Source organism: Rutidosis leptorrhynchoides, chromosome 4 (assembly GCF_046630445.1).
Source record: "Rutidosis leptorrhynchoides isolate AG116_Rl617_1_P2 chromosome 4, CSIRO_AGI_Rlap_v1, whole genome shotgun sequence".
Taxonomy (NCBI): Eukaryota; Viridiplantae; Streptophyta; class Magnoliopsida; order Asterales; family Asteraceae; genus Rutidosis; species Rutidosis leptorrhynchoides.
This window is the reverse complement of record NC_092336.1, coordinates 372747885-372819973: the sequence shown is the minus strand read 5'-3', so window position 1 is coordinate 372819973 and position 72089 is coordinate 372747885. Positions and strand designations below refer to the sequence as shown.

The window sequence follows — 72089 nt, the reverse complement described above, 5'->3', positions numbered from 1 at the left end:
AACTCTTGATGTTTTAGAATCACTTTAACCAAGGTTTAACCATAAACACACAAAGTCAAGACTAAGAAATAAAATACAACTCATGTGAGAGTTTGAGCAAGATGATGAACCAAAGTTACATCAATTTCTTAGTTTCAACACAAGTACAAGTTGTAAAGCTATAAACTTTGAATCCAACTAAATAAGAAAGACCTTAAGTTATAGAACTTAGATCTTAGCTAAGTATTATAGACCTTAGACTAAAAAGTCTAGATCTTATGTTCTTTATGAAACCCTAAGTTATAGACTTAGACTTTCAACTTTTACAACACCATAAGTTATGAAACTTAGATTTTGTAAAGTAAAGTGAACATAAGCTAATGAGCTTTTGTTTAAACAAAGTAGAAGACCATAAGTTACACAACTTAGATCAAACACAAAAATGAAACCCTAAGCTAGAGATCTTGGATTCCTAACAACACCTATGAGATCTCAAGCTAGTAAGCTTGTATCTTTTGTTTAATGAAAACACAAGTCACATATCTAAAGTACAACATATTAAAGAAGTTCAAAAGTTAATAAACTTTAATCTTAACTAAGTTTTTGTAGAAATCTCAAGCTAGTAAGCTTGTATTTCTAATTTTCTTGAAGATCCATGATAGTGGTCCAAATGAACATATATTTAGTAGCAATATCCTTCCAATATGTAAAGTTTTCAGTTGCAATTGTTCCATTTTCAAGTAATATTCGTTTAAATAAATAAGTGCGAAGACAAAAGGTGAAAACGAAGATTTGAAGATGCAAACGTCCAAAAAGCTCAAATGTACAAGATACAATTCAAGTGGTTCAATTTATTGATAAGAAACGTCTAAAAATGACAAGAGTACAAGTTACAAAACACAAAGTACAAGATATCTACGCGTACGAAAAGACGTTCAAAAATCCGAAACCAAGACATGAACCAACTATCAACGCGCGACGCAACGGAGCTAAAATTACAAATCAACTATGCACATAAATATAATATAATATATAATTAATTATATAAATTATATATATATATATATTATATTTATATATTAAACGTCGACAAGCTAGGATCCAAAATTAGATGAGCTGGAAAACTGACCTCCGCACTCGCGGAGCTTTGAAGACCAATACCTCCGCACTCGCAGAGCACACTATTTCAGAAATGGCCTATAAAAGGCCGATCCCTCTGCCGAATCCATGGCACCATATCTATCTATCTCTCTCAATTTATATATTTATATTATAATTTTAATTTTAATTTAAGATTAATAATAAATTATGGTTTAGTTGGGTTATTGTAAGAATGTTTTACGGGTTTTAAGTCAGAACTCTGTCCGTGTAACGCTACGCGATAAATAATCACTGTAAGCTATATTTTTCCTTTTTAAATTAATGTCTCGTAACTAAGTTATTATTATGCTTATTTGAGCCAAAGTAATCATGATGTTGGACTAAAAAATTAAGATTGGGTTATTAAACTTTGTACCATAATTAGGGTATGGACAAAAGACCGACACTTGTGGACATTGGACCATGGACCATTAATAGATGGGGGTATTGTCTAATCGAATGACAATTCTTTGGAGCCTGTCGAACCTATCTTCAAATTAGTTAATCTAATAATTGTTAAATGATCATGCATGTCCTATTTAGTGATGTTTATACGACATCTTTTACAAATCATTTAATTTAATCAATTGGATTGGGTAATTTATTATTCATTATGGCCAAGTGAATAAATTAACGTATCATGGACTAATTAAAACAGGGGTGGATTAAATTCAAGGGTAATTGGTGTAACTGTTAACAAAGTATTAAAACCTTGGATTACACACAGTCGATAACCTGGTGTATTCATTAAACAAAGTATTAAGACCTTGTTACAGTTCGAATCCCTAATTAGTTGGACTATTTGACTTCGGGTATAAGGTTAAATTTACCGAGCATTTTATAATTATGACCGATGGACTATTATGGACAAAAACCAGATAGGTATCAAATAAACCAGGACAAAGGACAATTAACCCAGGACAATTAATTAAAATCAACATGTCAAACATCATGATTACGGAAGTTTAAATAAGCATAATTTTTTTATTGTATTCCTCATCGTACTTTCATTTACTCGCAATTTTATTTACTGTCATTTTATTTATCGCAATTTATTTTACGCACTTTAATTATTGTCATTTATCTTTACGCTTTATTTAAAATCGACAAACCAGTCATTAAACGATAAAACCCCCCTTTTTATAATAATAATAATAATACTACTTATATATATATATATATATATATATATATATATATATATATATATATATATATATATATATATATATATATATAGTTCTATAAAAATATAGTACGTTTTCAAGTAGCTCCCTGTGGAACGAACCAGACTTACTAAAAACTACACTACTTTACGATTAGGTACACTGCCTATAGTATTGTAGCAAGGTTTAGGTATAATCCATTCTTTAAATAAATAAATAACTTGTATAAAATTGTATCGTATTTAATATTATTTCGTAGTAAAATAATAACTATTTCGTACCCCACCTCGCACACATCAAGTTTTTGGCGCCGCTGCCGGGGAGCGGTAAAACGCTATATTTTAAGAAAAAAAAATATATTTTTAAGAGTTTGTTTAATATATATAAAATTAAAAAGTATTTTTAGTTTTATTTCTAATTTTTAAAATATAAGTTTATTTTATTTAAAATTTAAAAAAAAAACACTGAACCTGTCGAATTTGAGGCTGGTACTCGTTTAAATTTGCAACCTCCGCACTCGCGGAGTATTTGAGAAGCAGAAATCCGCACTCGCGGAGATAACCTGACAGGTCAAACCTGATTCTGCTTTAATTACGGAGTATTAATTATTAATTATTATTATTATTATTAAACCCTAATTAGGGTTAATTTATATAATAATTAGTTTTAGATTTTAAAATTTGTATTTTAAGTTTTAATTAGTAATATTAAATATATAAAATAATACTTTTATAAATAATAATATAAAAAAAATATTTTTATAAAAATTGTATTTTTATAACTTTAAGTTTTATTTTTTTTATATTTCGTAACTTTTTAATCGTTTATTCGTAATATTTGTATATTTATCGTTCGTAATTAGTTTTAAGACTAGTTTGCCGTAGCTTATTTTTATTTCTAGATTTTTAAGATTTGCCGTAAAATCCCTTAAGTACTTTTTCTTTAGACTAAGATTTAGGTGCTTTAGAATTTTGCGACGCTGTTTATAAATTTTAGTTCCTTTTAAGTTACGACGCGCTACTTTCTTATTTTTGTTTTTCAACTTTTTATTTTTCGACCTTTTTCGACGTTCTTCGACGCGCTTTTTCTTTTTCATTTCTACGCTCTAGTTTTTAGGATATAGAATTTTCTATTTCTTCTCTAAAATTTCAAATGAAAAATTATTTTAAGCGGTTAAATTGATAGACATCCAAATTTTCTGGTTCGTAGTAATAGTTGGATTTGTTAGTGGCGAGTTGTGGGCTTCTGATTTAAAGGGTCCTGGCTACCTGCTGCATCTTTTGGCTATTCGAAACGTGGGCAAAATCAGAAAAGTCTATTAATTTGATAACTTATATAATTTTTATCTTTATAACTAATAGGATATTCAGTTAATGCACCGAGCAAAACGTTCGCCACCTTTTATACGTTCACCACCTGTAACCCGATCAAGACATCTAGCCAATATTGTCGCCGTTGATTTTTCTTTAGAATCATCATCTAGTCGAACAAGTACTCCAACTCAAAATTCTGATAATCCATCTTTTGATCCCGATTTAACAATTGAGAACCCGGAGGATATTCAAGGACAATTCCAAGATCCAGAACCACTAATCATTCCTCCTGAACCACAAACCGTTAAATCAGAATCTTCTAGTGATTCGGATTCAACAAATTCAAAAATGGAAATAACAGAACCTCAAAGTATGGAAGACCGAATGAGAGCCATACGCACGGGCCAAGGTCACGCCATTAATCAGCCAGATGCTAGAGCATCAGATTTTGAAATCAAAGGACAAATCCTACACATGATCACTAATCAGTGCCAATTTGGTGGTACAACAAAAGAAGATCCAAACGAACATCTTCGAACTTTTAATAGGATTTGTAATCTATTTAAAATCTGAGAAGTTGAGGATGAAACTATTTATCTTATGTTGTTTGTAGTGACCCGAACTTTTCCATGTTTATATATATTAATTGAGATTGATGTTTACATGATTAAATGTTTCCAACATGTTAAGCAATCAAACTTGTTAAGACTTGATTAATTGAAATAGGTTTCATATAGACAATTGACCACCCAAGTTGACCGGTGATTCACGAACGTTAAAACTTGTAAAAAAAAAAACTATATGATGACATATATATGGTTATATATATAGTTAACATGATATTATGATAAGTAAACATATCATTAATTATATTAACAATGAACTACATATGTAAAAACAAGACTACTAACTTAATGATTTTGAAACGAGACATATATGTAACGTTTATCGTTGTAACGACATTTAATGTATATATATCATATTAAGAGATATTCGTACATCATAATATCATGATAATATAATAATTTAAAATCTCTTTTGTTATTATAAACATTGGGTTAACAACATTTAACAAGATCGTTAACCTAAAGGTTTCAAAACAACACTTACATGTAACGACTAACGATGACTTAACGACTCAGTTAAAATGTATATACATGTAGTGTTTTAATATGTATTTATACACTTTTGAAAGACTTCAATACACTTATCAAAATACTTCTACTTAACAAAAATGCTTACAATTACATTCTCGTTCAGTTTCATCAACAATTCTACTCGTATGCACCCGTATTCGTACTCGTACAATACACAGCTTTTAGATGTATGTACTATTGGTATATACACTCCAATGATCAGCTCTTAGCAGCCCATGTGAGTCACCTAACACATGTGGGAACCATCATTTGGCAACTAGCATGAAATATCTCATAAGATTACAAAAATATGAGTAATCATTCATGACTTATTTACATGAAAACAAAATTACATATCCTTTATATCTAATCCATACACCAACGACCAAAAACACCTACAAACACTTTCATTCTTCAATTTTCTTCATCTAATTGAACTCTCTCAAGTTCTATCTTCAAGTTCTAAGTGTTCTTCATAAATTCCAAAAGTTCTAGTTTCGTAAAATCAAGAATACTTTCAAGTTTGCTAGCTCACTTCCAATCTTGTAAGGTGATCATCCAACCTCAAGAAATCTTTGTTTCTTACAGTAGGTTATCATTCTAATACAAGGTAATAATCATATTCAAACTTTGGTTCAATTTCTATAACTATAACAATCTTATTTCAAGTGATGATCTTACTTGAACTTGTTTTCGTGTCATGATTTTGCTTCAAGAACTTTGAACCATCCAAGGATCCATTGAAGCTAGATCCATTTTTCTCTTTTCCAGTAGGTTCATCCAAGGAACTTAAGGTAGTAATGATGTTCATAACATCATTCGATTCATACATATAAAGCTATCTTATTCGAAGGTTTAAACTTGTAATCACTAGAACATAGTTTAGTTAATTCTAAACTTGTTCGCAAACAAAAGTTAATCCTTCTAACTTGACTTTTAAAATCAACTAAACACATTTTCTATATCTATATGATATGCTAACTTAATGATTTAAAACCTGGAAACAAGAAAAACACCGTAAAACCGGATTTACGCCGTCGTAGTAACACCGCGGGCTGTTTTGGGTTAGTTAATTAAAAACTATGATAAACTTTGATTTAAAAGTTGTTATTCTGAGAAAATGATTTTTATTATGAACATGAAACTATATCCAAAAATTATGGTTAAACTCAAAGTGGAAGTATGTTTTCTAAAATGGTCATCTAGACGTCGTTCTTTCGACTGAAATGACTACCTTTACAAAAACGACTTGTAACTTATTTTTCCGACTAGAAACCTATACTTTTTTTGTTTAGATTCATAAAATAGAGTTCAATATGAAACCATAGCAATTTGATTCACTCAAAACGGATTTAAAATGAAGAAGTTATGGGTAAAACAAGATTGGATAATTTTTCTCATTTTAGCTACGTGAAAATTGGTAACAAATCTATTCCAACCATAACTTAATCAACTTGTATTATATATTATATAATCTTGAGATACCATAGACACGTATACAATGTTTCGACCTATCATGTCGACACATCTATATATATTTCGGAACAACCATAGACACTCTATATGTGAATGTTGGAGTTAGCTATACAGGGTTGAGGTTGATTCCAAAATATATATAGTTTGAGTTGTGATCAATACTGAGATACGTATACACTGGGTCGTGGATTGATTCAAGATAATATTTATCGATTTATTTCTGTACATCTAACTGTGGACAACTAGTTGTAGGTTACTAACGAGGACAGCTGACTTAATAAACTTAAAACATCAAAATATATTAAAAGTGTTGTAAATATATTTTGAACATACTTTGATATATATGTATATATTGTTATAGGTTCGTGAATCAACCAGTGGCCAAGTCTTACTTCCCGACGAAGTAAAAATCTGTGAAAGTGAGTTATAGTCCCACTTTTAAAATCTAATATTTTTGGGATGAGAATACATGCAGGTTTTATAAATGATTTACAAAATAGACACAAGTACGTGAAACTACATTCTATGGTTGAATTATCGAAATCGAATATGCCCCTTTTTATTAAGTCTGGTAATCTAAGAATTAGGGAACAGACACCCTAATTGACGCGAATCCTAAAGATAGATCTATTGGGCCTAACAAACCCCATCCAAAGTACCGGATGCTTTAGTACTTCGAAATTTATATCATATCCGAAGGGTGTCCCGGAATGATGGGGATATTCTTATATATGCATCTTGTTATTGTCGGTTACCAGGTGTTCACCATATGAATGATTTTTATCTCTATGTATGGGATGTGTATTGAAATATGAAATCTTGTGGTCTATTGTTACGATTTGATATATATAGGTTAAACCTATAACTCACCAACATTTTTGTTGACGTTTAAAGCATGTTTATTCTCAGGTGAATATTAAGAGCTTCCGCTGTTGCATACTAAAATAAGGACAAGATTTGGAGTCCATGCTTGTATGATATTGTGTAAAAACTGCATTCAAGAAACTTATTTTGTTGTAACATATTTGTATTGTAAACCATTATGTAATGGTCGTGTGTAAACAGGATATTTTAGATTATCATTATTTGATAATCTACGTAAAGTTTTTTTAAACCTTTATTGATGAAATAAAGGTTATGGTTTGTTTAAAAATGAATGCAGTCTTTGAAAAACGTCTCATATAGAGGTCAAAACCTCGCAACGAAATCAATTAATATGGAACGTTTTTAATCAATAAGAACGGGACATTTCAGTTGGTATCCGAGCGTTGGTCTTAGAGAACCAGAAAATTTGCATTAGTGTGTCTTATCGAGTTTGTTAGGATGCATTAGTGAGTCTGGACTTCGACCGTGTTTTCTTTAAAAATGATTGCTTAACATTTTTGTTGGAAACTATATATTTTTAACATATGAATATTATGTGATATATTAATCTCTTAACGTGTTTGATATTATGTGATAGATGTCTACCTCTAGAACAAGTCCCATTGACTCACCTAATAATAATGAAGAGTCAAATGTAAATTGGAATGATTTGTGGACTGATTCACAAGTTCCCGAAGAGGAACCGGAAGAAGAATCGGAACCGGATGAAGAAATAGAACCGGTGGGGGAAATAATAAAACGGTTAAGTAAAAGAAAATCCTCAACCAACCGACCAAAGTTAATTATGGTCAATGGTGTTTCCGCCAAGGAAGCAAAATATTGGGAGGATTACCAATTCTCCGATGAATCGGATTCCGACGAGAATTCCGATGATGTTATAGAAATTACCCCAACTGAATTTAAAAAGGCAAAAGAAAATAATAAGGGAAAGGGCATAAAAATAGAGAAATCTAATTCCAACCCCGATGAACTTTATATGTATCGTCAACCCCCGAAGTCCTTAAGTTGTAACAATGACCCGGGAACCTCTAAACCACCAGGTTTTTCTAAACCAATGTGGACAACGACGGTTCGTATTAGGGGAACATCATATATCCCTAGAAACTTGGCAAAACGAACCAAAACCAAAGAAGAAGAAACGAGCGAGTCGGAATAAGATAGTTGTATTCGTGTGGTGTAATATATGGAATATAGTGTTCTTATGCTTTATGATATATGTAAAAATTGCTTGTATTAATAAGTATTTTTTTTTATGAATCTAACTCTTGTCTATTTTACAGTTTAAAAATACAAAATGGATAGACAACCCAATATTTTAAGAGACCTACCCGGAGACATGATTGATGAAATCTTGTCTAGAGTCGGCCAGAATTCTTCGGCACAACTATTTAAGGCGAGATCAGTTTGTAAGACATTCGAAGAACGTTCCAAGAATGTCTTGGTTTATAAGAGACTTTCGTTTGAAAGATGGGGGATATCACATTGGGAAACCCATAAGTTACGATGTGTTTACTTTGACGCATATATTGCGGGGAACCCAAATGCTATTTTACGCAACGGGTTAAGAAATTATTTTGACTCAATATATCCGAATATTGGACTTCGTGATTTAGAAAAAGCGGCTAACATGCAACATAAAGAAGCATGTTATGCTTACGGATTAGTAATGTTCGCTTCTCACCAAAGTGAGAACAAGAACATCGGGCTACAACTATTAAACAAAACGTTTCCACAAGTGACGGAGTCGGTAATTGGGGTAAGAAATGAGGTTTTTAGATTATTACGGGACTGTTGGACATTACGTAACCCTCGTCCCTTTGATGACGTTACAACACGCTGTCTTATCAACGGCCATAACGGTTATGTTGCACAAGACCAAGGATGGGAAGTAGTCCTAGTAAAACCAGAATGCATGACTTGTTTCTGGACGTATGAATTACGTGTATTTATTGCCTTTGCTGAACGACTTGTGTACTAGCTAGAATTGTCTTCACAACTATCTTGTATCAAAGTTATTGTGTGCTATATTTCATGCTTTATGTAAAATAAGCGGTATTGTAAGTTTGTAAAATATTGTATAAAAGTTTGAACGCGAAATATTATTATAATCAGTTTTTCATATAGAATTGTAGTAGTTGAATTGTATATTAGCTACTAAGTATGAACTTAACGGGTAGGTACTACCCGAATTTAAACTTATAAAACGCTAATATGAAGAAAAAGCTTTTATAAATGAGTTCATATTATGCTACGAAATACTATTAACTACTCTTAATATTCTGTATGATTAACTTGTTCCATTTAACTATTTTGAAGGAAATGGCACCGACTACTCGACACACCGTGAATATGAATGAAGAGGAATTCCGTACTTTTCTAGCTTCAAACATAGCCGCAGTACAGGCTGCGCTACATACCAACAATAACCTTGGATCTAGCAGTACAGGAAATCGTGTAGGATGCACCTACAAAGAATTCACTGCCTGCAAACCTTTGGAATTTGATGGAACCGAAGGACCGATCGGATTGAAACGGTGGACCGAGAAGGTTGAATCGGTGTTTGCCATAAGTAAGTGTACTGAAGAGGACAAAGTGAAGTACGCTACGCATACCTTCACAGGTTCTGCGTTAACATGGTGGAATACCTATCTAGAGCAAGTGGGACAAGATGATGCGTACGCACTACCGTGGTCAGCATTCAAGCACTTGATGAACGAGAAGTACCGTCCCAGAACCGAGGTCAATAAGCTCAAGACAGAACTTAGAGGGTTACGAACCCAAGGATTTGATATTACCACGTACGAAAGACGATTCACAGAATTGTGCCTATTGTGTCCGGGAGCATTCGAAGATGAGGAAGAGAAGATCGACGCGTTGTGAAAGGATTACCGGAAAGAATCCAAGAAGATATAAGTTCACACGAGCCCGCCTCCATACAACAGGCATGTAGAATGGCTCACAAACTAGTGAACCAGATTGAAGAAAGAATTAAAGAACAGACTGCTGAAGAAGCCAATGTGAAGCAAGTCAAAAGAAAGTGGGAGGAAAACGGTGATAAGAATCACCAATACAACAACAACAGCAATTACAACAATAATCGCAACAATTATCCCAACAATCGCAACATCAATCGCAACTACAACAAACGGCCCAACAACAACAACAACAACAACAGCAACTACAACAATCATCCCAACAACAATAATAACCGCAACAACAACAACAATCAGAAGCAGCTATGCCAAAGGTGTGAAAAGAATCACTCGGGGTTCTGCACCAAATTTTGCAACAAGTGTAAAAGAAATGGTCATAGTGCGGCGAAGTGTGAGGTCTACGGACCAGGGGTTAATAGAACGAAAGGAACAAATGGTGTCGGAACGAGTAATGGCGGAGCAAGTAGTGTCGGAGCAAGTTATGCCAATGTAGTTTGTTATAAATGTGGAAAACCAGGCCACATTATTAGAAATTGCCCGAACCAGGAGAACACGAATGGACAAGGCCGTGGAAGAGTTTTCAATATTAATGCGGTAGAGGCACAGGAAGACCCGGAGCTTGTTACGGGTACGTTTCTTATTGACAATAAATCTGCTTACGTTTTATTTGATTCGGGTGCCGATAGAAGCTATATGAGTAGAGATTTTTGTGCTAAATTAAGTTGTCCATTGACGCCTTTGGATAGTAAATTTTTACTCGAATTAGCAAATGGTAAATTAATTTCAGCAGATAATATATGTCGGAATCGAGAAATTAAACTGGTTAGCGAAACATTTAAGATTGATTTGATACCAGTAGAGTTAGGGAGTTTTGATGTGATAATCGGTATGGACTGGTTGAAAGAAGTGAAAGCGGAGATCGTTTGTTACAAAAATGCAATTCGCATTATACGAGAAAAAGGAAAACGCTTAATGGTGTACGGAGAAAAGGGCAACACGAAGCTACATCTTATTAGTAATTTGAAGGCACAAAAACTAATAAGAAAAGGTTGCTATGCTGTTCTAGCACACGTCGAGAAAGTACAAACTGAAGAAAAGAGCATCAATGATGTTCCCATTGCAAAAGAATTTCCCGATGTATTTCCGAAAGAATTACCGGGATTACCCCCACATCGATCCGTTGAATTTCAAATAGATCTTGTACCAGGAGCTGCACCAATAGCTCGTGCTCCTTACAGACTCGCACCCAGCGAGATGAAAGAACTGCAAAGCCAATTACAAGAACTTTTAGAGCGTGGTTTCATTCGACCAAGCACATCACCGTGGGGAGCTCCTGTTTTGTTTGTCAAGAAGAAAGATGGTACATTCAGGTTGTGTATCGACTACCGAGAGTTGAACAAACTTACCATCAAGAACCGCTACCCACTACCGAGAATCGACGACTTATTTGATCAACTACAAGGCTCGTCTGTTTATTCAAAGATTGACTTACGTTCCGGGTATCATCAAATGCGGGTGAAAGAAGATGATATTCCAAAGACTGCTTTTAGAACACGTTACGGTCATTACGAGTTTATGGTCATGCCGTTTGGTTTAACTAATGCACCAGCTGTGTTCATGGACCTTATGAACCGAGTGTGTGGACCATACCTTGACAAGTTTGTCATTGTTTTCATTGATGACATACTTATTTACTCAAAGAATGACCAAGAACACGGTGAACATTTGAGAAAGGTGTTAGAAGTATTGAGGAAGGAAGAATTGTACGCTAAGTTTTCAAAGTGTGCATTTTGGTTGGAAGAAGTTCAATTCCTCGGTCACATAGTGAACAAAGAAGGTATTAAGGTGGATCCGGCAAAGATAGAAACTGTTGAAAAGTGGGAAACCCCGAAAACTCCGAAACACATACGCCAGTTTTTAGGACTAGCTGGTTACTACAGAAGGTTCATCCAAGACTTTTCCAGAATAGCAAAACCCTTGACTGCATTAACGCATAAAGGGAAGAAATTTGAATGGAATGATGAACAAGAGAAAGCGTTTCAGTTATTGAAGAAAAAGCTAACTACGGCACCTATATTGTCATTGCCTGAAGGGAATGATGATTTTGTGATTTATTGTGACGCATCAAAGCAAGGTCTCGGTTGTGTATTAATGCAACGAACGAAGGTGATTGCTTATGCGTCTAGACAATTGAAGATTCACGAACAAAATTATACGACGCATGATTTGGAATTAGGCGCGGTTGTTTTTGCATTAAAGACTTGGAGGCACTACTTATATGGGGTCAAAAGTATTATATATACCGACCACAAAAGTCTTCAACACATATTTAATCAGAAACAACTGAATATGAGGCAGCGTAGGTGGATTGAATTATTGAATGATTACGATTTTGAGATTCGTTACCACCCGGGGAAGGCAAATGTGGTAGCCGATGCCTTGAGCAGGAAGGATAGAGAACCCATTCGAGTAAAATCTATGAATATAATGATTCATAATAACATTACTACTCAAATAAAGGAGGCGCAACAAGGAGTTTTAAAAGAGGGAAATTTAAAGGATGAAATACCCAAAGGATCGGAGAAGCATCTTAATATTCGGGAAGACGGAACCCGTTATAGGGCTGAAAGGATTTGGGTACCAAAATTTGGAGATATGAGAGAAATGGTACTTAGAGAAGCTCATAAAACCAGATACTCAATACATCCTGGAACGGGGAAGATGTACAAGGATCTCAAGAAACATTTTTGGTAGCCGGGTATGAAAGCCGATGTTGCTAAATACGTAGGAGAATGTTTGACGTGTTCTAAGGTCAAAGCTGAGCATCAGAAACCATCAGGTCTACTTCAACAACCCGAAATCCCGGAATGGAAATGGGAAAACATTACCATGGATTTCATCACTAAATTGCCAAGGACTGCAAGTGGTTTTGATACTATTTGGGTAATAGTTGATCGTCTCACCAAATCAGCACACTTCCTACCAATAAGAGAAGATGACAAGATGGAGAAGTTAGCACGACTGTATTTGAAGGAAGTCGTCTCCAGACATGGAATACCAATCTCTATTATCTCTGATAGGGATGGCAGATTTATTTCAAGATTCTGGCAGACATTACAGCAAGCATTAGGAACTCGTCTAGACATGAGTACTGCCTATCATCCACAAACTGATGGGCAGAGCGAAAGGACGATACAAACGCTTGAAGACATGCTACGAGCATGTGTTATTGATTTCGGAAACAGTTGGGATCGACATCTACCGTTAGCAGAATTTTCCTACAACAACAGCTACCATTCAAGCATTGAGATGGCGCCGTTTGAAGCACTTTATGGTAGAAAGTGCAGGTCTCCGATTTGTTGGAGTGAGGTGGGGGATAGACAGATTACGGGTCCGGAGATTATACAAGAAACTACCGAGAAGATCATCCAAATTCAACAACGGTTGAAAACCGCCCAAAGTCGACAAAAGAGCTACGCTGACATTAAAAGAAAAGATATAGAATTTGAAATTGGAGAGATGGTCATGCTTAAAGTTTCACCTTGGAAAGGCGTTGTTCGATTTGGTAAACGAGGGAAATTAAATCCAAGGTATATTGGACCATTCAAGATTATTGATCGTGTCGGACCAGTAGCTTACCGACTTGAGTTACCTCAACAACTCGCGGCTGTACATAACACTTTCCACGTCTCGAATTTGAAGAAATGTTTTGCTAAAGAAGATCTCACTATTCCGTTAGATGAAATCCAAATCAACGAAAAACTCCAATTCATCGAAGAACCCGTCGAAATAATGGATCGTGAGGTTAAAAGACTTAAGCAAAACAAGATACCAATTGTTAAGGTTCGATGGAATGCTCGTAGAGGACCCGAGTTCACCTGGGAGCGTGAAGATCAGATGAAGAAGAAATACCCGCATCTATTTCCAGAAGATTCGTCAACACCTTCAACAGCTTAAAATTTCGGGACGAAATTTATTTAACGGGTAGGTACTGTAGTGACCCGAACTTTTCCATGTTTATATATATTAATTGAGATTGATGTTTACATGATTAAATGTTTCCAACATGTTAAGCAATCAAACTTGTTAAGACTTGATTAATTGAAATAGGTTTCATATAGACAATTGACCACCCAAGTTGACCGGTGATTCACGAACGTTAAAACTTGTAAAAAAAAAAACTATATGATGACATATATATGGTTATATATATAGTTAACATGATATTATGATAAGTAAACATATCATTAATTATATTAACAATGAACTACATATGTAAAAACAAGACTACTAACTTAATGATTTTGAAACGAGACATATATGTAACGTTTATCGTTGTAACGACATTTAATGTATATATATCATATTAAGAGATATTCGTACATCATAATATCATGATAATATAATAATTTAAAATCTCTTTTGTTATTATAAACATTGGGTTAACAACATTTAACAAGATCGTTAACCTAAAGGTTTCAAAACAACACTTACATGTAACGACTAACGATGACTTAACGACTCAGTTAAAATGTATATACATGTAGTGTTTTAATATGTATTTATACACTTTTGAAAGACTTCAATACACTTATCAAAATACTTCTACTTAACAAAAATGCTTACAATTACATTCTCGTTCAGTTTCATCAACAATTCTACTCGTATGCACCCGTATTCGTACTCGTACAATACACAGCTTTTAGATGTATGTACTATTGGTATATACACTCCAATGATCAGCTCTTAGCAGCCCATGTGAGTCACCTAACACATGTGGGAACCATCATTTGGCAACTAGCATGAAATATCTCATAAGATTACAAAAATATGAGTAATCATTCATGACTTATTTACATGAAAACAAAATTACATATCCTTTATATCTAATCCATACACCAACGACCAAAAACACCTACAAACACTTTCATTCTTCAATTTTCTTCATCTAATTGAACTCTCTCAAGTTCTATCTTCAAGTTCTAAGTGTTCTTCATAAATTCCAAAAGTTCTAGTTTCGTAAAATCAAGAATACTTTCAAGTTTGCTAGCTCACTTCCAATCTTGTAAGGTGATCATCCAACCTCAAGAAATCTTTGTTTCTTACAGTAGGTTATCATTCTAATACAAGGTAATAATCATATTCAAACTTTGGTTCAATTTCTATAACTATAACAATCTTATTTCAAGTGATGATCTTACTTGAACTTGTTTTCGTGTCATGATTTTGCTTCAAGAACTTTGAGCCATCCAAGGATCCATTGAAGCTAGATCCATTTTTCTCTTTTCCAGTAGGTTCATCCAAGGAACTTAAGGTAGTAATGATGTTCATAACATCATTCGATTCATACATATAAAGCTATCTTATTCGAAGGTTTAAACTTGTAATCACTAGAACATAGTTTAGTTAATTCTAAACTTGTTCGCAAACAAAAGTTAATCCTTCTAACTTGAATTTTAAAATCAACTAAACACATTTTCTATATCTATATGATATGCTAACTTAATGATTTAAAACCTGGAAACAAGAAAAACACCGTAAAACCGGATTTACGCCGTCGTAGTAACACCGCGGGCTGTTTTGGGTTAGTTAATTAAAAACTATGATAAACTTTGATTTAAAAGTTGTTATTCTGAGAAAATGATTTTTATTATGAACATGAAACTATATCCAAAAATTATGGTTAAACTCAAAGTGGAAGTATGTTTTCTAAAATGGTCATCTAGACGTCGTTCTTTCGACTGAAATGACTACCTTTACAAAAACGACTTGTAACTTATTTTTCCGACTAGAAACCTATACTTTTTTTGTTTAGATTCATAAAATAGAGTTCAATATGAAACCATAGCAATTTGATTCACTCAAAACGGATTTAAAATGAAGAAGTTATGGGTAAAACAAGATTGGATAATTTTTCTCATTTTAGCTACGTGAAAATTGGTAACAAATCTATTCCAACCATAACTTAATCAACTTGTATTATATATTATATAATCTTGAGATACCATAGACACGTATACAATGTTTCGACCTATCATGTCGACACATCTATATATATTTCGGAACAACCATAGACACTCTATATGTGAATGTTGGAGTTAGCTATACAGGGTTGAGGTTGATTCCAAAATATATATAGTTTGAGTTGTGATCAATACTGAGATACGTATACACTGGGTCGTGGATTGATTCAAGATAATATTTATCGATTTATTTCTGTACATCTAACTGTGGACAACTAGTTGTAGGTTACTAACGAGGACAGCTGACTTAATAAACTTAAAACATCAAAATATATTAAAAGTGTTGTAAATATATTTTGAACATACTTTGATATATATGTATATATTGTTATAGGTTCGTGAATCAACCAGTGGCCAAGTCTTACTTCCCGACGAAGTAAAAATCTGTGAAAGTGAGTTATAGTCCCACTTTTAAAATCTAATATTTTTGGGATGAGAATACATGCAGGTTTTATAAATGATTTACAAAATAGACACAAGTACGTGAAACTACATTCTATGGTTGAATTATCGAAATCGAATATGCCCCTTTTTATTAAGTCTGGTAATCTAAGAATTAGGGAACAGACACCCTAATTGACGCGAATCCTAAAGATAGATCTATTGGGCCTAACAAACCCCATCCAAAGTACCGGATGCTTTAGTACTTCGAAATTTATATCATATCCGAAGGGTGTCCCGGAATGATGGGGATATTCTTATATATGCATCTTGTTATTGTCGGTTACCAGGTGTTCACCATATGAATGATTTTTATCTCTATGTATGGGATGTGTATTGAAATATGAAATCTTGTGGTCTATTGTTACGATTTGATATATATAGGTTAAACCTATAACTCACCAACATTTTTGTTGACGTTTAAAGCATGTTTATTCTCAGGTGAATATTAAGAGCTTCCGCTGTTGCATACTAAAATAAGGACAAGATTTGGAGTCCATGCTTGTATGATATTGTGTAAAAACTGCATTCAAGAAACTTATTTTGTTGTAACATATTTGTATTGTAAACCATTATGTAATGGTCGTGTGTAAACAGGATATTTTAGATTATCATTATTTGATAATCTACGTAAAGTTTTTTTAAACCTTTATTGATGAAATAAAGGTTATGGTTTGTTTAAAAATGAATGCAGTCTTTGAAAAACGTCTCATATAGAGGTCAAAACCTCGCAACGAAATCAATTAATATGGAACGTTTTTAATCAATAAGAACGGGACATTTCATTGTTCCCATGGACTTTAAAAGAAGAAGCCAAAGATTGGTTAGAATCGTTACCTGAAGGAGCGATTGATACATGGGATGTTTTAGTTGAGAAATTTCTTCAAAGATTCTTTCCGGCATCTAAAGCCGTGAGACTTCAAGGAGAAATTGCCACGTTTGTACAAAAGCCAAATGAAACGTTATATGAGGCGTGGACAAGATTCGGAAGAATGTTGAGAGGATGTCCTCAACACGGATTAGATACTTTTCAAATAGTACAAATCTTCTATAAAGGCGTAGACATCGCCACACGAAAAGACATCAACACAGCAGCTGGTGGTTCCATTATGAAGAAAACCGTAACCGAAGCTCACAAGATAATTGATACACAGCATCCCACTCTCATGAGTGGCACCAAGAAAAAGATATATATCGTTCATCTAAAGCGGCTAGAGCCGATTCTAGCCATGACTTTGATTCCGTTTCTGCAAAAATAGATGCTTTCGAGAGACGAATGGAAAAGATGAATAAAGATATTCACGCAATACGAATCAGTTGTGAGCAATGCGGTGGACCACACTTAACGAAAGATTGTAATGTTGAACAAATGATGGAACAGCGTGAGAATGTTTCCTACATGAACCAAAGGCCGGGAAATAATTATCAAAATAATTATCAACCACCAAGGCTAAACTTCAATCGAAATCAAAACATTCTTTACAATCCAAATGGACCTAACAATAACTCATATAACCAACAAGGTCCGAATAACCAACCAACTCAAAACAACACTTTCAATCAACAAAGACCTAGCTTGTATAAACCACCACAACAAACCGAAGAGAAAAAGTCAAATCTGGAAGAAGTGGTATTTAAGCTAGTTGAATCTCAAACACAATTTATTGAAACTCAAACCCAAACGAATGAGAGGTTTGATCAGTCATTTAGAACTCAACAAGCTTCCATTTGGAATCTAGAAAAACAAGTAGGTACTCTTGTTAGATTGATGAGTGAAAGGGAACAAGGAAAGCTACCGAGTAATACTGAAGTAAATCCTCGGAATGAAAATGTTAACATGGTTTCAACGAATTCTGAAAAACCAGCACCAGAAGATGGGAAGGTTTTAGATGTGAATAACAATGAAGAAGTTACACCACCACCACCACCCAAGTATGTAAAGCCAGTGGTGGCACCATACAAACCACCCATCCTGTTTCCAAGAAAAGGAGTTGAGTATGAGCAAGTGATAGGTAATAAAGTTTGTGATACCTTTGGAAAAAAGAAGAAGAAGAAGAATAAGAAAGTGCAAGAAACAAAAACCGTAGAAGTAAACCCGGTGAAGACAGTTCCACCAAAACCTCCACCTAGGGTAGGTGATCCGGATGAATTTATTGTTCCTTGTCTACTTAGTGACTGTGTCATGTATGATGCACTAGCAGATTTAGGTGCAATTGTGAGTGTTATGCCTCTTTCATTATATAAGAGATTAGGAGTAGGTGAGTTAACTCCAACGGAAATGAGTGTTCGACTCTTTGATCAAACCATTAAGTACCCAGTTGGAATTGCTGACAACCTACCCGTTCAAGTAGGTAATTTAACCTTTCTAGTCGAATTCATTGTCATTGACATAGAAGAGGACCCAAACATTCCTCTAATTTTAGGCCGACCATTCTTAGCGTCTACCGAGGCATTATTTGATGTAAGAAAGGGTAGAATGACACTTAGTAATGATGAAAAATCGATCACCTTTATGATTCGAAAGTCTAAATCTTCACCAACCAAAACCGTTGAACCAACAAAAATGATTGGTAAGAACCATGTTGTTTTACCAACTCCAACGGTAGTGCTTAACAATAATAAAACGCCTAAGTGTGGGGAAAATGAAGTAACACCTAATGATGACTTGATAACAAAGAACCCCGTTGTTGATACGAAATTAAATGACCCCGTTATTAACAGTTCAATGAAGAAACATTATAAACGGATTCGCGATGCTAGAACCAAGGGGAACTTTAAATTATGTAACCGGTTAGTGTCCAATCTATCGCCTAAAGAAAAGGCAAAACTAGTTGAATTTGTGGATATTACACAGGAATCCGACCAATGGCTTAAAGCCAAAGTCACAGATATGCAAGTTGATTATGGTCCAAGAGAAATTGATGATGAAGTTAATCACAATTTCAACACCACAGCTACCTAAGTGTGGGGAGATTCAAATGTTCTAAGAAAAAAATGTTGTATAGTGTTAGTTGTTCTGTTCTCGTGTAGTTCCGAGAATGGAATCCGATTGGTCTTTTCCGCTAGCAGACACTAAAGAACTAGTTTTCTCCCTCCATTCTGAATTTTGTTTTGTTTTATAGGTTTTGTATGAAATTAATATGCTTTTTAAATTTAAGTTTTGTGTAAATTTACAAACAAAAATTTACTTTATTTCATTAAGTTAAAAATATGATTTTTAAAATTCGTCGTGAGTTGAAGATTAGGTCGTTGAACCGAAATTGCTTTACCCGAGGGCGGGACGAGAAATTTTATTATCATTATTTTTAATCTTATTGATTTAAAGTATGCCAAAAAAAAAAAACCAATATGTTTGGAAACTTTGGTAAAATTTAATCATTTTTCTACGCTACTCACCCTCAATAATTTAAATTGCTACTGATTTCTTGCAAATGAGGGCATTGCAAGATCTTAAGTGTGGGAAGGGGTTAAATTCTTTCGGATTTTTAAAATTTTAATTTAAACACTTGGTTACCAAATACTTGTAACGTAGTAGTTGTATTAGAATCTAGTGCTCTCTGATAATAAAGAACAGCCCTAGTCTAATAAAGAATCTAGTGCTCTTTTAATTTAAACACTTGGTTACCAAATACCGTAAGAACGGTGGTTGCATAGCATGGTCGAAGATAGGACCTTGTGCCAGATCGAAAAACTATAGGGTGATCTTTACTATTGCTCCTACAAAGGATAGTAATTGCATCCGACACGATATAGACCATAATTAAAAGCATGTCACGGGACATTGCCTTAACAGTTGCTTGTTCAACGCTTTCCTTTACAACCGGACGGTAGTTTACCGAAAGGTAATATACGGAGCAAGTATACTGGACGTGTTGCTTTCCTAATACAAGGTTAGCAAGTGGGTGACACAAAACCGCAAGTTTTGAACTAAAATTTTCAAATCTGAAACCCACCAAACCCACAATAATATTTTGCAAACACCGGTGAAGGGTTATTTCGGAAAACTTATCTAGGGTAAAAACTAGAATGAATTTTCAAAAGATCAAATGTTTTCATAAAGATCCAATTTCCTTAAGGATCTAAATTTCCATAGTCATGTGGGACTGTAAACCACATCGTTACTATCATTGTTCATACCGCTGTATCAAAATCACTGATGTATAAAGTGTGAGAATAAAAAAAGTAATTCGAGTGAAGTGTGATTTTATTTCAAGTTCTGTATTGCTTGAGGACAAGCAACGTTCAAGTGTGGGGATATTTGATAGTGCTCCAAATGAACATATATTTAGTAGCAATATCCTTCCAATATGTAAAGTTTTCAGTTGCAATTGTTCCATTTTCAAGTAATATGCGTTTAAATAAATAAGTGCGAAGACAAAAGGCGAAAACGAAGATTTGAAGACGCAAACGTCCAAAAAGCTCAAATGTACAAGATACAATTCAAGTGGTTCAATTTATTGATAAGAAACGTCTAAAAATGACGAGTACAAGTTGCGAAACACAAAGTACAAGATATCTACGCGTACGAAAAGACGTTCGAAAATCCGGAACCAAGACATGAACCAACTATCAACGCGCGACGCAACGGAGCTAAAACTACAAATCAGCTATGCACATAAATATAATATAATATATAATTAATTATATATATTATATATATATATATTATATTTATATATTAAACGTCGACAAGCTAGGATCCAAAATTAGATGAGCTGGAAAACTGACCTCCGCACTCGCGGAGCTTTGAAGACCAATACCTCCGCACTCGCGAAGCACGCTATTTCAGAAATGGCCTATAAAAGGCCGAGCCCTCTGCCGAATCCATGGCACCATATCTATCTATCTCTCTCAATTTATATATTTATATTATAGTTATAATTTTAATTTAAGATTAATAATAAATTATGGTTTAGTTGGGTTATTGTAAGAATGTTTTACGGGTTTTAAGTCAGAACTCTGTCCGTGTAACGCTACGCGATAAATAATCACTGTAAGCTATGTTTTTCCTTTTTAAATTAATGTCTCGTAACTAAGTTATTATTATGCTTATTTGAGCCAAGGTAATCGTGATGTTGGACTAAAAAATTAAGATTGGGTTATTAAACTTTGTACCATAATTAGGGTATAGACAAAAGACCGACACTTGTGGACATTGGACTATGGACCATTAATAGATGGGGGGTATTGTCTAATCGAATGACAATTCTTTGGAGCCTGTCGAACCTATCTTCAAATTAGTTAATCTAATAATTGTTAAATGATCATGCATGTCCTATTTAGTGATGTTTATACGACATCTTTTACAAATCATTTAATTTAATCAATTGGATTGGGTAATTTATTATTCATTATGGCCAAGTGAATAAATTAACGTATCATGGACTAATTAAAACAGGGGTGGATTACATTCAAGGGTAATTGGTGTAATTGTTAACAAAGTATTAAAACCTTGGATTACACACAGTCGATAACCTGGTGTATTCATTAAACAAAGTATTAAGACCTTGTTACAGTTCAAATCCCTAATTAGTTGGACTATTTGACTTCGGGTATAAGGTTAAATTTGCCGAGCATTTTATAATTATGATCGATGGACTATTATGGACAAAAATCAGATAGGTATCAAATAAACCAGGACAAAGGACAATTAACCCAGGACAATTAATTAAAATCAACATGTCAAACATCATGATTACGGAAGTTTAAATAAGCATAATTGTTTTATTGTATTCCTCATCGTACTTTCATTTACTCGCAATTTTATTTACTGTCATTTTATTTAACGCAATTTATTTTACGCACTTTAATTATTGTCATTTATCTTTACGCTTTATTTAAAATCGACAAACCGGTCATTAAACGGTAAAACCCCCCTTTTTATAATAATAATAATACTACTTTTATATATATATATATATATATATATATATATATATATATATATATATATATATATATATATATATATATATATATATATATAGTTCTATAAAAATATAGTACGTTTTCAAGTAGCTCCCTGTGGAACGAACCGAACTTACTAAAAACTACGCTACTCTACGATTAGGTACACTGCCTATAGTGTTGTAGCAAGGTTTAGGTATAATCCATTCTTTAAATAAATAAATAACTTGTATAAAATTGTATCGTATTTAATATTATTTCGTAGTAAAATAATAACTATTTCGTAACCCACCCCGCACACATCAATCCATAAAGTAAAAAGTTGGATCTACAAGTTACATGAAGATCATAAACATGGGTTTTGATCTTTTAACACAATTAAGGAGATCTTAAGTTAATAAACTTAGATCTAACAAGATAATGAAGATTCAAAGCTAAAAAGATTGAATCCTTCATGTTCTTGAAGACTTTTCAAAATAAAGTTTGAATCCCACAAGAGTTATGAAGATTCAAGTTACAAGACTTGAATCTTTGATCATGATGATGATGATTTCAAATTTAAAAGAAAAGAAAGAAAAGAAGTAAGTTTCAAACGTACAATTTGAGAGAGAATTCTAGAGTGAGATTGTAGAGAGAAGTGTGTGTTTGAGAAAATGAATGAAGTGTGTGTATTTAACAAAAAAAGAAAAGAAAAAAAATATAAAGTGGTGATGGGGGAGGTGGTGGCCGATGGTTTTGGGGAGGGGATGGGGGGACCATTTGGCCTAATGTGGTGGTGGCATGGTGTGGCCCATGGTGGTGGTACAAGGTGATGTTCATATGTTGGGTAGCATGCAACAAAGTGTAAGCATTAGTACATAAGCATGCAAGTTACTTGTCTCATTATTTTCATGGGCTAATCATTAAGTAATTGGGCTAATTAGTCCACTAATTAATCCATAAGTTGAGTAGGTTGGACCATGGAAGTCCATTAAGGTAAAAGTCCATTAAGGTAACTAGTGGGCATTAGTAAACACTAAGCGTAATTAAATAACCACCAAGCCAAGTAATTGTCATAAATAAATAATAATTATGTTTACGCAGTCATAATATTCCAATTATGACAAAAGTTTAACGTGTACCAAGTACGTAGCTCGTCTTGAAAAATAAGTGACACTAACGGTCGTAAATGCATTCAAGGATCATGTTAAGTGATTAAGCACTTAATAACAAGTTGTAGATATTAATGAAAGTAATTAACATAATAGATGATCCCAGAATATAATCTAACTTAGTACGCACAAATACGCAGTTTCGTGAAAGCAATAAACTTAATTAAAAGTCAAAAAAGTCGGGTCGTTACAGTCCTTCCTACCAAGTCTCTGCATAATTATCCAAACGTAACACATGCGTTCTTCTATGCTATACTAAACAGACTGTAGGACTTGGACTCAACCTTGCCTAGCCTCGACTGACCTCATAACAACCCGACCTTGCTTGACCTCGGTGAGTTCCCAACCTTGCCTGGCCTCGATTGGTGTCAACACAGCGTGCATATACAACATATAAACCACATACCATGTAACTACCCAACTAGCATGGAAATCACTACACTACACAAGGTACTCAGAGTAATCTACAGTTGCATGATTTGCAACTTAAACTCTATCTGAAAATAGACCCACTCACCAATTACTAGCAGCGGCTCATATTCTAACTACTGAGCTTTCTCTATATCTTTTCCACCTGAAAATAGAAATACCACAATCAGTAATCATGTCTTGATAACAAACCGATAACAAGACATCAACAACAAATACCAACATTTAAGCACTTTATGACTGGTATGCCAACCGTACGAGTAACATCCTCAAACGCACGTTTGAGAACACTCAACCGTGCAGTTAACAACTTACTCGTACGTTTGGTCTATGACTGAACATCCATCAATGAATCACATGATCCGAACGGTTCACCACACGAGTGACCAGTGACTCGTACGATTCACATATCAATCGTACATATCATCTTAACAAAAATAATAGTTCTCCTTAACCACTCACTCACACGGTTCATCACATGTTGACCACCTCAACCGTACGAGTGAAGGCTGACTCGTGCGAGTGATGAAGAACAAAAGTAACAACTTGTTTAGACGGGTTTCAACTCAAAATGCACAACATAAAACATCATTATATACTATAAATCAACACATACAATCATGTATTCACTATGAGATAAGTCTACATCATAACCTCAATCAATAACAACATTCACATGTGTCCAAAACAACACATATACGCTAAAATACCTTTTTTAGGCCAGTAAATAGATTGATCTAGCATCTTAAAACCTTATCACTCGAAATTAAACCTCGAGATGATTCCAGCGATAGTTTATTCATCGATAACGGAGTTATGGTTTGAAAGTTATGCCCTTTTTCAGTTTTACCAAAAGTTGACAGGTGCTCAACCGCGTGGTTGAGCCCTAAACTGTACGGCTCAACCCTCAACCTCGTGGTTAAACCCTCAAATGTGTGCTCAACCGTGTGGTTGAGCTGTCAAAAATTGGGAGTTGAAGAACAGCTCCAGCTCGCTGTTTTTCGCTTTTTTGACCCCAAATCTTGATTTTTGCTTGTTCTGGTCACAAAACCACTTCAAAAACATCATATCACGAGTATATAACACATATCTAACATCAATTAGCTTTTTAAAAAAAACCCATTTTAACATAAAACCCAAATTACACAAGATTCAAGCAATGATTCAAGCATGCTAACCTGGTTTAAGCTTACAAGGATGATATAATTCAGTTCCTAAAGCTCCACAACCAATTTTAAGTTTGGATCAAGGTAGGGTTTTAGAGAAATGAAGATTAGATACGGGTTATTCTTGAGAAATGTCTAGAAATGGACTCATTAATCAGATACTACACACTAAATGGGGTTTAAAACCCATACCCCACAACACACATGTATTTATCAGTTATCTGATATATTTCGTACTTAACTTGAAAACCCTAACGGATTCTAAATTCAATAAATAAAGATGTTCTGTGACCCTTGTCACAAATTGGTCTTAACCATATACATACTTAATAATAAACACATTATTAAAATAAAAGCATATAATCAAACACACTTAATCCTAAGTGCAAAATAGTCATCTTACATCTAGCCCAGCTTTCAGTCTATTACAAATCCACCCTCTTAAAGAGATTCCGTCCTCGGAATCTGGTCTTGGTCAAATAGATGAGGGTAATGGGTCTTCATCAACTCTTCTGTCTCCCACGTCAATTTAGAACCTAAGATGTGTTTCCATTCTACTAAAACCATCAGGATCTCTTTCTTTCTTAAATTAGTAACCTTTCTGTCGACTACTCGAATCGGTTCCTCAACCAGCTTGTTACTTAAATCAACTTTAAGATCCTTAATTGGTAAAAATTGTGCTTCAACGTCCACCTTACACTTTCTAAGATAACACACGTTAAACACATTGTAAATACCAGCAAACTCGGGAGGAAGTTCAAGTACAACCGTCTGATCATTTAAGATCACCCTAATCGGAAATGGCCCAATATATAACTTACCACGTTTACTGAATCTGATAACCCCGTTCCTCAGCGACACCTTTAAATACACATGATTACCTACATTAAAAGATACAGGGTGTCTACGCGGATCATCGTACATTTTCTGTCTATCCCTAGCTGCTTTCAACTTTTCTCTTGCTATAGCAACTTTCTTAGCTATCATTTGAACAATTTCTGGACCTGCAAATTGTTTCTCCCCGGCTTCTAACCAACAAGTCGGAGTTTTGCAACGACTCCAATACAACATATCGTAAGGTGGCATCCATATACTCGAATGATACGAATTTTTGTACGCTAACTCAACTAACGGCAGATGTGATCTCATGAACCACCATACTCTAAAACACAAGCCATTAACATGTCCTCTAAGGTCTGTATTGTTCTTTCACTTTGACCGTCTGTCTGAGGATGACAAGTTGTTCTCAAATTAACACGTGAACCTAGATTCTGTTGTAGACTATTCTAGAAGTTCAACACAAATCTAGAATCCCCGTCTAACACAATCGATAATGGCACATCATGACGACTAACTATCTCTTTCAAATATAAATCGGCAAGTTCACTTAATGACGTTGTCTCACGAGTAGTAAGAAAATAAGCACTCTTGATCAAACGATCAACTATTACCCAAATCATATAATGTTTTCTCTGAGTTCTAGGTAATTTTGTCATAAAATTCATCGTTATGTGCTCCCATTTCCATTCTGGTATCCTTAACTGACATAATGAACATATGGTTTGTGATGTATGCCTTCACTTGCGCGCAAATATGACATTTTTCAACAAAATGAGCGATGTATGTTTTCATAGTCGGCCACCAATACACTGATTTCAAATCATGATACATCTTATTGCTGCCTGGATGTACTGTCAATCTGGATTTGTGAGCTTCAGTCATGATCTAATCTCTCAAGTCTCCAAGCATAGGCACCCAGATACGGTTATTTAAAGTCTTAAGACCACGAGAATCATCAATTAGGTCAAATTTTCGTTTAGTCATAAGTTCAGATTTTATATGTTCATCCTCCAACGCACAGGCTTGAACAGTTCGTAATTGATCGATCAAATCTAAAGTTATACTCAAACGCAAAAATTTCACATTCTCACCTGACTTTTTACGACTTAGCGCATCTACTATGACATTTGCTTTACCCCAATGGTACTTGATTTCACAATCGTAGTCTTTAATCAGCTCTTGCCACCGTCTCTGACGCATATTCAATTCTTTCTGAGAGAAAATATATTGCAAACTCTTGTGATTAGTACATATTACACAATGTGTCCCATACAGATAATGTCTCCACAGCTTCAGGGCAAACACTACAGTAGCCATTTCTAAATCATGTACAAGATAATTTCTTTCATGAACTTTCAACTGTCGCGAGGTATAAACAATCACCTTTTCTCTCTGCATCAATACGCAACCCAAACTGGCGAATGACGCATCACAATAGACCACGAAGTCATCTAAAACACAATCACCTTGTCTCTCTGCTCAAACTCTATCTTTGAATACACTAATATGTCGTCTATAAACACAATCACAAATTTATCTAGAAACGAAAGACACACCCTATTAATCAGATCCATGAATACTGCTGGCGCATTCGTTATCCCAAACGGCATGACCAAAAACTCATAATGACCATACATAGTTCTAAACACTGTCTTCGGGATGTCAGATTCTGCAACTCTAACCTGATGATACCCAAAACGTAAATCTATCTTTGAGAAGTATGAAGCACCCTGAAACTGATTGAAATAAATCATCTATTCTAGGTATCGGGTACTTATTCTTTACAGTCCTCTTATTCAACTCCCGATAATCGTCTTTCTTCTTAACAAATGATACCGGTGCACCCCAAAGAGAAGAACTCGGTCTAATAAACCCACGATCCAATAGCTCCTGAATTTGTGGCATCATTTCACAAATTTCTGAAGGTGCTAAACGATACGGGGCTTTGGCAAATGGAGTAGCTCCGGGCACCAATTCAATCTTATACTCTACCGGCGGTAACCCTAGTAACTCGTCTGGAAACACTTCCGAAAACTCTGAAACTACCGGAATATCGACTATAACGACCCTCATTTTTTCCATTCTATATTTTTTCAATATTAAATACCCAAACAATTCTCATAATCCTCTCTCAGCAACAATCTCTCCCTCTCCTTTGGCTCATGGCACTCGAAACGGACCATGCGCATACAAGAAAATAACGAAACGAATGATATTTCACTTTTAATAATTATTTTATGTAATTATTATGTGTTAAGAATACATTTAATTTATTAGAAGTTTTAAGGATTTAAAACGCGTAGAATTTGCTAAAACGCTCAGTTAACGTTCCAATTTGCGTTTTCGGCCAACGACACCTAACGGGCTACACTAGAAATGTACCAACTTGTTAGATTCAGCCCAATTACTTTCCTTAAGGCTTTAATGGCCGAAAATCTACCTCCCATATCCATTTAGTTCATGTATTGGCCTTTTGATTATTAACCCACTAGTTTAAGCCCTAACCTAATTAAGGAAATAAGTATAAAAAGGCATTTACTCATAATTCTTTCACCCTAACCCTAAAGCCACGAATTGGGCAGCCCCAAATCCCCTCTCCATCATCGATTTCATCATCATCATCATCATCATCATCATTCTCCATTCAATTTTAATTGTTTGCTTTTGCGTTCTACATGAAAGTGCTTCCTTTGATCGTTCTCTACGCGCTATTATAATCAATTTAAGCTTTTGAGGTATAATTTCATTAACCCTAATCTATTTAGATCTGATTTCAATCAATTACATGGTGTACAAGAGTCTAGTGCTCAATTGATTGCGGTTAGAGTCGTTGTTTGTCGTTAATTTGCTCGATTGTTGTCTTTGTTATGAAAACCGAATTTGATTGTTATGAATCTGATTATATGAGTTTATGTACTAGTCATATAATGTATCTAGATGTGTAGATCTCGAAAAATTCATAAATTTGGACTTTGGATTTGCATGATTTCGTTACTGGATGCTTAAGTTATGATTAATCGAAGTTTCGTTAGGGTTTCACATGTAATCCGAATTTTCTGAGTTACATACTTTGTGTTTTAGTTGATAAAAAGTATACCAATGTATTCCTTATGAAAATTTATGCAATTTGGACTTAAGATTTGCGTCAAAAGGTTATGTAATGTTCCCGTTATGTCAAAACGAAGATTTGATTTTTAAAGTGAGCTGAATCATTTTTCAAAGGTACATAAAAATTGCTAGAGTGAACTAGGAATTGATTGAGACTTTTATATTCTGTATTATGTTAGTCTAAGTGTTCCTTGACATATTTCATTTATATGTGAACTTGCAAGAACGTGAATTGCCATGAGATATATGCTTATCTATGTGATGCGTCCGATTGATGGTCAAAAACTGATGAGTCTGTAATGTGTTGCGAAACTGTACAAATTGGCTAAAGCAATGCTTCTGATTATTTTATCACTAAAACTTTGAGATGTTTTGAGATGACTCCAATTGGCTGTTCATCGAAATCTATTTTCTATATTTTTTGAAAAATGTTTAAAAACTGACGTGCGGGCAGAAATTGCTGTAATGAACTATGATTAGACCCTTTCTGATATTGGACTTTTATATATCGTATGAGGCTTTGGCTGGACTTTTTGGAAACAAGTTTAAGTGTAGCTATGATCTAGAGTTGTTCATAATTTCATGAGTTATGTTCTATGAGCTGTAGTTGTATCTTTCTACGATGTACGTTTTTCGAAGGCATGCTTAAAGATGCAAAAGTGCAATTTGCTTCACTATGAGTTGTAAAATGATATTTGACCTAGGTTTGACATGTTGACCATTTTTGCAAGACCTATTGAAATGTTTTACTTTAGTTGACCACTTTGATCGAGTTGACTTTAGGGTTGACTTTTGTTGACTTGCTTGGATTAGTGGACTTTTACTTGTTCGTTGAGTCAGTCTGAGCACTAGGACTTTGCGTACACTATGGGTTGACATTATGACCTATATGTATATACTTAAGATGACCTATTTGACTAGGTTACATTGTTCGGTCGTGATTGTTCGACTACAGTACGATTTGCTAAGATATTTCAGGGCTTTTACTAAGGTGAATTCATAGCCCCACTTACTATTGCGCAACTTATTTACTTTTATTCTTGGGGTGAGACACATGCTGTTTTTACATTTTACACTTTAGACATAAGTACCAACTGCTAAAACTATGCTATACCCGGCTATGTCCGACTAAGTCCCTACAGTGATATTTTTAATTGAGCGTTGATTGCAAACTTAATTATTGGGGGTAGGCCTATCGGGAGTAACGTCCCCGATACATTTGACTAAGTCTTTGTATTACTTAATAATGAAATTAAACTGACAAGTATAAACGATAACTTGTCTTAGGGTAAACTTGAACGTTTAGTCTAAATATCACGCATTGGCATAACTTTTTGATCCTGCGGGAGATCAACTTTACAACTAAATCTTGTGGTTTAAAAACAACAACAACTACTTTTGTTAAACCTATGATTTCACTCAACCTTTTTGGTTGACACTTTAGCATGTTTTGTCTCAGGTGCTGATTGATCAAGCTTACTTAATTACTGCTTATGTGATGCTACTTGGACTTATGATCAAGAACTATCGCATTTATTACTCTTGCATTTGAAACAATTACTTTATTGTAATTTCCATTATAGTAACGACATCTCATTTTCCGCTGCGTACTCAATAAAGCTTATTTTTATCATTTAGAATTGTTCTCGTATTATAATATGTTGGTTTATTTGATATTAGTAACGTTCCTTCCAGACCCTATTGGGAGGTCGTCACAGATTGGTATCAGAGCATAACCAGACTGTTATAGAGAACCAGGATTGCATTTTTATGTGTGCAATACTTATTAGCTAGGGTGCCTTAGCAATCTAGGAAACTATAACCTTTCCTTCCTTAGACTTAATGCACTTAGGATTGCCCCATAATCTTAACACTTATGCTTTACTACACTTGACTAAAAGATTCTAATCAAAGTCTCTTTCCTAATGTAAGGATGTCAAGCTCAAGCGTTAATAAACCAACTCTCTTTAAGCCAACCGAAGAAGATACTAAAGGGTCTTCCACTGAAACACCAGTCCAAAGTCCACCTTATGGCTTTGGTGGTCCTCCCTCACCAAAATATAGCCCGAATACTATTCTAGATTCACATGGGTCTCCTGAATACTATCCAACCCTGAGAAATAAAGACAAGAGGAAACGTCTTGAAGAAACTGCACCAACTCTTACCACGATGTTTCATAACTTTCTCGTTTGACCACGTCCATTTCATAACTTTCACAACTTCCATAACTTTCAAAAATAATGAAAGTTGACCAAATCTATAAAGACTGCCACTTAGAACTAGTCGTTATGTATAAGGCACAACTTGAGAATCATATATGTTATCTCATTCTACTTAATTATGCTGACACAACTTGTTTTCATATATATAAAGACTGCCACTTAAAACTAGTCATTATGTATAGACATATATGACCAACTTTTCAAGAAACAAGTGAGTCGGAATAAAGAATTGTAATCATGCTGTGTAATATGTGTACTGTAGTGTGCTTGTACTTTTATGTTGTATGTAAAAATTGCTTGTAATGTTTGTATTATATCATCCTTTACAAGATCTAATTTTTCATCTCTTTTACAATATAAAAATACAAAATGGACGTTAAGGATAGACAACCGAATATTTTAGAAGACCTACCACGGGATATGATTGATGAAATCTTGTCTAGAGTTGGTTAGGATTCCTTGGCTCAATTGTTTATGGCAAAATTAGTTTGTAGGACGTTTGAAAGACGTTCCAGGCATGCCTTGGTTTATAAAAGGCTTTCCTTCGATAGGTGGTGTATATCGCATTGGGGAAACCTTAAGTTACATCATATTTTCTATAAGGCTATGTGTGCGAGAAACCCTAATGCAATTTTCCGCCACGAGGTGAGGGCCTATTTTGACTCTGAATATCCCAATATAGGATTTCATTCATTAAAAAGGACTTCAAACATGCAACTTAAGGAAGCATGTTACGTTTACGGGTTAGTGATGTTCGTCTCTCATCAAATTGAGAAAAAGAACATTGGTTTGCAACTTCTTAATGAAACATTCCCACAAGTGACAGATTCAGTATTTGGGGTAAGAGATAAGGTTTTTAACTTATTACGGCACTGTTGGATATTATGTAACCCCCGTCCTTTTGACATCGTTACAACGTGTTGCCTTGCCAACGGTCACAATGGTTATTCCCCACTTGATCAAGGATGGGAAATAGTACTAGTGAAACCCGAATGCATGACTTGTTTCGGGTCTTATGAATTACGTGTCTTTATTGCCTTCACTGAACAGTTTGAGTTTCACTAGAATTGTCCTAACAGCTGCCTGGTATTATGGTCATCGTGTGCCTTATTTCATGCTATATGTAAAATAACGGTATTGTATGATTGTATGATATTGTATCAAAAGTTTAAGCGTGAAATATAAATGAATTAAGTTTTTCATGATAGAATATTATTTCGATAGTAGTAGTTAATTTTTGCGCTAGCTATTAAGTATGAACTTTAACGGGTAGGTACTACCCGAACTAAAAATTATAAAATGCTAATATGAAGAAAAGGCTTTTATAAATAAGTTCATATTATGCTACGAAATACTATTGACTACTCCTAATATTCTATATGATTAACTTAACTCTTTTGGCTATTTTTGAAGGAAATGGCACCGACTACTCGACATAACTTGAATATGAGCGAAGAAGATTTCTGTGCATTCCTTACTGCAAATATATTTGCAGTACAGGCTGCAATGTAAAATAACAACAATAACTCAGGGTCGAGCAGTGGAGTTAACTCCACAGAAAACCGTGTAGGATGCTCCTACAAGGCTTTCACTGCCTGTAAACCTCTGGAATTTGATAGAACTGAAGGACCATTCAGACTGAAACAATGGACCGAGAAGGTCGAATCTGTGTTTGCTATAAGCAAATGTGCTGAAGAAGACAAGGTAAAGTACGCCACGCATACCTTCACAGGTACTGCGTTAACATGGCGGAACACCTATCTCGAACAAGTGGGACAAGATGCTGCTTACGCACTACCGTGGTCAGCATTCAAACATTTGATGAATGAGCAGTACCGTCCCTGAAACGAAGTCAATAAGCTCAAGACTACCACTTAATGCTAGTCATTATGTATAGACATATATGACCAACTTTTCAAGAAACAAGTGAGTCGGAATAAAGAATTGTAATCATGCTGTGTAATATGTGTACTGTAGTGTGCTTGTACTTTTATGCTGTATGTAAAAATTGCTTGTAATGTTTGTATTCTATCATCCTTTACAAGATCTAATTTTTCATCTCTTTTACAGTATAAAAATACAAAATGGACGTTAAGGATAGACAACCAAATATTTTAGAAGATCTACCACGGGATATGATTGATGAAATCTTGTCTAGAGTTGGTCAGGATTCCTCGGCTCAATTGTTTATGGCAAAATTAGTTTGTAAGACGTTTGAAAGACGTTCCAGGCATGCCTTGGTTTATAAAAGGCTTTCCTTCAATAGGTGGTGTATATCGCATTGGGGAAACCTTAAGTTACGTCATATTTTATATAAGGCTATGTGTGCGGGAAACCCTAATGCAATTTTCCGCCATGGGTTGAGGGCCTATTTTGACTCCGAATATCCCAATATAGGATTTCATTCATTAAAAAGGACTTCAAACATGCAACTTAAGGAAGCATGTTACGTTTACGGGTTAGTGATGTACGCCTCTCATCAAATTGAGAAAAAGAACATTGGTTTGCAACTTCTTAATGAAACATTCCCACAAGTGACAGATTCAGTATTTGGGGTAAGAGATAAGGTTTTTAACTTATTACGGCGCTGTTGGATATTACGTAACCCCCGTCCTTTTGACGACGTTAGAACGTGCTGCCTTGCCAACGGTCACAATGGTTATTCCCCACTTGATCAAGGATTCGCAATAGTACTAGTGAAACCCGAATGCATGACTTGTTTCAGGTCTTATGAATTACGTGTCTTTATTGCCTTCACTGAACAGTTTGAGTTTCACTAGAATTGTCCTAACAGCTGCCTGGTATTATGGTCATCGTGTGCCTTATTTCATGCTATATGTAAAATAACGGTATTGTATGATTGTATGATATTGTATCGAAAGTTTAAGCGTGAAATGTAAATGAATTAAGTTTTTCATGATAGAATATTATTTCGATAGTAGTAGTTAATTTTTGCGCTAGCTATTAAGTATGAACTTTAATGGGTAGGTACTACCCGAACTAAAAATTATAAAACGCTAATATGAAGAAAAGACTTTTATAGATAAGTTCATATTATGCTACGAAATACTATTGACTACTCCTAATATTCTATATGATTAACTTAACTCTTTTGGCTATTTTTGAAGGAAATGGCACCGACTACTCGACATAACTTGGATATGAGCGAAGAAGATTTCCGTGCATTCCTTGCTGCAAATATAGCCGCAGTACAAGCTGCAATGCAAAATAACAACAATAACTCAGGGTCGAGCAGTGGAGTTAACTCCACAGAAAACCGTGTAGGATGCTCCTACAAGGCTTTCACTGCCTGTAAACCTCTGGAATTCGATAGAATTGAAGGACCATTCGGACTGAAATGATGGACCGAGAAGGTCGAATCTGTGTTTGCTATAAGTAAATGTGCTAAAGAAGACAAGGTAAAGTACGCCATGTATACCTTCACAGGTACTGCGTTAACATTGTAGTGACCCGAACTTTTCCATGTTTATATATATATATATTAAATGAAATTGTTATTTACATGATTAAGTGTTTCTAACATGTTAAGCAATCAAACTTGTTAAGACTTGATTAATTGAAATATGTTTCATATAGACAATTGACCACCCAAGTTGACCGGTGATTCACGAACGTTAAAACTTGTAAAAACTATATGATGACATATATATGGATATATATATAGTTAACATGATACTATTATAAGTAAACATATCATTAAGTATATTAACAATGAACTACATATGTAAAAATAAGACTACTAACTTAATGATTTCGAAACGAGACATATATGTAACGATTATCGTTGTAACGACATTTAACTGTATATACATCATACTAAGATATATTATATATCATAATATCATGATAATATAACAATTTAACATCTCATTTGTTATAATAAACAATGGGTTAACAACATTCAACAAGATCATTAACTAAAGGTTTCAAAACAACATTTACATGTAACGACTAACGATGACTTAACGACTCAGTTAAAATGTATATACATGTAGTGTTTTAATATGTATTCATACACTTTTGAAAGACTTCAAGACACTTATCAAAATACTTCTACTTAACAAAAATACTTACAATTACATCCTCGTTCAGTTTCATCAACAATTCTACTCGTATGCACCCGTATTCGTACTCGTACAATACACAGCTTTTAGATGTATGTACTATTGGTATATACACTCCAATGATCAGCTCTTAGCAGCCCATGTGAGTCACCTAACACATGTGGGAACCATCATTTGGCAACTAGCATGAAATATCTCATAAAATTACAAAAATATGAGTAATCATTCATGACTTATTTACATGAAAACAAAATTACATATCCTTTATATCTAATCCATACACCAACGACCAAAAACACCTACAAACACTTTCATTCTTCAATTTTCTTCATCTAATTGATCTCTCTCAAGTTCTATCTTCAAGTTCTAAGTGTTCTTCATAAATTCCAAAAGTTCTAGTTTCATAAAATCAAGAATACTTCCAAGATTGCAAGTTTACTTCCAAGTTTTCTAAATCCATTCCAAGTAATCATCCAAGATCAAGAAACCTTTGTAACTTACAGTAGGTTATCTTTCTAATACAAGGTAATAATTATATTCAAACTTTAATTCAATTTCTATAACTATAATAATCTTATTTCGAGTGGAAATCTTACTTGAAATTGTTTTCGTGTCATGATTCTGCTTCAAGACCTTTCAAGCCATCCAAGGATCCTTTGAACCTAGATCTATTTTTCTCATTTCCAGTAGGTTTATCCAAGGAACTTGAGGTAGTAATGATATTCATAACATCATTCGATTCATACATATAAAGCTATCTTATTCGAAGGTTTAAACTTGTAATCACTAGAACATAGTTTAGTTAATTCTAAACTTGTTCACAAATAAAAGTTAATCCTTCTAACTTGACTTTTAAAATCAACTAAACACATGTTCTATATCTATATTATATGCTAACTTAATGATTTAAAACCTAGAAACACGAAAAACACCGTAAAACCGGATTTACGCCGTCGTAGTAACACCGCGGGCTGTTTTGGGTTAGTTAATTAAAAACTATGATAAACTTTGATTTAAAAGTCGTTATTTTGATAAAATGATTTTTATTATGAACATGAAACTATATCCAAAAATTATGGTTAAACTCAAAGTGGAAGTATGTTTTCTAAAATGGTCATCTAGACGTCGTTCTTTCGACTGAAATGACTACCTTTACAAAAATGACTTGTAACTTATTTTTCCAACTATAAACCTATACTTTTTTCTGTTTAGATTCATAAAATAGAGTTCAATATGAAACCATAGCAATTTGATTCACTCAAAACGGATTTAAAATGAAGAAGTTATGGGTAAAACAAGATTGGATAATTTTTCTCATTTTAGCTACGTGAAAATTGGTAACAAATCTATTCCAACCATAACTTAATCAACTTGTATTGTATATTATGTAATCTTGAGATACCATAGACAGGTATACAATGTTTTGACCTATCATGTCGACACATCTATATATATTTCGAAACAACCATAGACACTCTATATGTGAATGTCGGAGTTAGCTATACAGGGTTGAGGTTGATTCCAAAATATATATAGTTTGAGTTGTGATCAATACTGAGATACGTATACACTGGGTCGTGGATTGATTCAAGATAATATTTATCGATTTATTTCTGTACATCTAACTGTGGACAACTAGTTGTAGGTTACTAACGAGGACAGCTGACTTAATAAACTTAAAACATCAAAATATATTAAAAGTGTTGTAAATATATTTTGAACATACTTTGATATATATGTATATATTGTTATAGGTTCGTGAATCAACCAGTGGCCAAGTCTTACTTCCCGACGAAGTAAAAATCTGTGAAAGTGAGTTATAGTCCCACTTTTAAAATCTAATATTTTTGGGATGAGAATACATGCAGGTTTTATAAATGATTTACAAAATAGACACAAGTACGTGAAACTACATTCTATGGTTGAATTATCGAAATCGAATATGCCCCTTTTTATTAAGTCTGGTAATCTAAGAATTAGGGAACAGACACCCTAATTGACGCGAATCCTAAAGATAGATCTATTGGGCCTAACAAACCCCATCTAAAGTACCGGATGCTTTAGTACTTCGAAATTTATATCATATCCGAAGGGTGTCCCGGAATGATGGGGATATTCTTATATATGCATCTTGTTAATGTCGGTTACCAGGTGTTCACCATATGAATGATTTTTATCTCTATGTATGGGATGTGTATTGAAATATGAAATCTTGTGGTCTATTATTATGATTTGATATATATAGGTTAAACCTATAACTCACCAACATTTTGTTGACGTTTTAAGCATGTTTATTCTCAGGTGATTATTAAGAGCTTCCGCTGTCGCATACTTAAATAAGGACGAGATTTGGAGTCCATGCTTGTATGATATTGTGTAAAAACTGCATTCAAGAAACTTATTTTGTTGTAACATATTTGTATTGTAAACCATTATGTAATGGTCGTGTGTAAACAGGATATTTTAGATTATCATTATTTGATAATCTACATAAAGCTTTTTAAACCTTTATTGATGAAATAAAGGTTATGGTTTGTTTTAAAATGAATGCAGTCTTTGAAAAACGTCTCATATAGAGGTCAAAACTGTAGTGACCCGAACTTTTCCATGTTTATATATATTAATTGAGATTGATATTTACATGATTAAATGTTTCCAACATGTTAAGCAATCAAACTTGTTAAGACTTGATTAATTGAAATATGTTTTATATAGACAATTGACCACTCAAGTTGACCGGTGATTCACGAACGTTAAAACTTGTAAAAACTATATGATGACATATATATATGGATATATATATATATAGTTAACATGATACTATGATAAGTAAACATACCATTAAGTATATTAACAATGAACTACATATGTAAAAACAAGACTACTAACTTAATGATTTTTAAACGAGACATATATGTAACGATTATAGTTGTAAAGACATTTAATGTATATATATCATAGTAAGAGATATTCATACATGATAATATCATGATAATATAATAATTTAAAATCTCATTTGATATTTTAAACATTGGATTAACAACATTTAACAAGATCGTTAACCTAAAGGTTTCAAAACAACACTTACATGTAACGACTAACGATGACTTAACGACTCAGTTAAAATGTATATACATGTAGTGTTTTAATATGTATTTATACACTTTTGAAAGACTTCAATACACTTATCAAAATACTTCTACTTAACAAAAATGCTTACAATTACATCCTCGTTCAGTTTCATCAACAATTCTACTCGTATGCACCCGTATTCGTACTCGTACAATACACAGCTTTTAGATGTATGTACTATTGGTATATACACTCCAATGATCAGCTCTTAGCAGCCCATGTGAGTCACCTAACACATGTGGGAACCATCATTTGGCAACTAGCATGAAATATCTCATAAAATTACAAAAATATGAGTAATCATTCATGACTTATTTACATGAAAACAAAATTACATATCCTTTATATCTAATCCATACACCAACGACCAAAAACACCTACAAACACTTTCATTCTTCAATTTTCTTCATCTAATTAATCTCTCTCAAGTTCTATCTTCAAGTTCTAAGTGTTCTTCATATATTCTACAAGTTCTAGTTACATAAAATCAAGAATACTTTCAAGTTTGCTAGCTCACTTCCAATCTTGTAAGGTGATCATCCAACCTCAAGAAATCTTTGTTTCTTATAGTAGGTTATCATTCTAATACAAGGTAATAATCATATTCAAACTTTGGTTCAATTTCTATAACTATAACAATCTTATTTCTAGTGATGATCTTACTTGAACTTGTTTTCGTGTCATGATTCTGCTTCAAGAACTTCAAGCCATCCAAGGATCCGTTGAAGCTAGACCATTTTTCTATTTTCCAGTAGGTTTATACAAGGAACTTAAGGTAGTAATAATGTTCATAACATCATTCGATTCATACATATAAAGCTATCTTATTCGAAGGTTTAAACTTGTAATCACTAGAACATAGTTTAGTTAATTCTAAACTTGTTCGCAAACAAAAGTTAATCCTTCTAACTTGACTTTTAAAATCAACTAAATACATGTTCTATATCTATATGATATGCTAACTTAATGATTTAAAACCTGGAAACACGAAAAACACCGTAAAACCGGATTTACGCCGTCGTAGTAACACCGCGGGATGTTTTGGGTTAGTTAATTAAAAACTATGATAAACTTTGATTTAAAAGTTGTTATTCTGAGAAAATGATTTTTATTATGAACATGAAACTATATCCAAAAATTATGGTTAAACTCAAAGTGGAAGTATGTTTTCTAAAATGGTCATCTAGACGTCGTTCTTTCGACTGAAATGACTACCTTTACAAAAATGACTTGTAACTTATTTTTCTGACTATAAACCTATACTTTTTCTGTTTAGATTCATAGAATATAGTTCAATATGAAACCATAGCAATTTGATTCACTCAAAACGGATTTAAAATGAAGAAGTTATGGGTAAAACAAGATTGGATAATTTTTCTCATTTTAGCTACGTGAAAATTGGTAACAAATCTATTCCAACCATAACTTAATCAACTTGTATTGTATATTATGTAATCTTGAGATACCATAGACACGTATACAATGTTTCGACCTATCATGTCGACACATCTATATATATTTCGGAACAACCATAGACACTCTATATGTGAATGTTGGAGTTAGCTATACAGGGTTGAGGTTGATTCCAAAATATATATAGTTTGAGTTGTGATCAATACTGAGATACGTATACACTGGGTCGTGGATTGATTCAAGATAATATTTATCGATTTATTTCTGTACATCTAACTGTGGACAACTAGTTGTAGGTTACTAACGAGGACAGCTGACTTAATAAACTTAAAACATCAAAATATATTAAAAGTGTTGTAAATATATTTTGAACATACTTTGATATATATGTATATATTGTTATAGGTTCGTGAATCAACCAGTGGCCAAGTCTTACTTCCCGACGAATTAAAAAATCTGTGAAAGTGAGTTATAGTCCCACTTTTAAAATCTAATATTTTTGGGATGAGAATACATGCAGGTTTTATAAATGATTTACAAAATAGACACAAGTACGTGAAACTACATTCTATGGTTGAATTATCGAAATCGAATATGCCCCTTTTTATTAAGTCTGGTAATCTAAGAATTAGGGAACAGACACCCTAATTGACGCGAATCCTAAAGATAGATCTATTGGGCCTAACAAACCCCATCTAAAGTACCGGATGCTTTAGTACTTCGAAATTTATATCATATCCGAAGGGTGTCCCGGAATGATGGGGATATTCTTATATATGCATCTTGTTAATGTCGGTTACCAGGTGTTCACCATATGAATGATTTTTATCTCCATGTATGGGATGTGTATTGAAATATGAAATATTGTGGTCTATTGTTACGATTTGATATATATAGGTTAAACCTATAACTCACCAACATTTTTGTTGACGTTTTAAGCATGTTTATTCTCAGGTGATTATTAAGAGCTTCCGCTGTCGCATACTTAAATAAGGACGAGATTTGGAGTCCATGCTTGTATGATATTGTGTAAAAACTGCATTCAAGAAACTTATTTTGTTGTAACATATTTGTATTGTAAACCATTATGTAATGGTCGTGTGTAAATAGGATATTTTAGATTATCATTATTTGATAATCTACGTAAAGCTTTTTAAACCTTTATTGATGAAATAAAGGTTATGGTTTGTTTTAAAATGAATGCAGTCTTTGAAAAACATCTCATATAGAGGTCAAAACCTCACAACGAAATCAATTAATATGGAACGTTTTTAATCAATAAGAACGGGACATTTCAGTTGGTATCCGAGCGTTGGTCTTAGAGAACCAGAATTTTGCATTAGTGTGTCTTATCGAGTTTGTTAGGATGCATTAGTGAGTCTGGACTTCGACCGTGTTTACTTGAAAAAATGATTGCTTAACAAATTTTGTTGGAAACTATATATTTTTAACATGTGAATATTATGTGATATATTAATCTCTTAACGCGTTTGATATTATGTGATAGATGTCTACCTCTAGAACAAGTCCCATTGACTCACCTAATAATAATGAAGAGTCAAATGTAAATTGGAATGATTCGTGGACTGATTCACAAGTTCCCGAAGAGGAACCGGAAGAAGAGTCGGAACCAGAAGAAGAATCGGAACCGGAAGAAGAATCGGAACCGGATGAAGAAATAGAACCGGTGGGAGAAATAATAAAATGGTTAAGTAAAAGAAAATCCTCAACCAACCGACCAAGGCTAATTATGGTCAATGGTGTTTCCGCCAAGGAAGCAAAATATTGGGAGGATTATCAATTCTCCGATGAATCGGATTCCGACGAGAATTCCGATGATGTTATAGAAATTACCCCAACTGAATTTAAAAAGGCAAAAGAAAATAATAAGGGAAAGGGCATAAAAATAGAGAAATCTAATTCCAACCCCGATGAACTTTATATGTATCGTCAACCCCCGAAATCCTTAAGTTGTAATAATGACCCGGGAACCTCTAAACCACCAGGTTTTTCTAAACCAATGTGGATAATGACGGCTCGTATTAGGGGAACATCATATATCCCTAGAAACTTGGCAAAACGAACCAAAACCGAAGAAGAAGAAACAAGCGAGTCGGAATAAGATAGTTGTATTCGTGTGGTGTAATATATATAATATAGTGTGCTTATGCTTTATGATATATGTAAAAATTGCTTGTATTAATAAGTATTTTTTTTATGAATCTAACTCTTGTCTATTTTACAGTATAAAAACACAAAATGGATAGACAACCCAATATTTTAATAGACCTACCTGGAGACATGATTGATGAAATCTTGTCTAGAGTCGGTCAGAATTCTTCGGCACAACTATTTAAGGCGAGATCAGTTTGTAAGACATTCGAAGAGCATTCCAAGAATGCCTTGGTTTATAAAAGGCTTTCGTTCGAAAGATGGGGGATATCACATTGGGAAATCCATAAGTTACGATGTGTTTACTTTGACGCATATATTGCGGGGAACCCAAATGCTATTTTACGCAATGGGTTAAGAAATTATTTTGACTCAATATATCCGAATATTGGACTTCGTGATTTAGAAAAAGCGGCTAACATGCAACATAAAGAAGCATGTTATGCTTACGGATTAGTAATGTTCGCTTCTCACCAAAGTGAGAACAAGAACATCGGGCTACAACTATTAAACAAAACGTTCCCACAAGTGACGGAGTCGGTAATTGGGGTTAGAAATGAGGTTTTTAGATTGTTACGGGACTGTTGGACATTACGTAACCCTCGTCCCTTTGACGACGTTACAACACGCTCTCTTATCAACGGCCATAACGGTTATGTTCCACAAGACCAAGGATGGGAAGTAGTCCTAGTAAAACCAGAATGCATGACTTGTTTCTGGACGTATGAATTACGTGTCTTTATTGCCTTTGCTGAACGACTTGTGTACTAGCTAGAATTATCTTCACAACTATCTTGTATCAAAGTTATTGTGTGCTATATTTCATGCTTTATGTAAAATAAGCGGTATTGTAAGTTTGTAAAATATTGTATAAAAGTTTGAACGCGAAATATTATTATAATCAGTTTTTCATATAAAATTGTAGTAGTTGAATTGTATATTAGCTACTAAGTATGAACTTAACGGGTAGGTACTACCCGAATTTAAACTTATAAAACGCTAATATGAAGAAAAAGCTTTTATAAATGAGTTCATATTATGCTACAAAATACTATTAACTACTCTTAATATTCTGTATGATTAACTTGTTCCATTTGACAATTTTGAAGGAAATGGCACCGACTACTCGACACACCGTGAATATGAATGAAGAGGAATTCCGTACTTTTCTAGCTTCAAACATAGCCGCAGTACAGGCTGCGCTACATACCAACAATAACCTTGGATCTAGCAGTACAGGAAATCGTGTAGGATGCACCTACAAAGAATTCACTGCCTGCAAACCTTTGGAATTTGATGGAACCGAAGGACCGATCGGATTGAAACGGTGGACCGAGAAGGTCGAATCAGTGTTTGCCATAAGTAAGTGTACTGAAGAGGACAAATTAAAGTACGCTACGCATACCTTCACAGGTTCTGCGTTAACATGGTGGAATACCTATCTAGAGCAAGTGGGACAAGACGATGTGTACGCACTACCGTGGTCAGCATTCAAGCACTTGATGAACGAGAAGTACCGTCCCAGAACCGAGGTCAATAAGCTCAAGACAGAACTTAGAGGGTTACGAACCCAAGGATTTGATATTACCACGTACGAAAGACGATTTACAGAATTGTGCCTATTGTGTCCGGGAGCATTCGAAGATGAGGAAGAGAAGATCGATGCGTTTGTGAAAGGATTACCGGAAAGAATCCAAGAAGATATAAGTTCACACGAGCCCGCCTCCATACAACAGGCATGTAGAATGGCTCACAAACTAGTGAACCAGATTGAAGAAAGAATTAAAGAACAGACTGCTGAAGAGGCCAATGTGAAGCAAGTCAAAAGAAAGTGGGAGGAAAACGGTGATAAGAATCACCAATACAACAACAACAGCAATTACAACAATAATCGCAACAATTATCCCAACAATCGCAACATCAATCGCAACTACAACAAAAGGCCCAACAATAACAACAACAACAACAACAACAACAACAACAACAACAGTAGCAACTACAACAATCATCCCAACAACAATAATAATCGCAACAACAACAACAATCAGAAGCAGCTATGCCAAAGGTGTGAAAAGTATCACTCGGGGTTCTGCACCAAATTTTGCAACAAGTGTAAAAGAAATGGTCATAGCGCGGTGAAGTGTGAGGTCTACGGACCAGGGGTTAATAGAACGAAAGGAATAAATGGTGTCGGAACGAGTAATGGCGGAGCAAGTAGTGTCGGAGCAAGTTATGCCAATGTAGTTTTTTATAAATGTGGAAAACCGGGCCACATTATTAGAAATTGCCCGAACCAGGAGAACACGAATGGACAAGGCCGCGGAAGAGTTTTCAATATTAATGCGGCAGAGGCACAAGAAGACCCGGAGCTTGTTAGGGGTACGTTTCTTATTGACAATAAATCTGCTTACGTTTTATTTGATTCGGGTGCGGATAGAAGCTATATGAGTAGAGATTTTTGTGCTAAATTAAGTTGTCCATTGACGCCTTTGGATAGTAAATTTTTACTCGAATTAGCAAATGGTAAATTAATTTCAGCAGATAATATATGTCGGAATCGAGAAATTAAACTGGTTAGCGAAACATTTAAGATTGATTTGATACCAGTAGAGTTAGGGAGTTTTGATGTGATAATCGGTATGGACTGGTTGAAAGAAGTGAAAGCAGAGATCGTTTGTTACAAAAATGCAGTTCGCATTATACGAGAAAAAGGAAAACCCTTAATGGTGTACGGAGAAAAGGGCAACACGAAGCTACATCTTATTAGTAATTTGAAGGCACAAAAACTAATAAGAAAAGGTTGCTATGTTGTTCTAGCACACATCGAGAAAGTACAAACTGAAGAAAAGAGCATCAATGATGTTCTCATTGCAAAAGAATTTCCCGATGTATATCCGAAAGAATTACCGGGATTACCCCCACATCGATCCGTTGAATTTCAAATAGATCTTGTACCAGGAGCTGCACCAATAGCTCGTGCTCCTTACAGACTCGCACCCCGAGATGAAAGAACTGCAAAGCCAATTACAAGAACTTTTAGAGCGTGGTTTCATTCGACCAAGCACATCACCGTGGGGAGCTCCTGTTTTGTTTGTCAAGAAGAAAGATGGTACATTCAGGTTGTGTATCAACTATAGAGAGTTGAACAAACTTACCATCAAGAACCGCTACCCACTACCGAGAATCGACGACTTATTTGATCAACTACAAGGCTCGTCTGTTTATTCAAAGATTGACTTACGTTCCGGGTATCATCAAATGCGGGTGAAAGAAGATGATATTCCAAAGACTGCTTTCAGAACACGTTACGGTCATTACGAGTTTATGGTCATGCCATTTGGTTTAACTAATACACCAGCTGTGTTCATGGACCTTATGAACCAAGTGTGTGGACCATACCTTGACAAGTTTGTCATTGTTTTCATTGATGACATACTTATTTACTCAAAGAATGACCAAGAACACGGTGAACATTTGAGAAAGGTGTTAGAAGTATTGAGGAAGGAAGAATTGTACGCTAAGTTTTCAAAGTGTGCATTTTGGTTGGAAGAAGTTCAATTCCTCGGTCACATAGTGAACAAAGAAGGTATTAAGGTGGATCCGGCAAAGATAGAAATTGTTGAAAAGTGGGAAACCCCGAAAACTCCGAAACACATACGCCAGTTTTTAGGACTAGCTGGTTACTACAGAAGGTTCATCCAAGACTTTTCCAGAATAGCAAAACCCTTGACTGCATTAACGCATAAAGGGAAGAAATTTGAATGGAATGATGAACAAGAGAAAGCGTTTCAGTTATTGAAGAAAAAGCTAACTACGGCACCTATATTGTCATTGCCTGAAGGGAATGATGATTTTGTGATTTATTGTGACGCATCAAAGCAAGGTCTCGGTTGTGTATTAATGCAATGAACGAAGGTGATTGCTTATGCGTCTAGACAATTGAAGATTCACGAACAAAATTATACGACGCATGATTTGGAATTAGGCGCGGTTGTTTTTGCATTAAAGACTTGGAGGCACTACTTATATGGGGTCAAAAGTATTATATATACCGACCACAAAAGTCTTCAACACATATTTAATCAAAAACAACTGAATATGAGGCAGCGTAGATGGATTGAATTGTTGAATGATTACAACTTTGAGATTCGTTACCACCCGGGAAAGGAAAATGTGGTAGCCGATGCCTTGAGCAGGAAGGACAGAGAACCCATTCGAGTAAAATCTATGAATATAATGATTCATAATAACCTTACTACTCAAATAAAGGAGGCGCAACAAGGAGTTTTAAAAGAGGGAAATTTAAAGGATGAAATACCCAAGGGATCGGAGAAGCATCTTAATATTCGGGAAGACAGAACCCGGTATAGGGCTGAAAGGATTTGGGTACCAAAATTTGGAGATATGAGAGAAATGGTACTTAGAGAAGCTCATAAAACCAGATACTCAATACATCCTGGAACGGGGAAGATGTACAAGGATCTCAAGAAACATTTTTGGTGGCCGGGTATGAAAGCCGATGTTGCTAAATACGTAGGAGAATGTTTGACGTGTTCTAAGGTCAAAGCTGAGCATCAGAAACCATCAGGTCTACTTCAACAACCCGAAATCCCAGAATGGAAATGGGAAAACATTACCATGGATTTCATCACTAAATTGCCAAGGACTGCAAGTGGTTTTGATACTATTTGGGTAATAGTTGATCATCTCACCAAATCAGCACACTTCCTACCAATAAGAGAAGATGACAAGATGGAGAAGTTAGCACGACTGTATTTGAAGGAAGTCATCTCCAGACATGGAATACCAATCTCTATTATCTCTGATAGGGATGGCAGATTTATTTCAAGATTCTGGCAGACATTACAGCAAGCATTAGGAACTCGTCTAGACATGAGTACTGCCTATCATCCACAAACTGATGGGCAGAGCGAAAGGACGATACAAACGCTTGAAGACATGCTATGAGCATGTGTTATTGATTTCGGAAACAGTTGGGATCGACATCTACCGTTAGCAGAATTTTCCTACAACAACAGCTACCATTCAAGCATTGAGATGGCGCCGTTTGAAGCACTTTATGGTAGAAAGTGCAGGTCTCCGATTTGTTGGAGTGAAGTGGGGGATAGACAGATTACGGGTCCGGAGATTATACAAGAAACTACCGAGAAGATCATCCAAATTCAACAACGGTTGAAAACCGCCCAAAGTCGACAAAAGAGCTACGCTGACATTAAAAGAAAAGATATAGAATTTGAAATTGGAGAGATGGTCATGCTTAAAGTTGCACCTTGGAAAGGCGTTATTCGATTTGGTAAACGAGGGAAATTAAATCCAAGGTATATTGGACCATTCAAGATTATTGATCGTGTCGGACCAGTAGCTTACCGACTTGAGTTACCTCAACAACTCGCGGCTGTACATAACACTTTCCACGTCTCGAATTTGAAGAAATGTTTTGCTAAAGAAGATCTCACTATTCCGTTAGATGAAATCCAAATCAACGAAAAACTTCAATTCATCGAAGAACCCGTCGAAATAATGGATCGTGAGGTTAAAAGACTTAAGCAAAACAAGATACCAATTGTTAAGGTTCGATGGAATGCTCGTAGAGGACCCGAGTTCACCTGGGAGCGTGAAGATCAAATGAAGAAGAAATACCCGCAACTATTTCCAGAAGATTCGTCAACACCTTCAACAGCTTAAAATTTCGGGACGAAATTTATTTAACGGGTAGGTACTGTAGTGACCCGAACTTTTCCATGTTTATATATATTAATTGAGATTGATATTTACATGATTAAATGTTTCCAACATGTTAAGCAATCAAACTTGTTAAGACTTGATTAATTGAAATATGTTTTATATAGACAATTGACCACTCAAGTTGACCGGTGATTCACGAACGTTAAAACTTGTAAAAACTATATGATGACATATATATATGGATATATATATATATATAGTTAACATGATACTATGATAAGTAAACATACCATTAAGTATATTAACAATGAACTACATATGTAAAAACAAGACTACTAACTTAATGATTTTTAAACGAGACATATATGTAACGATTATCGTTGTAAAGACATTTAATGTATATATATATATCATAGTAAGAGATATTCATACATGATAATATCATGATAATATAATAATTTAAAATCTCATTTGATATTTTAAACATTGGATTAACAACATTTAACAAGATCGTTAACCTAAAGGTTTCAAAACAACACTTACATGTAACGACTAACGATGACTTAACGACTCAGTTAAAATGTATATACATGTAGTGTTTTAATATGTATTTATACACTTTTGAAAGACTTCAATACACTTATCAAAATACTTCTACTTAACAAAAATGCTTACAATTACATCCTCGTTCAGTTTCATCAACAATTCTACTCGTATGCACCCGTATTCGTACTCGTACAATACACAGCTTTTAGATGTATGTACTATTGGTATATACACTCCAATGATCAGCTCTTAGCAGCCCATGTGAGTCACCTAACACATGTGGGAACCATCATTTGGCAACTAGCATGAAATATCTCATAAAATTACAAAAATATGAGTAATCATTCATGACTTATTTACATGAAAACAAAATTACATATCCTTTATATCTAATCCATACACCAACGACCAAAAACACCTACAAACACTTTCATTCTTCAATTTTCTTCATCTAATTAATCTCTCTCAAGTTCTATCTTCAAGTTCTAAGTGTTCTTCATATATTCTACAAGTTCTAGTTACATAAAATCAAGAATACTTTCAAGTTTGCTAGCTCACTTCCAATCTTGTAAGGTGATCATCCAACCTCAAGAAATCTTTGTTTATTACAGTAGGTTATCATTCTAATACAAGGTAATAATCATATTCAAACTTTGGTTCAATTTCTATAACTATAACAATCTTATTTCTAGTGATGATCTTACTTGAACTTGTTTTCGTGTCATGATTCTGCTTCAAGAACTTCGAGCCATCCAAGGATCCGTTGAAGCTAGATCCATTTTTATATTTTCCAGTAGGTTTATCCAAGGAACTTAAGGTAGTAATGATGTTCATAACATCATTCGATTCATACATATAAAGCTATCTTATTCGAAGGTTTAAACTTGTAATCACTAGAACATAGTTTAGTTAATTCTAAACTTGTTCGCAAACAAAAGTAAATCCTTCTAACTTGACTTTTAAAATTAACTAAACACATGTTCTATATCTATATGATATGCTAACTTAATGATTTAAAACCTGGAAACACGAAAAACACCGTAAAACCGGATTTACGCCGTCGTAGTAACACCGCGGGCTGTTTTGGGTTAGTTAATTAAAAACTATGATAAACTTTGATTTAAAAGTTGTTATTCTGAGAAAATGATTTTTATTATGAACATGAAAGTATATCCAAAAATTATGGTTAAACTCAAAGTGGAAGTATGTTTTCTAAAATGGTCATCTAGACGTCGTTCTTTCGACTGAAATGACTACCTTTACAAAAATGACTTGTAACTTATTTTTCCGACTATAAACCTATACTTTTTCTGTTTAGATTCATATAATAGAGTTCAATATGAAACCATAGCAATTTGATTCACTCAAAACGGATTTAAAATGAAGAAGTTATGGGTAAAACAAGATTGGATAATTTTTCTCATTTTAGCTACGTGAAAATTGGTAACAAATCTATTCCAACCATAACTTAATCAACTTGTATTGTATATTATGTAATCTTGAGATACCAAAGACACGTATACAATGTTTCGACCTATCATGTCGACACATCTATATATATTTCGGAACAACCATAGACACTCTATATGTGAATGTTGGAGTTAGCTATACAGGGTTGAGGTTGATTCCAAAATATATATAGTTTGAGTTGTGATCAATACTGAGATACGTATACACTGGGTCGTGGATTGATTCAAGATAATATTTATCGATTTATTTCTGTACATCTAACTGTGGACAACTAGTTGTAGGTTACTAACGAGGACAGCTGACTTAATAAACTTAAAACATCAAAATATATTAAAAGTGTTGTAAATATATTTTGAACATACTTTGATATATATGTATATATTGTTATAGGTTCGTGAATCAACCAGTGGCCAAGTCTTACTTCCCGACGAAGTAAAAAATCTGTGAAAGTGAGTTATAGTCCCACTTTTAAAATCTAATATTTTTGAGATGAGAATACATGCAGGTTTTATAAATGATTTACAAAATAGACACAAGTACGTGAAACTACATTCTATGGTTGAATTATCGAAATCGAATATGCCCCTTTTTATTAAGTCTGGTAATCTAAGAATTAGGGAACAGACACCCTAATTGACGCGAATCCTAAAGATAGATCTATTGGTCCTAACAAACCCCATCCAAAGTACTGGATGCTTTAGTACTTCGAAATTTATATCATATCCGAAGGGTGTCCCGGAATGATGGGGATATTCTTATATATGCATCTTGTTAATGTCGGTTACTAGGTGTTCACCATATGAATGATTTTTATCTCTATGTATGGGATGTGTATTGAAATATGAAATCTTGTGGTCTATTGTTACGATTTGATATATATAGGTTAAACCTATAACTCACCAACATTTTTGTTGACGTTTTAAGTATGTTTATTCTCAGGTGATTATTAAGAGCTTCCGCTGTCGCATACTTAAATAAGGACGAGATTTGGAGTCCATGCTTGTATGATATTGTGTACAAACTGCATTCAAGAAACTTATTTTGTTGTAACATATTTGTATTGTAAACCATTATGTAATGGTCGTGTGTAAATAGGATATTTTAGATTATCATTATTTGATAATCTACGTAAAGCTTTTTAAACCTTTATTGATGAAATAAAGGTTATGGTTTGTTTTAAAATGAATGCAGTCTTTAAAAAACGTCTCATATAGAGGTCAAAACCTCGCAACGAAATCAATTAATATGGAACGTTTTTAATCAATAAGAACGGGACATTTCAAAAACATCGCAACGAAATCAATTAATATGGAACGTTTTTAATCAATAAGAACGGGACATTTCAAACATGGTGGAACACCTATCTCGAACAAGTAGGACAAGATGCTGCTTACGCACTACCGTGGTCAGCATTCAAACATTTGATGAACGAGCAGTACCGTCCCAGAAGCGAAGTCAATAAGCTCAAGGCGGAGCTTAAAGAATTACGAACGCAGGGATTCGATATCACCACATACGAACGACGATTCACCGAGTTGTGTTTATTGTGTCCGAGAGTGTTCGAAGATGAAGAAGAGCAGATCGATGCGTTTGTAAAGGGGCTACCAAAGAGAATTCAGGAGGATGTGAGTGCGAGCGTGCCTACTTCAATGCAAAAGGCAATCCGAATATCACAAACTTATAAACCAGATCGAGAGAAGAATTAAAGAGAGGCGCCCGAGGAGGCCAAATGAAGCAAGTCAAGAGGAAGTGGGAAGAAAATAGTGACAAGAGTCACTAACACAACAACAGTAACTATCACATCAACAATCAACACCAAAATCACAACCACAATCGCACCATTTTTCGCAACAACAAACGCAACAAAAACCATCCCAACAACATTACCAACCGCAACAACAACAATCCCAACAATAATCTCAATAACAACACTGGCAATCAAAAGCAGAAAATTCCGTGTCAAAGGAGTGAAGGGTACCATCCAACTACTTACTGTTCGGCATCATGTACCAAATGTAATAGAAAGGGTCATGGTGCGACGAAGTGCGAAGTTTATGGACCAGCAGGTAAAGGAACAAATAATGCACACATTACTTGTTTCGGATGTGGGAAGAAGGGCCACTACAAAACTATGTGCCCAAACCAGAAAAACAATAATGGGCAAAGCTGTGGAAGAGTTGTTAACATTAATGCAGAAGAAGCGCAGGAAGACCCGGAGCTTGTTACGGGTACGTTTCGTATCGATGAAAAACCTTCTTATGTTTTATTTGATTCGGGTGTGGATAGAAGCTATATGAGTAGAGATTTTTGTGTTAAATTAAGTGGTCCATTGACGCCTATGAATAATAAATTTTTACTCGAATTAGCAAACGGTAAATTAATTTCAGCAGATAAAATATGTCGGAATCGAGAAATTAAACTGGTTAGCGAAACGTTTAAGATTGATTTAATACCAGTAGAGTTAGGGAGTTTTGATGTGATAATTGACATCGACTGGTTGAAAAAGGAGAAAGCAGAGATCGTATGTTACAAAAATGCAATTCACATTGTACGAGAAAAAGGAAAACCCTTAATGGTGTACGGAGAAAAGAGCAACGCGAAGCTAAATCTTATTAGTAATTTGAAGGTGCAAAAGCTAATAAGAAATGGTTGCTATGCTATTCTAGCACACGTCGAGAAAGTACAAACTGAAGAAAAGAACATCAATGATGTTCCCATCGCAAAAGAATTTCCCGATGTATTTTCGAAAGAATTACCGGGACTACCTCCGCACTGATCCGTTGAATTTCAAATAGACCTTGTACCAGGAGCTGCACCAATAGCTCGTGCTCCATACAGACTCGCACCCAGCAAAATGAAGGAACTTCAGAGCCAATTATAGAAACTTTTAGAGCGTAGTTTCATTCGACCAAGCACATCACCGTGGGGAGCCCCTGTTTTGTTTGTCAAAAAGAAAGATGGTACATTCAGGTTGTGTATCGACTACCGAGAGTTGAACAAACTTACCATCAAGAACCGTTATCCACTACCGAGAATCGACGACTTATTTGATCAGCTGTAAGGTTCATCAGTTTACTCGAAGATTGATTTACGTTCTGGATATCATCAAATGAGGGTGAAGGAGGGTGATATTCTGAAGACTGCTTTTAATATGCGTTACGGTCATTATGAGTTTATGGTTATACTGTTTGGATTGACTAACGCACCAGCGGTGTTCATGGACCTCATGAACCGAGTGTGTGGACCATATCTTGATAAGTTTGTCATTGTTTTCATCGATGACATCCTTAATTACTCAAAGAATGATCAAGAGCACGGAGAACATTTGAGAAAAGTGCTAGAATTGTTAAGGAAAGAAAAATTGTACGCTAAGTTTTCAAAGTGTGCATTTTGGTTGAAAAAAGTTTAATTCCTCGGTCACGTAGTAAACAAGGAAGGTATTCAGGTGGATCCGTCAAAGATTGAAATCGTTGAAAACTGGGAAACCCCCAAAACTCCGAAGCATATACGTCAATTTTTAGGATTGGCTGGTTACTACAGAAGATTCATCCAAGATTTTTCTAAAATAGCAAAATCCTTGACTGCATTAACGCATAAAGGGAAGAAATTTGAATGGAAGGATGAACAAGTTAAAGCGTTTTGGTTATTGAAGAAAAAGCTAACTACGGCACCTATATTGTCATTGCCTGAATGGAATGATGATTTTGTGATTTATTGTGACGCCTCAAAGCAAGGCCTCAGTTGTGTATTAATGCAACGAACGAAGGTAATTGCTTATGCGTCCAGACAATTAAAAATTCACGAGCAAAATTATACAACTCACGATTTGGAATTGGGCGCTGTTGTTTTTGCATTAAAGACATGGAGGCACTACTTATATGGGGTCAAAAGTATTATATATACCGACTACAAAAGTCTCCAACATATATTTGATCAGAAATAACTGAACATGAGGCAGCGTAGGTGGATTGAATTGTTGAATGATTACGATTTTGAGATTCGTTACCACCTAGGGAAGGCGATTGTGGTAGCCGACGCTTTGAGTAGAAAGGACAGAGAACCTATGCGGGTAAAAGCTATGAATATAATTATTCGTACTAACTTTACTACTCAAATAAAGGAGGCGCAACAGGGAGTTTAAAAAGAAGGAAATCTAAAGAATGAAATACCCAAAGGATCGGAAAAACATCTTAATATTCGGGAAGACAGAACCCGGTATAGGGCTGAAAGAATTTGGGTACCAAATTTTGGAGATATGAGAAATGGTACTTAGGGAAGCACATAAAACCAGATACTCAATACATCTCGGAGCGGGAAAGATGTACTAAAATCTCAAGAAGCATTTTTGGTTGCCTGTTATGAAAGCCGATATTGCTAAATACGTAGGAGAATGTTTGACTTGTTCTAAAGTCAAAGCTGAACATCAAAAACCATCAGGTCTACTTCAACAACCAGAAATCCCAGAATAAAAATGGGAAAACATTACCATGGATTTCATTACTAAATTGCCAAGGACTGCAAGTGGTTATGATATAATTTGGGTAATAGTTGATCGTCTTTCCAAGTTAGCACACTTTCTACCGATGAGAGAAGATGATAAAATGGAGAAGTTGGCACGACTATACTTGAAGGAAGTCATCTCCAGACATGGAGTACCAATCTCTATTATCTCTGATAGGGATGACAGATTTGTTTCAAGGTTTTGGCAGACATTACAACAAGCATTGGGGACTCGTCTAGACATGAGTACTGCCTATCATCCACAAACTGATGGGAAAAGTGAAAAGACGGTACAGACACTCGAAGACATGCTACTAGTATGTGTTATTGATTTTGGAAATGGATGGGATCGACATCTACCGTTAGCAGAATTTTCCTACAACAACAGTTACCACTCAAGTATTGAGATGGCACCGTTTGAGGCACTTTATGGTAGAAAGTGTAGGTCTCCAATTTTTTAGAGCGAAGTGGGGGATAGACAAATTACGGGTCCAGAAATTATCCAAGAAACTACCGAGAAAATCATTCAAATTCAACAACGATTGAAAACCGCCCAAAGTCGACAAAAGAGCTACGCGGACAGTAAAAGAAAAGATATAGAATTTGAAATTGGTGACATGGTCATGCTTATGGTATCACCTTTGAAAGGTGTTGTTCATTTTGGTAAACGGAGAAAACTAAACCCGAGATACATTGGGCCATTCAAGGTTATTGATCGTGTTGGACCAGTAGCTTATCAACTTGAATTACCGCAACAATTAGCCGGCGTACATAATACTTTTCACGTCTTGAATCTGAAGAAATGCTTAGTTAAAGAAGATCTCACAATTCCTTTAGACGAGATTAAGATCAACGGAAAACTACAATTCGTTGACGAACCCGTCGAAATAATGGATCGTGAGGTTAAAGGACTTAAGCAAAGCAAGATACCAATCGTTAAGGTTCGATGGAATGCTAGTAGGGGACCCGAGTTCACCTGGGAGCGTGAAGATCAGATGAAGAAGAAATACCCACACTTATTTCTAGAAGATACGCCAACATCTCCTTATGTATATTAACAATGAACTTTATACATAAAACAAGACTACTAACTTAAGGATTTCGAAACGATATATATACGTAACGATTATCGTTGTAATAACGTCTTAATACTTATATATCATATTAATACATATTAGTACATCATGTTATCATGATAATGTAACAATCTAACATCTCATTAAATATAATAACAATGGAATTAATTACATTTAACGAGATCGTTAACTTAAAAGTTCCGAAACAACACTTACATGTAGCGATTAACGATGACTTAACTATTCAGTTAAAATGTATACACATGTAGTATATTAGGATGTATCATTACACTTTTGAAAGACTTCATGAAACATATCAAAGTACTTCTACTTAACAAAAATGCTTAAAATTTCATTCTCATTCATTTTCATCAACAATTCTACTCGTATGCACTCGTATTCGTACTCGTACAATACACAGCTCCTATATGTATATACTATTGGTATATACACTTCAATGATCAGCTCTTAGCAGCCCTCATTTAGTCAACAAACATGTGGAACCATCATTTGGCAACTAGCATGAATTATTACACTAAAAATCAAATTATAACTTGCTTATATGGAGACCATGGATCACGTTTTTCTTCACCTCACACACACTTGCATTTTTCAATTTCCTTTCATACATTTGATCTCTCTCTTGTTCTATGATGAGGTTCTAAGTGTTCTTCATCATATTCATCAAAATCTACATTAATCTAGCTCATAAATCCAACCTTTGATCAACCTACAAAAAAACTACTCAAGAACACTTTCAAGTTTGCAAGTCTACTTTCAAGCTTTCAAATCCATTTCAAGTAATCATCTAAGATCAAGAAACCTTTGTTATTTATAGTAGGTTATCTTTCTTATTCAAAGTAATATTCATATTCAAACTTTGATTTGATTTCTATAACTATAACTATCTTAATTCAAGTAGAAATCTTACTTGAACTTGTTTTTGTGTCATGATTCTACTTCAAGAACTTTCAAGCCATCCAAGATCCTTTGAAGCTCTAGATCATTTCTTGTCATTTCTAGTAGGTTTACCTACTAAATTTGAGGTAGTAATGATGTTCATAACATCATTCGATTCATATATATTTAACTATCTTATTCGAAGATTTAAACTTGTAATCACTAGAACATAGTTTAGTTAATTCTAAACTTGTTCGCAAACAAAGTTAATCCTTCTAACTTAACTTTTAAAATCAACTAAACACATGTTCTAAATCCATATAATATGCTAACTTAATGATTTACAACCTGGAAACACGAAGAACACCGTAAAACCAGACATACGCCGTTGTAGTAAAACCGGGGGCTGTTTTGGGTTGAAAAAATAAAAACTATCTTAATCTTTGAATTTGAAGTTTATTTTCTGGAAAAATGATATTTCATATGAACATGATACTATATCCAAAAATCATGGTTAAACTCAAAGTGGAAGTATGTTTTTCAAAATGGTCATCAAGATGTCGTTCTTTCGACGGAAATGACTACCTCTTTCAAAAACGACTTGTAACCTGTATTTCCGACTATAAACTTATACTTTTTCTGTATAGTTTCATAAATTTCAGTTCATTATGAAACCATAGCAACTTGATTCACTTAAAACGGATTTATAACGAAGAAATTATGGGTAAAAAAAATTGGTTAAAATTACTAGTTTTAGCTACGAAAATTTTATAACAAATCTATACTAACCATAACTTAACTAACTTATACTGTAATATACATGTAATCTAACATATGTTATGTAATCTTGTGTAACACCCCGTCAAAATCGACATTGACGCAAATGTTAACTCTGGTCCCAGTGCATGGCTTGACTTCTAAGTATCAGCAAAGTTCTACAGCGGAAGCATAATATCTAAGTACCTGAGACAAAACATGCTTAAAAGTGTCAACCAAAAATGGTTGAGTGAACAACATAGGTTTATCAATAATAACCAGTAAAGTGTTTTAGACCACAAGATTTAGTTATCAAGTTTGATGTAGCAACATCGTTCAAAAGTAGTGCTGAAGTTATGATATCGAACTAAACAAAGTTACCCCATGACACCTTGAACTGTCTGTGTCGTTTAATCATTATTATGGAACCAAAGACCAACAGTCAACTGGTTAGAGACGTTGCTCTCAATAGGCCTACTCACAATAACTAAGTTTGCGTTTATACATAGCAATTAACGATATCATGGCAGGGATTTAGCATGAATCAAAGCATGGCAGCACAGTTAATCAGTTTTGAGTACTTGTGCCTAAGCGTAAAACAGTTTTAAAAGAAACATGTGTCTCACCCCAAAAGTTCAAAATAAGTATATAAAGAAGTTAAAAAGTGGGGCTATGAAGTTCACCTTAAAATAGCAGGAGAAGATATAACAAGTACACGAATAATGAAGATCAAGAGTGATCTAGACTCCAACCTAAATAATACGATATGTCAAAATATATCTAACTTATGTCATGTCATTGTATGATAGTCCTAGTGTTTGAAGTTGCTTTGGAATTATGTGACAAACGTTTTGAATAAGTATTACGCGTACTTTCTATTTCTAGTGAGTTTCTATTTTTTGAAATATTCTTTTTTTAAGAAAGTTTCTTTTTATAGTAAGTTTCTATTATTTAAAAGTTTCTTTATTTAGAAAGTCCACTTAAGTCAAACGAAAAAGTCAACCCAAAAGTCAACGATCAGCGTTGAAAGTCAACAAGACTCAAAACAATCTTTAAAACTTATTTATACTCATTTTAAAATCATATTATCATAATATTAGTACTAGTAATTTAATGCCTTAGAAAAATTACAAACTCAAAAATATTGTAAAAATGCCTAAACTGTCCACTTTGGGAATTTTTATAAAAATCAGTGGGGCCTAACTTGAAAAACGGCCAATGCCAAGTGTTAGTTTTTACCACAAAGAGACTACACAAAAATTTTCGGAATCCAAATCAATTTGAGCAACTCGTGGCAACCGATGCCGTTTTGACATTTCAGTAATTTCGTTTCAGCTTTTCAGAAAAAGTACAAGTGCGCTCAGGTGACCGACTTTGACAATTTTTAAAATGATGCTCGGGACTCGGTTTGGAAAACGAGTAGAATCAATAGCTTCCCCTTGCTATCAAGATACTACATGATTTATTTGAAGATTTTTACAGCTTTTAAATGACCTTGGTGATCGACACGATTTCGACAAAAACTCATTTTCTCAATCAGCATTATTTTAAGAAAATTTATTTTTATAAACTTTGAAAAATCATAACTAATTCATAAAAATTGCAAATGACATGAATCAAGAGTCCAAACTTATTAATTTTTCGATACGCACTCGTGAACTCGGAATTTTAATATCGGGTTGTACGCATCCCGAGGTGACCTGATCAGATTCGAATGTATAAATATATTTATTCCAAAACTTGTTTTAATCGTATCTTTTTAACCGTACGTCCGTTTTTAATGTTCTTTATATATTTTTGAGTCGCAACATCAATCCCGACATGATGGTTATATCCAATCATCCAGATCAGTCACATTTTTCGAAGTTACATGTGACGATCGCTCCAAATCCATATGGACGAACACGTCATTTATCGATTTCATTGCGAGGTATTTGACCTCTATATGATACGTTTTGTAAATATTACATTCTTTTGAAAAGACACACCATAAATGAATATTTAAATCAAAGGTTTTCGACATCTAATGATTTCTACATATAGACAATCACCGTAATATAATAGTTTACAATAGTACTTCCGTTAACAATTCAGTCAAAATAAGATACATGGTGATGATTTGGTGAATGCAACGTTTTCTTGAAAAATATGCCATGTAAGACTCCATGCACATGCTTGTCTAACATATAAGCAAACAGCGGAAGACTTCTAGGGAACCTGAGAATAAACATGCTAACAAGTGTCAACACAAAGTTTGGTGAGTTCATAGTTTTAATATTTTGCATAATCTGTACATAAAGGTGGATCACAAGATTTCAGTTGTTTCATCCAGAAACGTTTATCAAAATATTCTATGAAATTGAGCACCCTGGTAACTAAACTTAACGTATATAATTTATACCCTTTGTATAATCATCTTAATAATACACGCAAACCAACGTGTGCGCTTCTCAAATAGCATACGTCCGTTAAATGGCTAGTGCTCTATCTCGGACGTGGATATCAAGCCCTATGGATCCATATACAACTACTCGCGCCCACCAGATCTTATAACCGGCAGTTACTAGTTACCAAAGCTAAGGGATTTTCGGTTCAAACTCAGTGTAGAATTTAGTATGTACTTGTATCCATTGCGTTTAAAATAAAGTGCATGTATTCTCAGCCCAAAAATATAGATTGCAAAAGCAATTAAAAAGGGAGCAAATGAAACTCATCTTAGCAGCACATAAAGTCGTTCACCAAAATGTGACCGAAACTCGGATTACCAAATAACCGTAGATCTTAACCTAGAGAACATATGTTGGTCAATAAATGTCTATCAAGCTAGGTCAGATCATAGTGTATCACAATCCTAATGCTCGAGATCGACATACAAAAGTTATCCAAAGTTGTTTCAAAAAGTCAATCTGATTCAATACTATAGTTTTTATAAGGCTTCAAAATATGATAAAATAATCAATTTTGACAATTGTTCAACAAAACAAGACGTGCCTTATATAAGGATTCATTTACTTGGCAAATAATATTCAAAAATCCAATTTATCAATCTTATAAATAAGTTGTTTAAGTATCAATTGCGGATTCAAAAGCAATTCCAATTAACGTCAATCATAATTCAGTTGACCATATCTTTTAATTCGTTCATCGAAATTACGCGATTTCTAAATGAAAAATTATTGATTTTTCGCCAGCTTTCCAAAAACATGCATATCATATACCTTTTATCAGTAATATATATATTTAATTCGTGATTCATCATAAACTGTTTAACGAGGAAATTTAGCATACAAGCATGCATAAATATATATACTCGAGCACTAGACATGGATACACAATTAATATATAAAAGATAAGATATGAATGCTCACGTATCAATATTGTGATTCAATATTGCAGGCAAGTACGTAGACGTAATAGAGATGATAAACACTAGGTTTGATTTGCAAACAATACCCACGAACATTACCCATAACCTCCATGGCTATAACCCATAGTTTTCTTAGCTCTATCCCGCTCGAAAACCCATTTTTGAAAATAACCCGCTCATAACCTCGTCGTAATATTTTATGTAATAACAATAATAATACTAATACTACTAATAATAATAAGATTAATAATAATATTAATCTTAATAATATAAATAATATTAATAATAATAATTATACAGAGGGAGTAAATGAATATTTGTGTGTGTGCTTGTGTCGAACAGAATGTCGAGTTTTATAGATAAATCCTGAAATCCCCTGCCATGCGATCACATGGCTTGAAGGGGTAAATCCCATGCGATCGCATGGGTGTCCATGACAGCTCACAATCGTTTAATGTTTTGTTTGTCGACATAATTTTATATAATATATATATAATATATTTAATTTATATAATTATTTATGTAATATATTATATTTACGTGCATAGTTAACTTGTAACTTTTGTTCCGATAATTCGTACGTCGTCACTCGACTTATGTCCCGGTTCTGGTTTTTCGAATGTCCCTTCGTAAGTTGAGAAAACTTGTATTTTTTGTTTCGTGAGTCGTACCTTTGTCAAAAATTAGACTTAAATTATCCATAAACTATACCACTCGAGATGTAACTTATACATTTGAGTGTTTTGGTCATTTACTTCTATAAATCATCGTCTCGTAGTATATGCATATACATATGTACATTTTCATTTTGAAATAGTGATCTTCGAAAACACTGTAGCTTTTCGGGTACTGTAGCAATTCAAAAGTATTGTAGCAATTCAAATATACTGTAGCAAATTAGTGTTTTACTGGTTCATCTTAAACGTTTTAGTTAACTTATCTAAATATCAATCTAATCAATAATCGAATGTTACTATCGTTTACTAAATAACTTGAAATCATATATATATATATATATATATATATATATATATATATATATATATATATATATATATATATATATATATATATATATATATATATATATATATATATATGCACATTAAGTTATATATATATATTGTTCGTGAATCTTCGAGAACAGTCAAAGAATAATTGATTACATGAATATAGTTCCAAAACTTTCTTGACTCAACATTATAGACTTTGCTTATCGTGTAGGAAACGTTATAGATTAAGTTTAAATTTGGTCAAAAATTTTCGAGTCATCACAGTACCTACCCGTTAAAGAAATTTCGTCCCGAAATTTGAGTGAGGTCGCCATGGCTAACAATAAAAATATTTTCATGACGAATATGAGTTGATAAATAGAATTTTATTACCGTTGAATAATATGGACAAAACAATCCGATTACTCGAAGCGTATGAGGGAAGTTATCGTAATAGAGTGAAATGGAGAATAGAGATTCGTTTTAACTCTTGACGTAGTAACGATTAATTTCCAGAATTTAAGGAATAGAAAATCTTCATAATCTAAATAAGATTTGATTCTTCGGTAATTGCGGAAATTAGGATTTCCTTTGATTAAATGCGTAATCTGCCTCGATTTCTATGTCTGATATTTCATTATAAATTAACCACTTCCGTTTCATTATTTTCACCACTCCTACATCTTCTTCCTTGTTTCATACTTCTAAAAGATTGTGAAATACTTCATCCAGTTCTGATTCTTGATATACTCCTAACTTTTATATCTGTCATTCTTCTTTTTCATCTACCAACAGAGGAAGTTATTTTCTTCTACCATTACCTTGGGGTTATAGTGTTTTTCATTCTCCCGTGTCTTTATATTGCTATACGCATTGATATACACGGTTTGTAATTTCGGGGTTGTTATCGGGCTTTATATTCTCCATTATATTTCGGAGCTTCATGCTTTCATTTTCTCTTCCCGACCTTAAGTCAAGCGAATAATGATCCAGAATTCATAGGTATGGAGTTTTGGATGAACATGGTTAATGTTCTGTGAAGGTAATCGTAATGGCACGATCTTGATTTTTCAAATTACCAGAATATTCGGAAAAGACCGAATCATCAAGAAAAATATTTTCTTGATATGTTTAGAGGTTAAATAGAATAAAAGAGTTATGTAACATGGTTCATGATGAGGGTGTGATCTGTGAACCTTTATCACGTTCCATTAGAAACTCAGCATGACTTATTGTAATATAATCACGTTGATCAAGTGTCATTATATTATACTAACTCATGCTTTAATTCCCAACATTACCTCAAACATCCATTTTTCAAATTTTTCAGATTTTTAAAACTAAAATAGTTTCTTTTATGATGTAACACAGATAGCGCGAAGAGATGAATGATTTCAGATAAGAATAGTCATGAAGATATCTCCAGAAGTATCGAGGATATTTATAATGAAAGATACGAGGATATCTTAGAATTTCTAATATCGAAGGATGATGAAGAAGATTTGTTCATAACGGATTTTGAGTCAGGAGCAAGGTATTCGTTAATGACTTCAGCAGATACTAAATCATTTGGATTCTTTGAAGGTAGATTTCGTCTTTGTGATTTGTCCACAGCTTCCTTCATGGTTTGCTCAATCCATTTTCCAACACCAAAATTTCTCTTTTTCTGTACTTTTCCAACACACTACTCTTTATCATTAAACTTTCGACTATTAAAGTCGTTCACAGTTTTTGCTGCTTCATCATCATTTTTCCAAAGTTCGAAGAACTAGTTTCGCAGTTTGGGGTGTTTTTCAGAAACTTCACATTCGAAATAAGTAAGTCTAGGAGATAGACATTATATGTATATATATATAACTGTTGGCGTAGAATTGCTGCGAAATTCGAAATACTGATTGCTAATTCCCGGTAGTTGGAACGGCAACTATTGTTACAAGATGTGGATGAGTACATGATAGGGTTTCAATGAATAATTATAGTGACTTTTCGAAGAAACTTAAGTCACAGATTAATGAAGTTGCTGGTAAATTTACTGCTAATGTGGTGGGACATGAAAGGTTCCCCTGTAACAAGAATGTATATGTCCATATTACAATAAGGCTAATCTGAAAAGTCGAAGTTGACTGGTTAGAAGTGTGGTAAAACTGAATACTTTGTAAAGGGATTGCAAGATTATTTTCGGTAAAAACAACGCTAAAAGATCTTGCACAGTTTTGAAGTCAAAGTATAGCTTTGAAAGATGTAGAGATCTAAGAGTGATATCACCGGTTCAGAGTTATGATTTGGATTCTGATCCGTCAATATCAGAATATGTAATCGAATTTGTATGAGAATGATTGTGTATTGCAGTATAGTTAATGATTTTTGAATCAAAGTTGAAGAATGTACAGTGTAACATATTAATTGTGAACTTATATATTTCCCGGGTATTACCTACCCGTTAAAGATTTCACAAGTAATATTTTGTACAAAAGAATTTTTATTACCGTCTTTCTGAAAATATATGTATGTATATTTTCTTCAGATGTAACAAAGATTTAATGAGTTAATATCATATTAAGCACATTTGATTTTCGTCTTGACTTAGAAATGATTAATCTTTAAAATATTAAAGATTACATAATCTTTGCGAAGTATTTCGCTAATGAAATCAATACTTCATTATTTATTCTTATTGATATTCCTTGGTGAAGGGTGTGATGCTCGTGGAAAATTTGTGTGAACCTTACAAGGCACAGATGATGTTTTCTGGAAAGTTTTGAGTACATCGAAAATGAAAATGTAAAATCAATTATGTAATTGAATAATACACCTGGTTTATTATGAAATGAAATTCATTGAGTTGAAACAGAGATTGTAGTTAACGATGGTTAAGTCGTTAACGAAGGATTTACATCATAGCATATTAGTAATATAAATTAACCGAGTAGTATTTACCCTTTTTCAATTCATACATAATAGCTTAGTACAAAAATATTTATGATAGTTTTAAAATTTATATATATAAGATATACATATAAATTCTTTAGAGGAATTGAGTTATTACTTCATAACTCATTGATACAATATACTTGTTGTTGACTCGTAATGATGTCCACGGTGATTTCTTGAACTGGCGGACCTTGTGATGTTAGAGGCGATGTTGACAGCACTGACTGTGCTGGTGAGGCTAAGGGTACTGTTGATGCTGTTGGTAAAACAAGTCTAGCTTGTAAATCATGCACCATTCCGGTCAGGGTTTCTACTCTTCCTTCTATCATTTCGGTCCACTTATCTGATTTACGGTTACGGCTAGAATAGATTATCTCTAAGACTTTAGAGATTACATATTCGCCGCAGAATATTTCTCCGATGAAGTTATGAATCAATACTTCATCGGTTATTGTTGTTGGTACTCCTTGGTATCTATGGTGCGTATGACATTGATGTTCAAGGTACATATTATGCTGTTGAGGCTTACGGTGTGGATGTTGTTGGTGGTGGTAATGGTACTGTTGGTGTTGTTGTCGGTGGTACTGTTGATGCTGGTGATTCTGCTGGTGCTTGTAACCTTTGCACCATATTCTCCAAAGCCACTACCCGAGCGCGAAGCTCGTTGACTTCTTTTACTACACCGAGATGATTGGCGGTTCGAACGAGCGGATGAATAAGATCCAGAATTTGAGAGAGTATATGATCATGACGAGATATTCTGGAGATGAGAGAGAAAACCGGTAAGTGCTTCAGGTTCTTCGCCAAGAGGGCAGTGTGGTGGATGGAAGGGATCGCCTTCTTCTTGTCTCCAATGATTAAGTAAGCTACGAACCCATCCCCAATTCATCCAGAATAGGTGATGGTTGATTGGTTGATCCATTCCAGTTACACTGTCTTCAGAATTCAGGTGAATATCCATATCGGAATAGCTGTCGGAGTTTAAGGAATTTGAACTAGATGCGGGATCCATCTTGTATAATTAGGGAATTGATTTTTGATATAAATTAGATTATAGAACTTAGATTGATATTCTTCAATACATAATTTACATATGTATATATAATACCAAAATCCCTCAAACGTCGATATCACAAACACCATGTTTGCTATCAAATTTTCTATTTGAAGAATAGAACCTCCATACGTGTATCGTTTTGACTATCATAGTCAAGAAACTTCTGCACTCGTGCATCTACTTATAATAGACTACTTGGCACAATGCAAGTAATGGTGTCATACTCAAACAACAATCGATCATTGTCAACTCGAAAATCAAAGGTGAAATACACTATCTCAAGCTGTGGCTTGAGCTAAACTTATCACATCTGAAAAACTGTTGTAACACTTGAAATGATTCCATAATACTTTAACGTATCCTCCTCTCACGCCAACTAAGGCTGAATTCAAACAATCCTTATATAGTTGAAAGTCACTGCTTTAGCACTTATTTATACCTGACTATGCGACTATCAGACTATTCATGCCGAGTTTCTGAACTCTCACTATCACTCGAACGATTCAAAGTTGAAAATCTTACTTGAAGTTCTTTCATACATAACTCTAAATCTGAGGGATTTACTCATTTGATGATAATCACCTTCTTACCCTTCTTACTTTAATGTTAACATTTTTAGTCCAAGGACTCGTGCCCCTGATAAAAGTCAATTCGTTAGTTTTCACTACCTCGAAACAATTATTATACAATTATCCTCCGGAATTTTAAAATCTTCAATCAATTTTTTCTCAAACAAATAAACTCTTAAATACAAATATCCTGTTTTCCAAATATTTCTTACACGTGTCTTTATTTTCAAATTATCCCAGAATTTTTAAAGAAAATGATTTTTCACTATGCGATCTAAAAAAAAAACTTATACATAAATTTACCTTTGCGTATTTTGACTAGTACACATCAAATTATACTTTCGCTATTACAAATTTCCACTTTGACTAAATCGAAATTATTTTACCAGTTATACATAACCCTAGTTTCATTATGAACTACAGTTCGTCACATCCTCCAAAATTACTTCTACTTATTATATAAACACTTTCGCATTTTCATCAATATACCTTTGTTTTATCAAATTAAACATTCTTTTAATCAACTCTTTTCCGTATGGTTCAAATTATTTCACATAAAATTGTACGTGATATACGTAACTCAAGTTTTACTAATAGCTCCGCTTCATTTATATTGTTATATCAAAACGTCGCAAATTTTCAAAAATTACTTTGGCTTATTATTAAAACTTTCGTATTGCTCTCCAATGTGTTTGGATCACTTTTATTCTCATTCTCCGTGCAAGGACGAGACTTACCTCTTTACGTACATCATCTCTTCCTTGTTATGCTAATCATTAAGAAGTTTCTACTTCTGGTATTTCATGGCTAAACCACAACGCCCTCGTAAACGTTAAATCTATGATCTTTCGAACAAGGAAGCAGAGGTTCCTTCATAATAGAAACAATATCTTATAAACAATGATTCACATTTATTCGAATCCACGTTTAAACACGTAAGTAAATAATAGACTGACTCGCCATTGGTGTGAAAACACTTTTCTGACTCTGAAGGAGTTACCTTAAACATTTATGACGATACTCTAAACATTTCTCCCTTTTTTGGATTGCAACTAGATTTTATTCTAGTCAAGTTTTAATCTATGATTCGACATGAAACTGAACTCATAAATCTTAAAGCTACATCCTGAAACTATTTCTAAAGACAAGTTCTCATGTATACTGAACGATGTATTTCATTTAAATTGCTCATATTATCTTGAGGTCAATGAATCCTCAACTAACATCTCATTTGTCTATTAGACATCTCTTGAAAACTAAAGGTATTATGGTTACCTTCCGCAACTTGAAGCTGGTACTATCTCTAACAAACACCAGCCATACATCAAACTACGTAACTGAAATCTCTACGTACTTCATTCCATTTATCTTCCCTACTATTATGGCATGAACACTCAAAACTATAAAGAGCTCAACGACACATTTAATGCTGATATAGCATCATCTTTCCTTTTAAAGGAAAACTAGCCAAACGACACTCTTGTTATTCCTTGGAAAATCTTCGCATTTAATGCACTTTGTAAACGACCTAATAAGGTTAAGGATCATGAGATCAAATGTATAAACAAAACAATATACTTATTGTTAACACTCATTGAAATTCACGAAAGGGCCCCGATTGTACCAGGGAACGTGAAAACCAAACTTTATTGTTAAAATCCAATGGGATTCGTGTACCAGCCCCTAATATACATGGGAACGCAAAGACCAAACGATACGGAAATACTTCCATCTCTTCTCAACTGCTGATGCAAACGAGAGCTCTACTTAAAACTTCGGGACGAAGTTTCTAATAACGGGGAGGTACTATAACGACCCTCATTTTTTCCATTCTATATTTTTTTAATATTAAATACCCAAACAATTCTCACAATCCTCTCTCAACAACAATCTCTCCCTCTCCTTTGGCTCACGGCACTCGAAACGGACCACGCGCATACAAGAAAATAACGAAACGAATGATATTTCACTTTTAATAATTATTTTATGTAATTATTATGTGTTAAGAATACATTTAATTTATTAGAAGTTTTAAGGATTTAAAACGTGTAGAATTCGCTAAAACGCTCAGTTAACGTTCCAGTTTGCGTTTTCGGCCAACGACACCTAACGGGCTACACTAGAAATGTACCAACTTGTTAGATTCAGCCCAAATACTTTCCTTAAGGCTCTAGGCCGAAAATCTACCTCCCATATCCATTTAGTTCATGTATTGGCCTTTTGATTATTAACCCATTAGTTTAAGCCCTAACCTAATTAAAGAAATAAGTATAAAAAGGCATTTAATCATAATTCTTTCACCCTAACCCTAAAGCCACGAATTGGGCAGCCCCAAATCCCCTCTCCATCATCGATTTCATCATCATCATCATTCTCCATTCAATTTTGATTGTTTGCTTTTGCGTTCTACACGAAAGTGCTTCCTTTGATCGTTCTCTACGCGCTATTATAATCAATTTAAGCTTTTGAGGTATAATTTCATTAACCCTAATATATTTAGATCTGATTTCAATCAATTACATGGTGTACAAGAGTCTAGTGCTCAATTGATTGCGGTTAGAGTCGTTGTTTGTCGTTAATTTGCTCGATTGTTGTCTTTGTTATGAAAACCGAATTTGATTGTTATGAATCTGAATATATGAGTTTATGTGCTAGTCATATAATGTATCTATATGTGTAGATCTCGAAAAATTAATAAATTTGGACGTTGGATTTGCATGATTTTGTTTCCGGATGCTTAAGTTATGATTAATCGAAGTTTCGTTAGGGTTTCACATGTAATCCGAATTTTCTGAGTTGCATCCTTTGTGTTTTAGTTTATAAAAAGTGTACTAATGTATTCCTTATGAAAATTTATGCAATTTGGACCTAATATTTGAGTCAAAAGGTTATGTAATGCTCCCGTTATGTCAAAACGAAGATTTGATTTTTAAAGTGAGCTGAATCATTTTTCAAAGTTACATAAAAATTTCTAGAGTGAACTAGGAATTGATTAAGACTTTGATCTTCAAGAATATGTTATTCTAAGTGTTCCTTGACATGTTTCATTTGTATACGAACTTGCGAGAACGTGAATTGCCATGAGATATATGCTTATCTATGTGATGCGTCCGATTGATGGTCAAAAACTGATGAGTCTGTAATGTTTTGCGAAACTGTACAAATTGGCTAAAGCAATGCTTCTAATTATTTTATCACTAAAACTTTTGAGATATTTTGAGATGATTCCAATTGGCTGTTCATCAAAATCTATTTTCTATATTTTTTGAAAAATGTTTAAAAACTGACACGCCGGCAGAAATTGTTGTAATGAACTATGATTAGACCCTTTCTGATACTGGAACTTTATATATCGTATGAGGCTTTGGCCAGACTTTTTGGAAATGATTTTAAGTGTAGTTATGATCTGGAGTTGTTCATAATTTCATGAGTTATGTGCTATGAGCTGTAGTTATATCTTTCTACGATGTACGTTTTTCGAAGGCATGCTTAAAGATGCAAAAGTGCAATTTGCTTCACTATGAGTTGTAAAATGATATTTGACCTAGGTTTGACATGTTGACCATGTTTGCATGACCTATTGAAATGTTTGACTTTAGTTGACCACTTTGACCGAGTTGACTTTAGGGTTGACTTTGGTTGACTTGCTTGGATTAGTAGACTTTTACTTGTTCATTGAGTCAGTCTGAGCACTAGGACTTTGCGTACACTATGGGTTGACATTATGACCTATATGTGTATACTTAAGATGACCTATTTGACTAGGTTACATTGTTCGGTTGTGATTGTTCGACTACAGTACGATTTGCTAAGATATTTCAGGGCTTTTACTAAGGTGAATTCATAGCCCCACTTACTATTACGCAACTTATTTACTTTTATTCTTGGGGTGAGACACATGCTGTTTTTACATTTTACACTTTAGACACAAGTACCAACTGCTAAAACTATACTATACCCGGCTATGTCCGACTAAGTCCCTACAGTGATATTTTTAATTGCTCGTTGATTGCAAACTTAATTATTGGGGGCAGGCCTATCGGGAGTAACGTCCCCGATATATTTGACTAAGTCTTTGTATTACTTAATAATGAAATTAAACCGATAAGTATAAACGATAACTTTTCTTGGGGCAAACTTGAACGTTTAGTCTAAATATCACGCATTGGCATAACTTTTTGATCCTGCGGGAGATCAACTTTACAACTAAATCTTGTGGTCTAAAAACAACAACAACTACTTTTGTTAAACCTATGATTTCACTCAACCTTTTTGGTTGACACTTTAGCATGTTTTGTCTCAGGTGCTGATTGGTCAAGCTTACTTAATTACTGCTTATGTGATGCTACTTGGACTTATGATCAAGAACTATTGCATTTATTACTCTTGCATTTGAAACAATTACTTTATTGTAATTTCCATTATAGTAACCACATCTCATTTTCCGCTGCGTACTCAATAAAGCTTATTTTTATCATTTAGAATTGTTCTCGTATTATAATATGTTAGTTTATTTGATATTAGTGACGTTCCTTCCAGACCCTATTGGGAGGTCGTCACAGATTGGTATCAGAGCATAACCAGGCTGTTATAGAGAACCAGGATTGAATTTTTATGTGTGCCTTACTTGTTAGCTAGGGTGCCTTAGCAATCTAGGAAACTATAACATTTCCTGCCTTAGACTTAATGCACTTAGGATTGCCCCATAATCTTAACACTTATGCTTTACTACACTTGACTAAAAGATTCTAATCAAAGTCTCTTTCCTAATGTAAGGATGTCAAGCTCAAGCGTTAATAAACCAACTCTCTTTAAGCCAACCGAAGAAGATACTAAAGGGTCTTCCACTGAAAGACCAGTCCAAAGTCCACCTTATGGCTTTGGTGGTCCTCCCTCACCAAACTATAGCCCGAATTCTATTCTAGATTCACATGGGTCACCTGAATACTATCCAACCCCGAGAAATAAAGACAAGAGGAAACGTCTTGAAGAAACTGCACCAACTCTTACCACGATGTTTCATAACTTTCTCGTTTGACCACGTCCATTTCATAACTTTCACAACTTTCATAACTTTCAAAAATATGAAAGTTGACCAAATCTATAAAGACTGCCACTTAAAACTAGTCATTATGTATAAGGCACAACTTGAGAATCATATATGTTATCTCATTCTACTTAATTATGCTGACACAACTTGTTTTCATACATATAAAGACTGCAACTTAAAACTAGCCATTATGTATAGACATATATGACCAACTTTTCAAGAAACAAGTGAGTCGGAATAAAGAATTGTAATCATGCTGTGTAATATGTGTACTGTAGTGTGCTTGTACTTTTATGCTGTATGTAAAAATTGCTTGTAATGTTTGTATTCTATCATCCTTTACAAGATCTAATTTTTCATATCTTTTACAGTATAAAAATACAAAATGGACGTTAAGGATAGACAACTGAATATTTTAGAAGACCTACCACGGGATATGATTGATGAAATCTTGTCTAGAGTTGGTCAGGATTCCAAGCTCAATTATTTATGGCAAAATTAGTTTGTAAGACGTTTGAAAGACGTTCCAGGCATGCCTTGGTTTATAAAAGGCTTTCCTTCGATAGGTGGTGTATATCGCATTGGGGAAACCTTAAGTTACGTAATATTTTCTATAAGGCTATGTGTGCGGGAAACCCTAATGCAATTTTCCACCACGGGTTGAGGGCCTATTTTGACTCTGAATATCCCAATATAGGATTTCATTCATTAAAAAGGACTTCAAACATGCAACTTAAGGAAGCATGTTACATTTACAGGTTAGTGATGTTCGCCTCTCATCAAATTGAGAAAAAGAACATTGGTTTGCAACTTCTTAATGAAACATTCCCACAAGTGACAAATTCAGTATTTGGGGTAAGAGATATGGTTTTTAACTTATTACGGCGCTGTTGGATATTACGTAACCCCCGTCCTTTTGACGACGTTACAACGTGTTGCCTTGCCAACGGTCACAATGGTTATTCCCCACTTGATCAAGGATGGGAAATAGAACTAGTGAAACCTGAATGCATGACTTATTTCGGGTCTTATGAATTACGTGTCTTTATTG

At 34.3% G+C, this 72089-nt stretch overlaps 1 protein-coding gene and 1 non-coding gene across 2 annotated transcripts; both read right to left on the bottom strand.

The window, feature by feature from the left end:
* Positions 1-17406: 17406 nt before the first annotated feature.
* On the bottom strand, positions 17407-17513 carry LOC139845836 (small nucleolar RNA R71). Its single transcript, XR_011758592.1, has one exon. It is a non-coding gene; the product is annotated as a small nucleolar RNA R71 (small nucleolar RNA).
* An 8073-nt stretch (positions 17514-25586) lies between these two features.
* On the bottom strand, positions 25587-26132 carry LOC139841841 (uncharacterized). Its single transcript, XM_071832035.1, has one exon. It carries the CDS (start codon positions 26130-26132, stop codon positions 25587-25589), a length of 546 nt encoding a protein of 181 aa, XP_071688136.1.
* Between the last annotated feature and the right edge of the window lie 45957 nt (positions 26133-72089).

Coding starts and splice junctions, on each gene's coding strand:
- LOC139841841 (XM_071832035.1), bottom strand. CDS start 26,132: ATGATAGCTAAGAAAGTTGCTATAGCAAGAGAAAAGTTGAAAGCAGCT.